The 59,717-nt window shown below is 41.5% G+C and overlaps 4 protein-coding genes across 5 annotated transcripts; all 4 read left to right on the top strand.

The window, feature by feature from the left end:
* The first annotated feature begins 3,943 nt into the window (after positions 1 to 3,943).
* LOC131460781 (keratin, type II cytoskeletal 8-like) lies at positions 3,944 to 10,349 on the top strand. The gene is made up of 9 exons (XM_058631563.1): positions 3,944 to 4,460; positions 6,640 to 6,848; positions 7,131 to 7,191; positions 7,316 to 7,411; positions 8,049 to 8,213; positions 8,820 to 8,945; positions 9,060 to 9,280; positions 9,372 to 9,412; positions 9,751 to 10,349. Exons 1-9 carry the CDS (start codon positions 4,029 to 4,031, stop codon positions 10,071 to 10,073), a joined length of 1,674 nt encoding a protein of 557 aa, XP_058487546.1. The 5' UTR covers positions 3,944 to 4,028; the 3' UTR covers positions 10,074 to 10,349.
* Positions 10,350 to 33,024: 22,675 nt separating this feature from the next.
* LOC131461246 (keratin, type II cytoskeletal 8-like) lies at positions 33,025 to 37,110 on the top strand. Its single transcript, XM_058632341.1, has 9 exons — positions 33,025 to 33,502; positions 34,590 to 34,798; positions 34,902 to 34,962; positions 35,061 to 35,156; positions 35,259 to 35,423; positions 35,535 to 35,660; positions 35,757 to 35,977; positions 36,072 to 36,130; positions 36,232 to 37,110. The coding sequence occupies exons 1-9, from the start codon at positions 33,113 to 33,115 to the stop codon at positions 36,381 to 36,383; spliced, it is 1,479 nt and encodes a 492-aa protein (XP_058488324.1). The 5' UTR covers positions 33,025 to 33,112; the 3' UTR covers positions 36,384 to 37,110.
* A 6,119-nt stretch (positions 37,111 to 43,229) lies between these two features.
* Positions 43,230 to 47,062, top strand: LOC131461387 (keratin, type II cytoskeletal 8-like). Its single transcript, XM_058632619.1, has 9 exons — positions 43,230 to 43,691; positions 44,522 to 44,730; positions 44,834 to 44,894; positions 44,993 to 45,088; positions 45,191 to 45,355; positions 45,469 to 45,594; positions 45,691 to 45,911; positions 46,006 to 46,064; positions 46,186 to 47,062. The coding sequence occupies exons 1-9, from the start codon at positions 43,311 to 43,313 to the stop codon at positions 46,332 to 46,334; spliced, it is 1,467 nt and encodes a 488-aa protein (XP_058488602.1). The 5' UTR covers positions 43,230 to 43,310; the 3' UTR covers positions 46,335 to 47,062.
* A 3,859-nt stretch (positions 47,063 to 50,921) lies between these two features.
* LOC131461383 (keratin, type II cytoskeletal 8-like) lies at positions 50,922 to 54,934 on the top strand. Of its 2 annotated transcripts, none has more exons than XM_058632616.1 (9): positions 50,922 to 51,399; positions 52,426 to 52,634; positions 52,738 to 52,798; positions 52,897 to 52,992; positions 53,095 to 53,259; positions 53,371 to 53,496; positions 53,592 to 53,812; positions 53,907 to 53,962; positions 54,067 to 54,934. In XM_058632616.1, exons 1-9 carry the CDS (start codon positions 51,010 to 51,012, stop codon positions 54,204 to 54,206), a joined length of 1,464 nt encoding a protein of 487 aa, XP_058488599.1. In that variant the 5' UTR covers positions 50,922 to 51,009; the 3' UTR covers positions 54,207 to 54,934. The 2 variants fall into 2 exon arrangements, with proteins under 2 accessions (XP_058488599.1, XP_058488598.1); XM_058632615.1 differs by having other exon boundaries at positions 50,923 to 51,399; positions 53,907 to 53,965.
* The last annotated feature ends 4,783 nt before the right edge of the window (positions 54,935 to 59,717 follow it).

Raw genomic sequence — 59,717 nt, 5'->3', positions numbered from 1 at the left:
AGGCACAGGAAATGATGACCATGTGATATCACTCTTGTGGAAAAAAAACACCCACTTGCAGCTCCCTGTCACTAGAGGGCATGAGTCTCAAACCTATGCTGTGAGAAGCTTGTAGTCTCTTCAAGCCTCTTCACATCAACATTCTCTTGCAGCCACCCCCTTCGCTTCCCCTCTACACGAACATCTGCATTGAGTGTGTTTGTCTCTGTGTTCTGTGCCCCTCATTCATATCTGGAGGAGTTTCTTTGTTTGAACAGGAATCACCGAACATCGCAGGAAGTGATTTTTACAACTGATTGTACTGATAGCTTTGCAAGCTTAGTGAGGCCCTCCCAAACTCTTAAAACTGACACTGAAACCACTGTTGTTGCAGTATTTATCGGTATGGGGAATAAAAGTACTTTGAACATTGCATGGCTGTTAGGGTTAGATTATAAAAATGTGAGAGTAACTCATTACAACTATGGTATGTCAAACCTTGACACCAATGATGGACTACAGCAGCAGAAGACCACACGATGTGTCAATACTGTCACTTTATTAGGTGTCCTATGTACCTAATAAAGTGGCTCCAGAGTGTATAAGCTCACAGTCAGGCAGTCATTTTGTTTCCTCTGCATCTACTTTCATTGTTTTTTCCTTCTACATCTTTCTCTTCTAATTCTTCTGCTCTCTTGCTCTCAGTTTTCACCTTTGTCATCACAATAATGTTTGTCCTGTTAAATCAGGTCACACATTTTATAAACATAAACGTGTAGGATGTAGGACATATCCTTTGCTATATTGTACTTTGATTTGGACATCATATACTCCCCCATGAATCCCACCCTCTCCACAGTGGACACCTCAGGCAGTCTGTCAGTGGTTGTGAAATGGGCTTGTTTCTTATCTTTGCTAATTGTACTCTCTTACCCACCCCCTTCTCTCCACCACTCCCCTCTAACTTGTAGCATGTATGTGTGTCTCGCAGCACATTCCACACGTGATGTGTCATGTAGCAGCTTCATACAAACCAGAAACATCACTGGCCTCTTAACAGGCCAAAGGTGGTGGGGTTAGCTTTGTAAAAAGCTATTGCTCGCATTTGGACTGAAACAGCTTTGATCCAGCCATTGTGGAATAAATGCAGCTCTGTTGAAAAGCTGTGATATTAATAAAACAACATCAACTGGCCAACTTGTGCTTATATGGTTGCCTCCAACTTTTGCACAGCAGTTCCATTGTGGAGAGTAACGTCACTGTTTGAGGCGAGCCAAGCAAAACATGCATTTTTGGAGTGGTGCATAATGTGCATGTGCTTTTTAGGTACTTTATTATGTACTTTCCACGACACATGCCCCACGCCCCCGCTATCACTGCAATAGAATAGAATAGAAGTGTGATAAAAACGTTAATAGACTGAGCAGGGGGGTGTTAAGCTGCGTCAAACTCGGCAACAGAATCACGCTACTCAGAAAAGTTCATGAGTCATACGTCTGCAGCTCCGCAGCTCAGTCACGGTTTCCACAGTTTGCGATGATAAAAGAAAGTGTTTTAAGTAAAACCATCACACAAAGATATGAACTTTAACAAATTAAAACATGCACCACATGATTCCTCAACAGCTTTTACCCCTCTAATGCAAATGCATACGTCAGCACTGTTTTAATGATTGTGGAGTTAAATTAATGTATGTTGGAACGAGTAAATGTGTATATTTATTACTTATTTCATTTATGTCTGCAATGACAAAAAAGTATCTAATCTAATCTAATCTAATCTAATCTAATCTAATCTAATCTAATCTAATCTAATTGTGGTTTTAAACGTCTTTGTGGGAAGAAAAAAACACTAAAGAGTAAAACATTGAAATTCCACAAAGTAATGTATAATGTAATGTATTTCATTTTATCGGTCAGTGCTAAAACTCACTCATCTCCAGAACTCACTTTATCACCAACACACTTCATGAATGTCTCAAAATAAACTAATCTGAGCAAAGAATAGCAAGAAGTGGCACTAGTCATGACGTCAAACGTTAGAATCTAAACCCCCCATTTCGAAACATTGTAATTTGTGACTTGACCGACGCCATGTTGAGATTTTCCAACTGGAGGTTCACAGACGTCAGGCAGAGTTTCAGGCACCTATTGGAGTGCACTCATACTCTATGGCCTGTGCTGTATTGTATATTTGCCTTAAAAGGGAAAAATAATTTACAAATGTACATCATGGGTCATGATGGCGTAGAAAGGAGCCAGGTGAGGTGGTTCGGGTTCCTGGCATGTCCAGACCTAAGGGCAGACAAAGGACCAGGTGGAGAGATTATATCTCCTTGCTGGCCTAGGAACACCTGTGGATTCCCCCCCCCCCAGTCAGAGCTGCACCATGTGGCCAGGGAATGGGAAGTCTGGGGCCCCCTGCTAGAGCTGCTACCCCTGAGTCCTGATCTCGGGTTAAGTGGTTGACGATGTATGGACATCATGTTCTACTGAAGGGGAGCTGAATCTAGCAATTAAGATCACTAACTCCTCAGTAAAATATTCACTGACATTATAAATCTGGTTCTTAATATACAGTATATATATATATATATATGGGCAGAGAATACATTTATGGGAAGAGAAAGAGCTCTTTGAAACTATGGTTGGTGTCCAGAGGAAAATAAAAAGACAATCTCTGTTTGCTCTGCACTCAGCTGATATGGAAGGAATGCTCATCAATAATGTTATGTATGTGCATGTGCAGCTGTGTGTGTGTGTGTGTGTGTAGTATTTCATTGTTTGGTCCACTGATCATAGATCCAGCAAACTGCACCCTGTAGTTGTGCAATGTACTCACTTTGTACTCGTACAAGTGTTATTCTACTTTGAAGTTTTAGATAGTCACGCCTGTAAAAATCAAATTCAAACTAAACAGCATTTACTGTGATGACTTACTGAAGCATTTGGTGCCTGAAAGTATCTGTGTGAAGGACACACTCAGGTAAAACTGTCTCACAATTATGAGACATACAGCCATTGACCACAGACACTTACAGACCATCACACTGAGCGACCACAATTTACTTTGCAATATGTCACATCTATGAGAACTTTAGTGAAGCTCATACAATTGTCTGCTTGTTCATTATACCCAAGGTTTGACTTTATATTCTGGTGCTGTGTGTGTGTGTCTGAATGTCCACCCATTGAGTACAGTGTATTTGCAAGAAAGCAACAATTTAAAAACGAGAGATTGTCATTGTCACGTAAAGCGATGATGGAAAATACTGTTTCAGAAGTTGTGATCATTTGCTGGGTATATCTTATCGAGCAAACACACACTTCTAGATTATTTCAACAAGCATTTTGAAGTGAAATAATTCAATTGTTTTTAAATTGGTTTCCACCTGCTTAGATGTATTCCCTGTATGTGTATTCAAGTTTGCCAACATCAAAATAAATCCACATACTAATTTGTTCAAAAATATAACATTTAATTGACCAAGCTCAATGTGACTCTTTGTTTTCTGTGTTACAGTTCTCTGTGGATTACTTCACTATTACTGGCGTCAAGATTTTTAAAGAGGTGATGATGCCAACTTCGCCAGTAGCACCACACACACACACACACACACACACACCTTCCTTTAAAAACAAACAAACAAACACAGACCTGCAAACATGAGTGAAATGAATTTTGACTGCTTGGACAAAGTTAACAATGGATAACTTTTGTGTTTAACGTCGAAACATTTACATTTTACATAACATATAGGTATTATATATTACAATCTAGATTTATAGAAACTGCCAAAGTGACCATTTTTTTTCTGCACCATGGTTGGCTGTAAATGTGTAACATGATGTCATTTTCTTCCGTGACATCTCTCCCCCTCGTCCTTCACTCCCCTGCTGAAGACTCCAGCCAATTGCACCTCAGCAGTGTCCCTCCCCTGCTCTGATAAATAGAGCCAAACACAAGAGAGGGTCCATCTGCCTGACTGTGCTCCCCCTCAGCAGAGTTTCTCCTCTCACTCCTCCTCAGTACAGACTTCCACTGTGACCATGTCTGTCAGAGCTTTGAAGACCACCACCTACTCCACTGTGTCATCCTCCCGAGGTCCATCTCAGGGCTTCAGCAGCCGCTCCTTCTCCGGCTATGGAGGTGCCAGACAGAGCTATCCTGTGCGCAGCTCCTATGGGGGAGTGGGCAGCTGTGGCGCTGCTGTGGGTGCTGGGGGGTTCAAAGTGGTTGGTGGGTACGCTGGAGGCTCTGCACAAAGAGGAGGTGCAGTGGAGTTTGGCTATGTGGGCTTCGGTGGAGGGATGGGAGGTGGCATGGCCAACGAAGTGGCCCCCATCACAGCAGTGACTGTCAACAAGAGTCTGCTGGCACCTCTGAACCTGGAGATTGACCCCACCATCCAGGTGATCCGCACCCAGGAGAAGGAGCAGATCAAGACCTTGAACAACCGCTTTGCTTCGTTCATTGATAAGGTCAGTCACCAGGAGATTGCCATTAAGGTTTTCAAGATAAATCTACAGTGATAAATTACACCTTTTATGTTATAATGGGGTAATATATACAGTAGAATATCTTTATTGTCATTGCACGTTCACACTTAATGCCATTAAAGTGGATGCAGTCTTACCTGTGCAACATCTGCTTATAGTGTATATACAGTATACAGTATATTATTCAGAATAAAATATATTACTATATAACTCTTAAAACATAGCAACATGAAGCACATCAGTGGCGTTCACAGACTTTTCAGTGGGCAAAAAAAGGGCCCCACCCCCCTTGTAATTTTAAAAGGAATAAAGGCAAATCTTGTACTTACTTACAAATGTATTTATTTCAATAACCATACACTGGCATTATTAAATACTTTGAATTGAGAACTAATGCCATAAGTGACATAACAAAATATAAGCACACATATAAACATACATACTATATAGATATACATTGTATAAATATACAGTATGAATACAACTACAAAAACAAATGAATAAAAGTGTCTTTCAACCTGGACATGTAGGGGCAAAAGAACAGGTACTCCATCACCACTATCTCTGCCATGTGTCTACAGTACATACTGTACTAATTTGGGTCTGCATGGATGAAAATGAAATCAAAACAATGAAATCCCACCAAGAGCAGAAAATAACTCAGGAACCTGAGACGAAATTAGACCATTTCAAGCCCAAATAGCCCAAGGTGAAGTTTCACAATGGGGATAATCCCTGACAAAACAGTATTGAATTAAAATCTGTCATCTACTACTGTACAAGCACATACTGTGACTCTGTGTAAGATACTGACTGTTATGAGTAATGGCTTAGCTTCCTTATATGTTTAGATCATAGTTCTCAGATGACAGGATCAGCCTGGATACAGAGTACACACACACACACACACACACACACACACACACACACACACAGAGAGTCAGGTTTCCATGACTTCAGAGGACATTACACTGACTTTCATTCATTCCCTAACTTACTCCAACCGTAACCATAACTGCTTACCCTAACATTAACCTCATCCTAACCATACAACATGTCTTCACCTTCAAGTCCCCACAATGTGTGTAAAAAGGTGCAGGTCCCCACAACATGAGTAATACCTGGAACACACACATACACACACACAGCTGAGATGAAGAGCTGAAGGATTCTGAAGGGACATATGTGAGCGATCATCTGCAGAAGTGTCTTTGTGAAAGTAATAAAATGGTGACTAGTGAGTGCTGGCATTCGTGTTGTAAATCCATTCTTACATACTGTTTTTTTTATGTGTATATATATATATATATTGTGTGATTTAATTGGATTCTATTTTTGGGATTATTCAAAGCCTGTACAAACTTTCATGGTGGAAAAAAGTGAGGGCGTGGCACGTGGAAGGTTTGTGTGAGACAAATGTCAAATACTCGGTGGAGTACATCACATCTCTGCAGTGAGGGGAAAAATAAAACATGCATGCAATCTGAACCTACTTCATCAACGACGACATATATCCTTGATGTGCCCCTTCCATCAAACAAGGATGAGTGACACGTGTGTCGCAGCCATCGAGAGAGAGAAGCTTACATGCCTCTTCATTTGAAATCAACCAAAAACATTCTTTAGTTATCGGTCACTGTCACTCATAAATGGTGTCCACTGTTTAAAGAGGGACCCAGCGGTTAACCTGTAAATCAATCACACTGCGCCTAGTTTTTACCCCTCCTCTGCATTCAAGACACTGTGATAACACACACATGTACACACACAGTGTCTATCGTCATGTTTGCTGAGCAGTAGCAGGACCCCACCCAGGGTCAGGGTGCTGAATAGAAACATTGCAAACGGCTGAACTGTGTTGCAACTGGAAAACAGAGTCACTTTGTGTTGTAACATGGCACTATTTGTTGGAACTGAGTGACCAGTAATCAATGTGACATTTGGAGGGTGTCGTAGGTCACAGACGTTCAGTTTGTCATTTTTCTTTTAGCCGATGCCCATGTCATCCTTTGTTCATGGCCCGCAGCATACAAAGTGAAGCCATTCATGCTTTTCATGCTTCACTTCCACCCTCTCTTTACATACAGTCTTACTCTGTCAGACACATTTGTCTCAGGGATCTCCTCCTCTGGTCACTCATCACAGACTTGTCTCTCTGCAGGTTCGCTTCCTAGAGCAGCAGAACAAAATGCTTGAGACCAAGTGGAAACTTCTGCAGGAACAGACCACGTGTCGCTCCAACGTCGATGCCATGTTCGAAGCATACATCGCCAACCTGCGCAGACAGCTCGACAACCTGGGTCACGAAAAAGTCAAACTGGAGTCCGACCTGCATCACATGACAGGAATGGTTGAGGACTTTAAAACCAAGTGAGTGGATGTGAGGTTGTTTATCTCGGCCAAACAGAAAGTCTAATACATTCAATGGATGTAGAACAAAACAAAATACTTCACCGCCTCTGCACTGATTGCATTTCCCTTTCATTCAACATTTTAGTATGTACAAGCAAAAATAAAAATAACATCCACTTCAGCATAAATCCTGGACATAAACAGAAACTGGCCATTAAACTTTGTTCAAGTGTTGATGTCATAACCCTGTGATTTAGGGATTGAATATAATCAACGTGTTCTTTTTTTTTTTTTTTTAAGGTATGAAGATGAGATCAACAAGCGCAATGAATGTGAGAACAACTTTGTCCTCTTAAAGAAGGTCTGTTCATGTTCTTTGTCTTTAAAGTATAATCAATGAGTTCATACAGTGGCAATTTGTAGCTCATGGTCAGGCTGATATGCAACAGTGATTCTCTCTCAGTGGCCTCTTTTTTTCCTTGCAGGACACAGATGCAGCCTACATGATCAAAGTGGAGCTGGAGGCCAAACTGGACGGGCTCTCTGATGAGATTGACTTCTTGAGGCAGATCTATGATACAGTAATGACTTCATTTATTTAACTTTATGTTTCGATCTCATGTCAATGAATCACAGTCAAAGAAAACTCCAAGGCACTTACATTCAAACTGTTAAAATGCCTTCAATGCAGCGGCATGCTTTAGAATACATAATATGTATGACGTGTTTCTATTTAAAGCGTTCTTCAGGGAGTCAGACCGATCATAATGGAACAAAAGGCCATCTTATAGTGGTTGGAATTTCTGACTTGGACATTGAGTAGTGGCCTCAAGAGGGTGTAGATGTATAAAAACCCAGTAGAGGGCAGCAAGTTTGTCCAGAAAGTACTATGTATAGATTATATAGCTAATCTATATAAATTATATCTTTTCTTAGTATATCTTACTTTCTCTCAATTTTTTGAGTTGGGCCAAACCTGCTGCCATCTGTTGGATGTTCATAAGTCCAAGTGGGAGATTCTAACATTACAGACGCTTGAGGCAGAAACACATATCATTTTTAAAGTTGAACATGACCTTGCCATTGCATTGAAGGCACTTTTAATTGTTGCCTTGGAGTTTTCTTTGGCTTTGTTTTAACATCATCCAAATAGCACCTCTAACCAGCCCAGGAAGCAGTTCTTGCTGACGGGTTTTGTGTTGTGCTTTCCTTTTTTAGGAAATCTGTGAGCTCCAGAGCCAGATCAAGGACACATCTGTTGTGGTGGAGATGGACAACAGCCGTAGCCTTGATATGGACGCCATTGTCGCTGAAGTGCGCGCCCAGTATGAAGATATCGCAAACCGCAGCAGAGCAGAAGCTGAGTCATGGTACCAGACTAAGGTGAGAAAAACAAAACAAAACACATGAACATGAGTTTTATTGTGTTAAGCTGCAGGTCACATGATAGTTTCAGTGTACACATACAGTATAAAGCACTTAAAAGAACAACAAACAAGACCAAGTGTTGTCAGTGATTCAAGGATTTGTTAAACATGTAGTAAAATGAGGAGGTTGCTCTGCTAAAGATAAGTTTATAAATTAATGTTTGGGTCCAAAGTTGTTGAAATATACTTACTCTTTGCAACAAATTGAGGGTCCTACAACTCACCCCTCTATTTCCCAAGCACATCAGGGAACTACAGTAGCCCTTGCATACCAGAAATAATCTAAATATGGTTTCATAACTCACTTTTTGTCTGTCTTCTTTGTTGGTTTATGCATGGGTTTATGTGGATGAAGCCCTGAATTGTCGAAACGTAAGCCAGCACAAGATGGCAGCCTCAGTAAACCAAGCCCTTTGCCTTGAGTACATTTAAGAGGCTATGAAAACAATTTTTATTATAAAGTCATTATTCACAAACACTCATCGTATATAGGGTAAAGCTTCTTAAATGTTACACAGTGTGACACCAGATTTTCATGAGACTTTGACTTTGTTGGTTTCAGTATGCAGAGATGCAGCAGTCTGCCGGCCGATTTGGTGACGACCTGAAGTTATCTAAGGCTGAGATTTCTGACATGAACCGCAGAATAATGAGGCTCCAGTCTGAAATTGACATGGTTAAAGCACAGGTGAGGATTACACAGTTCAGCATTGTGCATTTTCTAGAATGATTTTTTTTTTTTTAAATCCTGTGCAGTTACAAGTTTGAGTCCATTTTGAACTATTATAAATTTCACATTTAGCGAAACAATTTGGAAGCTCAAATTGCCGAGGCTGAGGAGCGTGGTGAGCTGGCAGTGAAGGACGCTAAACTCCGTGTGAGAGAGCTGGAAGAAGCTCTCCAGAGAGCCAAGCAGGACATGGCTCTGCAAGTCCGCCAGTACCAGGAACTGATGAATGTAAAACTGGCTCTGGACATTGAGATCGCCACCTACAGGAAACTGCTGGAGGGAGAAGAGGACCGGTAAGACACTACTGTAAAAAGAGAATCCTTTTACTCCAGTTTTAGTCTGTATATCTCAAGGTATTTGACTTTTAAAAAAAATATTTTACAGGTTGGCAACTGGAATCAAGACCACTATATCCAAGCAGACATGTAAGTTATTTTTTTGGGATCATGGTGCAAATGTTTAAAATGTTTCACTGCTGCTGATTATTGCCATAAAGTCATGAAATCCACTACATTAACTACATTACACTAAATCTAATCTGGGTTAACAGCGATGAAATACTAAATATGTGATATGTGTAGTTTTCTTTAATTGATTTATTGAGGTGATTTACGCTGCAGAATTGCATCGTATGGCATCGTATCGTATCATATCGCACCTGCAGTGGAAAAACAAACAAACACAAATATCAACTGATTGGTCAAATTTTTTGTTCTTCTTTTTCATTAATGTTTTTTTTTTTTTTTAACGTATGAATGTACAGCTATGAACTACAGTGCCTACGGCCTCGAGAGCTGCCGCCCCCAGTCCTACATCACCGGCTCCTTTGGTGGAGTCAAAGCCAGCAGTGGTTCTATCACTGCCTTTGAGGGACCAGCAGTGAAGAGCAGCACAGTCACCAAGACAGAAACCGTGGTGATCAAGACGGAGCAGAAGAAGACAGTGCAGGAGCAGGAGCAGCAGCAGGTGGCAGCAATCGAGGAGCCAGCAGCTGTGGAGAAGAAGGAGGAGGAGGAGCCAGCAGCTGTGGAGAAGAAGGAGCAGGAGCAGGAGCAGGTGGAGGTTGAAGCTGTGGCTGATATCTGATCTGGCATGTTAGGGAAAAAACACACCATTCACCAAATATTGGTTGTGTAAAAGAAGTAAACACAACTTTCTGTAAGGTATTCTCCATGATAAGGTGCTAACAGTGTTTTAATGTAGGTTTCTTTATTCTGGTTCCTGAACAAATTAGTTTGGAATAAACTGGTGCAGCAATTATTGCACCACACATGTTTAGCCAGTAGGTGGCAGTACAGTGTGTGTTTTTAATTCTGCTGTTCCATGTTGCTCCTTTGGTCAATAAAGCACTGTGAGAACCCATCCCCATGCTGAACTCCTGAGTTCCATCCTGTATGCTCAGCAATAAATGCTCTTCAAACAGTGTTTTCACACTGTGACGTGCTGTATTTTGTGGCCAAATGTAGAATTTTAAATTCCCATACATTGCACAATTTCCTAATTTGAAAGTCAACAACACCTTACAGTTGTAGAAAAACATTAGGAACACAGTAAAAGACAATGAGTAAACATGTGAAATCAGCTTGAAGGGATTTGCCATCTCATCATATCTAGAAGGCTATGTCAACACAAATACACATACACACACACAAAGAGAAAAAATACTTGTGGCTCTTACGGTCCATAAAATGTACCTTCACATCCGCACATCTGACGAGTTGCAACCTGCTTCAGCACAGGTACATGCCTCAGGTGATTGTCTTCCGCACCATGACATGATTAAAGTTCACGCATTCCGATAAAATGTCAGGAAATGTTAAACTAAGAGCATATTTAATTGGTGAGTGTGGAAAAATAAGAAGTATGCACGCAAAGGTCACACAAACACATGAGGAAAAAAAAAAAGCACATTTAGTTGGGAGGCCAAGAAAGGTCAGGGTTTTTTTTTGTATAAAGAACTGCATTAAGCCTGGGTGTACGGATAGAAAATATGTAAGTATTCAGTAATGAAGAGTATTGTTTTTTCCCCCTCTTTCAGTAAATGCTTACTTAAGCTGCCTGCGGAGGAACAGGTTTGAACACGAACCATGGGTGATGATGCCACACCCAAGGCTATTCAAGCCCTCGTGAAGTTTAAGACAGAAACCTGCACAAATACCACCCACTGTTCATCATATTCAACGGATCTCTGAATAAAATACACTCGATTGTTCTCCGGTCTGAGTAATTAATGATCATTTCACAAAGATGCAGTCACAGCCATGTTCGCAACAGCTGGAGCAGGTGATGGTGCTGCAGGTCATGCGGTAACTTCACTGGTGACTTAAAAATACCAGTCTTGCATGTAATGAAAGTCTACCTTGGCTTAGTGTAAAGAAGGGGGGAAAAAAAGGGTAAATATCCTGGCTTTACTCAACGGTAGGATAACCTGCTTAACTAAAGCTCAGTAACATACTGGTAAACTTTTGTTTTATTCATTCAACAGTAAAGTGTGCAACTTCCTTTTGACTGGAAGCAGCACCGGTTATACACTGTACTCACATAGTTACAACAACAGTATTGTTTGTGTGTTGTTGTGTTGTCACTGCAGCAGCTGAATATGAGTTCACCGTGTGTCTCTGGGTGTAAAACGATGACACCTGTGGGATAAGCACTGTGGAGCAAAAGGTTTAATGTCAAACTTCTTGACATTAAATTCTTAGTTCAAAATCCAAGAACCAGTGCAGAAGTCAGGGTTGTTTCATATCTTACAGAGTGTCCTGTCAAAAACAAGGCCATGTATGGTTTCTTGCAGGCAGCTTTTCACAAGACCTCCAGTGACTGTAGAGAGTGTGATAGCAGCGTGTGGATGAAAAGCAAAGCACAAACGTCCCTGTGTGTCTTTTTTCCCCCTCTTTTTCTGTGTCAAACATTAACATAAGGTTATTTTTTTCGTGCAAAAGTTGAATACACTACACATAAATGTGTTTGGATGAGTATATATACAGTCCAGTGTGTCACCTTAAGGAGGGTTTATTAGCACAAGTTAAATACACTAACACAATTATATATTGATCATTGTTACTGCACCAAGACTATAGTTGTTTTCTTACCTTTTTTTTCCTCTTTTTGTTGTTATTTATATTGTTTATTGCCGTCTGTGTATTTGGTTGTTGTTTGTTTTGTAATTGTTATATTATTTTTTTTTTACACCATGTATCCTTGCTGCACACACATGTTGCTGTAGTGGTTAGCACTCTTACCTTTGCACCAAGAAGACTGTGCGTGTGTGTGTGGGTTTTCTCCGGATTCTCCGGTTTCCCCCCACAGTCCAAACATATGCAGATTTAGGGATTAGGCAAATTGAACACTCTAAATTGACCGTAGGTGTGAGTGTGAGAGTTGATGGTTGTTTGTCTCTATGTGTCCCTGTGATGGACAGGAGACCTGTCCAGGGTGTACCCCGCCTTTAGCCCTATGTCAGCTGGGATTGGCACCATTGCCCCCCCATGTGAAGGATAAAGGATAAGGTAGAAGATGGATGGATCTTTGCTGCACATGTGTTGGGCCCGAGATTATTCTTCTCAAAGGGTTTACTGTATCCTGATAAATACATTTTGTTGACATCAATCATCAACCATGTAAAACCATTCATTCACAAAACTCTCTCCTCACCCACCTTTGCAGAATTGGAAAACTAATGTGCACAGTTCTTGCTGTAACAGGAATCTCTCATATTGCTGCAGGGAAAACATGACATAAATCCATCAAGACAATGTTCTTGTTTTTACACCATGTATTTGGCCTTCAAACACTAATACCCATTGATAAAGCAAGAAATCCTATGTCGTAATTATGACTTTTTTTAGCTACATGAATACTATCTTTAAAACGTGCCAATAATTTAATAATGGCAGTAAGCTAGGATGAGTCTAGTTCTTTTCAGGTCTTGGTAAAGGACCAACCGCAAAGCTGCAGCTTAACTGATCCTAATGACTTTCGATTATACATCTTATAAATCTCATTACTTGTATATGAAACATGATCAGACGAAAATGATTTAAGAGAGCGTTTGCAGGAGCTCTGCATGTTTCCCTCAGACCATGGGGTCTCAGTTTTTGACACTTAATGCAAAAAGGGGTTTTTGCATCAGAAAATCTAACAGATGATTAGAACATTTAAAAGACCCCCCTTTTTTAAGGACTTGAGATGGTAAAAAAAAAAAAAAAAAAAAAAAACCTCACTCACCAACACATTTTGGCTCATGCCTTCATGTGGGTGTGGAGACAGAGTAAATCATCTGTCAGTGCCTTGACTTGGTTTTTCTCTTCTGAAAACCACAAGTTTGCAGAAGCATTCAGCTCAGATGCATCACAGTGTAAAAGATTATTGCAGCCACGCTGTGCCAAAAAAACAACCCAACAACAATAGGTTGTACAGAAATTTCTTAAGGTGACAGTGACAAGTGTAAAACAAGATAATTGAAAAGCAGCATTTCTGCCCACTCCCACTCCACGTCTCAACCCAGGGTTCACAGCATGTCACACTGTCAGTTTTAGCTTTAAATTATGTAAAGCACACAATAAGCCTCTGTCCTACTACAGCGCTGCAGAGTAAATATGTTCACACTACAGCGATAAAGGAGAATGGAGTAATTCATCAGCCTGCAGGCAAATGTTGAAACACTTGGGTGTTTGCCTCTGGTAAAAGTCATTTTAACCGGTCATCTTCAGCATTCTTTTGCACACTACATATAACTTTCCATGCAACATGTCGGTGCAGGCTTGTGCTGCAGCTTCTGGTAAAGTCTGTGAAGCAGTGTTTGGTTACAGAAACACCTGAGCACCTGAGTAAGTCATGAGTCAGACCATATGAGCTCATTATTAGAGAATCCTGGTGGGAGTTAATGTAGTGCAAATGCTTTGTTATTATACTCAAAGCTGCAGTGGGTAACTTAATGTTTTGCTGTTGTTGATGTTTTCATTTTTGTCCCCTTTTGGTTTTCTTGAATGGACATGATGTCACATCATTTGCTTTTTCCTTCCTCAAAAAACAAACTCTGTCAAGCGATACTTTCCGACCTGCACTCCTGTGTGTCTACACCAGCAGTGCAAGAATGGGTGGGGCAATAGGCATTTACTGTATCCCATTCAGCTGCTGAATGACTGGGAATTCATTTCTGAAACTTTTCGTGGGTGAGACTTTGGCCGTATCCACACGGAAACACAACAACATGTAGGCTCAACGATATTTTTCTTTGTCATTTTTGAAAAAAGCATGTGCAAATGTTTTAATAGGAATATACTTTACAATGTAGACAATCACAGAAAGAGAGACTTAATGAACCAAGCCATGGGAAAGGAAGGAAATAAAAGTTATCATAAAGCGAGCAATCTCCAAACAGGAGGAAGATGGCGACAACGACGACAAAGAAAGCAACAGTGACTGTCAGAGCAAGACACAGGTGGTACTTTGACCATGTTTCCCAACGTAGCATATTGGTTGTCGACATGAAAATGCAAAGCTGGTATTTTGACATTTTCCCACTCTGGGACCTGCTCCCAAAAGAATACAGGGCTCCCAAGATGCAATTTCCATGAGGCTAAAAAACATTTTGTGTGGAGAGGCCCTTTGTGTTTTCAGTCATTTAATAGCGTCATGTTGCCGTTGCCTCTGTCTGTCTGATCGGCTGAATCAGCATTGTGCAAACATTTATTCATCTTTATCATCAAAGTAACTTTTCTTTTCCTCCCTGCATTTCAACACAAATGTCTGTACTTTTTTTTAAATCCCTTTATCCCTACAAGAGAGCTGAAGTCACAATTTCCAACAATGGTGGAATACATTCAGAAAAGCAAGACATTCCCCATTTTGAAGGTTATTAATCAAAAGAGAAAACCATTCTAATGTGTGTGCCTGTATGTAGAACTATTTTTACTTGCACGTACTTAAAGGTACAGTAAACTGTATAAACATTTACTTGCATGTTCCAGCTCAATATTCTCATCTCACCCTTCTCCTTCACCCTGTGTGTTGGAGAACCTATGTAGCCTTCAGTTAGCATCAAAACTCAAAAGAGGTTTAATTTTTTGGGCATTGTGGGCCACTGTTAAAACATGGTGGTCCAAAATGGCAGCCTCTGGGGAGCTGACATCATGAGGTAATGAAAAACGACAACTGATAACAAGTGATTGTACACTTTATTTTATTTTCAATGTGTGCCAAATTAAAATGATTTCACCCAACTATTACAGACTGAACCATTAAGTACACATTAGAGCATGTATTCACTTTACTTGAGAATGTATTACCTCTATGTCTACTTAGAATTTACTTAAGTAGAATAAGTGGTACTATATTTATACTATACTTTGAGTGAGATGTGAAAATGCCTGCCAGGCATGGCTTTCTCCTTATTCCTGCAGTAACCTCAAATGATGCGCAATCCACCTGCACTACATGCCAATAAATAAAACATGTTAACTAATTTAAAACTATTATTTATTGTTGTCTCTCCATGTTTTATAACTACCATGTCAACTGTCAGATTTAATAGCTCTTGAGCACTAAAACTACACCATTGGCAATACAGTTAATCACCACATAAATTTGTCTTTTCTGGGATTTGTCCATACACGAAGAATAAGAAAAGGCTGACAGGTGTTTTTAACCCATAAACAAACATATGGCATGCTCTCCCAACTTGGGGAACAGGTCTGAATTCCTCAGTTGGCTCGGAGTGGAAGCAACTGACAGATTGAGGACTGAAATTCAGTAAAAAAAAAAAAAAGGAGTATAGCAGCATGTGTGGTGCGGGTGTGCCCATTTTATTGGCTCGAAAACAACAAAGGATAATGCTTTCCGAGGAAATAAGACTCTGAGTTCGCACTGCATGACAGTCACACCTGAAATCAGTGCACTTACATCAGCAGACAGTATTGATTAGAAAAAAGAAAACATACAAAATAGTAGCAGTTGACACTTGAGGTTCTTACACTGGCTTCCCTTCTGCCTAATAGTTAGTCTATAAAACACTGAATGGTTTCGGCCCATGTCGGGAACATGTCACCAGTTCATCACAGGGCCACATAAAGACAAACAGCCATCCACTCTATTATGATCAATTAAAGTCATATTCACACCTAATAGTCCGCTAGACTCGGTACGATTGGAGACTCGGTTCAATTGGGGGTTGCAACATTCAGCCGGTCCGAGTTTGCGTTCAAACTATCGCACTTTAGTGAATCAAACCGAACCTGTTGAATATTCCGATCTTGCCTGAGGCGGGGCTGCATCAAGAATTACTGAAGGAGAAGACAGGACAACACTGAACAAGAAAACTCGTTCATCTGTTGGTTAATGCACCAACAGATGTTTCCTCCACATAAGAGCAAAACATGGCATCAAATCCAACATCAAATCCTGTCGTTTTATGTGAACATATTGTTCTACACGCGTGTATGTTCTGGTTGTGTTTACCCACAATGCCCTGCGTTGTAGTCCACTTCCTGCATTCACTGCATCACTTGAAGTGAAACCGAGACCTTTGTTTAAGGCGGACCAGATTCGATTGCGCATTCACACCTACCCAAAGGAACCTGACTTTCCGGGAAGACGAACTAGGGTTCAAATTAGAAGGGCTGGTGTGAATATGTTTAGTTTTTGGATTGTGGGAGGAAGCTGGAGAACCCAGAGAAAACCCACATTCAAACTCCATGCAGAAAGGTCCTTGTTCCAGCTGCTAGCCATTGCTTTAATATGTTAAAATGTTTTTATTCCCAGAGACTATAGGGGCCCCCTTAACTAAGCAGCCGCTTAGTTTGCTTATGCCTCAGGCTGGCTCTGAGGTGAACTGAAGTGCACCTCAACACTATCAATAAATTCAACAAGTTGCATATTCACCAGTTGAGAGGCGTCTGTTCAGGCATTAATGATCCCTTTGATAGGCTTCAGAGGAAACTTAACTTGAGTCATATGATCAGCTTAATCAGTCTGTTAAAATGTAGATATGGTTTTGAATAAAAACTTTACCGATAAGCTGGTGGTGACCAGATGTCACCGGTGTTAAGGAAAGAATTAGAGCAGATTATCAGCAGTCTGAAAATCACTCATCCAGAGCAGGAATCTGTTACTCCTCACTTTATATCTTGTCTAGACATGTCTTAAAAAAAAACTGAGCACATTTACATCACCAAAAGCAGAAATAAAATGCTAATTCATGTTCTAAAATCAGACTTGACAAGGTCTTTGCATTCTACACATGTTCAATCAGTGAGTTCTTAAAGGCTGTGATCTTTATTCCTGAGTTAGTAACTACAGAAGTCTTTCAAAACACAAGAAAATGGCTGTTAAGTTACACTGAGGCAGAGATGTGTGTTCAGCTTCAAGCATGTACTTCACTGCATAACTCTTACTTGGGGGCTTTTTCATGCTATGTCATGTACGAGATTGCACTGTTTTAAAACAGGTTTTAAATCAAACTAGGCTAGGGGCAAAGCAACATATTTGAAGAGAGCATGTTTAATGGTTGGAGGCCTGGCTGCAAAAAAAACAACAAAAACCTGAAGCATTAAATACAACCAATCCTTAACTAAAAAAACATGTAAAAGAAAAAAAGAAATCATGGTAACAAACAAAAAAGGTCCGAAAAAAATCTTTGTATCACTGAAAACACACAGAAAGCAGGATATCGCTATTGTTAGCAACAGCTAGTTAGCAGCGGTGGCTTAGCAGAAAAGCCACTTTGTCGACATTCACATTACCAGCCACATAGTTCATATCCAGTTCAGTTCGGATTAATACAGATCAGATTTGACAGTTTACATTGATACCTTTTAGCAGTGGCGGTTGCTGGTCTTTGAAACCGGCGGAAGCGACCTATGTCGCTGAGCAAATATCACACAACGGGCTGTTATATGTCTATAGACTTTTAATATGTGACACAAACACACAAACTACTGACAAACAAAGCAGTTGTTTCTAGTGTACTGAATCATTAGAATCAATAATTAAAAAGATTAGTTCAGTACTTCCAGCACAGACTCCGTCTGACAGGACGTGTTAAGTGGAAAAGCGCCAGTAGAGATCAATTGAAGCTGAGCTTCCACTGGTTTTATTGCGCCATGCATGTATGCATGTATGAGAAGACGATCTGTGGTAAACAGCTGATTCTAAACAAACTAGTCATATTCGTTTATATATTAGTTTTAGCACACTTTTAGTAATGAACTGTGAATACAACAGTACATATTTGACACTTATTTTATGCCATTTTAGAGGACTCAGAGCTTCCGTTTTAGCACATGTGATTACAGAATGTGAGGCCACTGAGACGTGTAAGTAGAGGAAGCTGTCACAGCAAATGTGTGGGTGAGATTTAGCTGTAGCTCCATTTTTGTTTGACTTGGCTGATGACAACAACTTTGCTCAACAATCAACACATGCCTATAAGCGAATGCTAGGATGGTTTCTGCTGTGATAGTTCTCACTCGTGGGGTATGGCCACATATCGTATATACTGTAGATCCGATCTAGGATGACATACTGAATTCACGAAATGGGATTTTAAGAGTCACATCAACAGAAATAAAAATCAGACATGTGTCATATCAGCGTCACTGGTAATCTGAACATAGCTTTTTAAGTTGTAAACTTATACATATGTTCACATTTGACTGAGATTCGTGTGTCAGCTCCACACGAATCTCAGCTCAGCTGGAGAGCTTGTGTCGCCCGGTGACATTCCTGTGCTGCACACACAAAGTGGTCGGTTTCATATTGGGACAGATAGAGGCAACAGCAACATTACACTAGTGAAACAATTTGGCTGCAGACTAGAGTATGACTGAAAACACAAAGAGGCACTCACAAAAGTTTCAGATGTGACTTTTATTAGTTAAAAACCCTGTGGTTAGGCAGTTTAACAGGATAAACATTCATCACCCCACCAGCGCTGCACCGCTGCTGTTTACATACAAATGCTCTCAAAACTGTAAAGCTCTGTAAAGCAGTACTATCAGATTTAAGTGAGTATGTATTTGTTTGCCAGCAAACAAATACATAACATAAAGCAAATACACAAAAATCACCAAAACTTACACAATTTGCAGCTTTAAGTACTTTAACAGACAGAAAGTCTTAATGGTAAACTGGATGAGAGCACACATCACATGTCAATGCAGCAGTGGAACCTCCTGTTCTCTAAACTGGTTTGCAAGCCCTTTCATTTTAGTACAAATTAGTGCAAACTAATTGATAAACAAGCAACCCAAGGCCAAATGATCAATAACTGGCTGTTGATGCTGTCCCCATATGCAGTGGGAACATGCAGGTGACAGGATTCTGCGCCTTTACAAACAGTAAACAGATAAATCTTAGAGGTGAAAAGTCAACAAAAGGTCAATTGCATGTTTTGCTTCCTAACAGATTCATTTAGCTATAGGTGACTGGTGTAAGGAGGAAGTAATTTGAACAAATTAAAGTGTCAAGTTTTATTTACAATATTTTACCCTTGCTAGCATTCTAAACATTCCACGCACGGTAAACCGGCAGGTTTAACAAATCCTCTGTCAGTCTCATTTGAAACTGAATGACAGGCTATTCTGTCCCTGCAGTGAAAGACACTTAAATTACTGCATAACCATCGGGTACCTGTCAGCCAGGCAAACCTGTCACCTGGACCAGTTTGGTTCCAACTATGTATCTAAACTATGATCTGACAGAGCTACGCTGCCCTGCCCAAAGGGTGGTGTCTGCTTAGTGCTGGGTGTGTAGCCTGAACTGCTAGATCGTATCCAACCACATAAAGATATCTCCATACTTAGAATCACCACCTGACAGTATGTCAATCAAATCTTTGCTGAACCTATCATTTTAATCCCAAGAGAACAGTGTTGTTTTACTTACATTGTCTTCTTTGTTCTTGCCAAATGTGTTCAAAGTAAAAACCTCATATGTTTTTCTTTATAATGAATAATATAAGGTAGACATTTGCTGAGTTTCTATATGTGGCAGCCAGGACTTGTTTGTAAAGTGAAAAATTCTTTCTGTAGAAATCTATGTCAACAGAAAAACTGTCACTCAACAAAAGCTGTGTGATGAAGTGACAAACTGTGACATTAATCAGGTGAGCTGACATTATGGGATGTACAGCGCAGGGCTGGGTAACACGGTCACTGATTATTAATGCCTGAACATCCCATGAAAGGTATTCACTGAACTTTAGAAATCTGGGTTTGTCTCACTTTATGATCATAATGTAAATCATTCCAATGCAGTGTCAATCACTTTCACTGCAAAGATTGCATGGGTGTGTCACGTCAATTTATCCCGTACCTGCACGGTGTTGTCAAAGTCAGCCCACAGGAAAATGTGATACTCACTACTTTGCCGAATTAGAATGATTTAAAAAGTTGAAGAAGTTTTTTTTTTGTAAAACTCAGCAACATTCTCTGCTCTGAGATACTGGGGGCGTGTGCACGACACTACAATCACACAAAAAAACAGGTTTTTTTATATCTTAATGAGGACCCTGTGCCTAACCTTAACCCTAAACCAAATTCTAGCCCTAATCCTAAAACCAGGTCTTAACCCTGAAAAAGCTCCCTAAGGTTTTGGGGTCCATGCAGACAAAATGTGCACCATCAGTGGTACACAAGCTTCCTCTGGTGGTACTTGGAGGAAAATCAGAAATACTGTTGTACTGTATATACCAGGGTATGTGATCAGAGTGGAGCTGAGGAATTTTGACCAGAGTGCGTAGAATGAATGGGAATAAATCTGCTTCCTGTGAAAAGACTGTAGCTGACTTTGCTCATTTTAACGTTGGCGATAATGGTGTTACTTTGAGAGCTCAACATTTTCTTAGGTGGTACTTGGTATAAAAAGTTTGAGAACCACTAATCTACATGAAAATGCAAAGGTGGAGTTTTTCCACTCTGGGTCCTGTTTCGAAAAAGCTTCAGTGTATTCACAAACGGTGTCCACAAACAGAGCTGGTATAAGCAGGAGAAGGCAGGGCTGCGTCTAGAAATTCTGTCCATAAAGGTTATGAACAGAATCGGTGACGAAGGGCAGCCCTGGCGGAGTACTCATCTTTAACATTTTTAAAAAAGGTGGTCGGGCTTTTCTATGATGTGTGTTTGCATCATGGTAGGACATATTTATTTGGGACAAAGACATTTCAGCTAGTGAGCAAACCAAAGTGAGTTACTCACAAGGGACTACTAACTATGGCTCCAGTGTGTCATCAAGCCATATTTTTAGACACGCCCAAAAAATCATTTCAGTCTTACTCCATGTATTTGTTATTTATTATGTTGATATTCTTAGGTTGGAATTGAGGCACAATACTTATTTTATTTTATTTTTAAATGGTAACAATTGTTTTTGTCTGTTCATATGTAATTAAACCAGGTGCATGTTGATGAGGATATTCAATAGAATTAGACTTAGAATTAAAATCCACTGAAAACCTTATTATGGAGGTAATTACACTAAAAGTAGGAAGCTTAACTTACAAGAGCAAGATTGTAAAGATTAAAGTGCTCTATTTAGAACTGTAAAGCATCTCTCTCTCTATCTCTCTGGTGTTTTTTTTCTGTTATGCAACACATACTGTATCTATAGACTGAACTTAACAACTTTTCAGATTAAAAGCTCTTGTCAGCATGAAAATCCTTTAAAAACAACACGACCAGAGATATACTGTCCAATGACATTGAAAACATAAAGGCGGAGTTAGTAAGATAATTAAAACCAAAATGCAATGCAAACATGCACCGTGCAAGTGCAACAAGTCAGTGTTTCTACCTCTGCATATCTGTCTCCAATTTAGTTCTGTCACACCTTCTTTCACTCTTTGTCTGAATGCAGTTTTAAAGTACAGCTGCTTGAAAGCTGATAAGTAGCAAAGGTCTTGAATCCTGTGTTGATTTATGAGTTCAGGTCAATGATTTTCTACTATCAAACGCTGTGCCAGAGGTGTGGAGTAAGGATATGTACTCTTTTTTTTTTACATGTTGAAACGTGCATGTATGCAGGTATGTGCTCAGGAGTCTACAGTTAGGTGCTGCAATGTATTCTCTCTGTTGATTGTGTTCCTTATGTTCAACATGTTCACATCAACAGTGTTTTTTTCACAACCTTCAACAGATTCACTTCTGAAAAACATCACCAAACACACGCGCACGCACACACACGCGCCCACATAAAGCAGGAATTTATGGAGGCGATGAGTAAGTAATGACAGAGGTTGCTAGGCACAGCAACAACAATAACAAGGTGGTTACACATCAGCAATAGTGAATTGTGGGAAAAAAGTGTGTCTGATAAGAGGAAGCTGATTAAGTAGTTATACTCTCTTTGATGTTTTAGAATGAAGTTGATTTATTTGTTTTACCCCCAATCTTTCTGCTTGTATAAGAAATAAAATTTTAAACCTATGTGTTATTAAGTCACCAGGTCAAGTCTATCTGAGAACAGCTTCTACAAAATCTCAGTTTATTCTAATAGCTATGGCAACAGATTCTACAGATTTCTATTCAAACGAGTGATAGATGAGTCGGCTGAGACATGTGCATTACTTTTACAATATGTTGTACTGTGTAATCACTGTGAGGCCGGTGTAGGTTGGGTAGTGTCTCAGGAATGTGCTCACTGCAGGCAGAACAGACAGACCTGCATAGACAAGTGTCTTATGGTGGTGTGAGTGTCCAGCAGTAGAACCCATAAACTGGGTCAAAAATAGAACAACTAATTCTCAGGTAGTTTTAACTAACTCAAAAAAAGGAAAATGGCCGAGGTTAAAGGAAGTTTCTGTGCCACCTTTAGTCGAAAAGAACACTCTAATCCTGGTGTTTGATAGGATTACTTAGAACTTTGGTTCTCATTCAATTAAATTGCATGTGTGGGCTGTGGGTGCGGTAAAAACAGAGGATGCCCTTATACGGTGATTCTCAATGAGTACTTTAATACCCGTCTGAAAATATATGACAACTCATAACTCCAGCAGTGACACATCACCTTTCATTATTTCGTCACTCCGCCCATCTTAACATCACATTAAAAGCCAAGGTGCACCAGATAATGTAGTTTATACAATGAGATCTACGGGAAAAAACACAATACAACACTTTAATTGATATACTTTTAGTTTCTCAAGGAACCTCAATGAAACAAAGAAATCCTGCAAAAATAAATGTAATTTTAAATTCTTCTCTCAGCCGTGCTACTCTTCTGTCCACCACAGGCGTGTTTGTAGCATCAGACATGTGACCTGGTGTATGTGTTGACCTGATGTGGTGGAAAACCCTGGATTTAAGCATTCACTGGTTATTGTTACATTTATAAATTGTTTGAATTTGACAATAAGGCCTTAGTATGGTCCATTGCAAACAAATGATGGACATTATATCAGTCATGACACCATGGAGACAATCGAAACCGACTTTTAGACTAAACTAGCAAGTCCAAAAATGGCAGACCCATCTGTGCTAAAAGATCTGGGTCATTTTTGTGTGCTCAATTCATAAAGTGTTGTTTGATAATGAATTCCATAGTTCATCTGTTCAGGCTGCTGCAAACAACACGGCGGTGCAAGATGGCAGCAAAAAACACTTTTGTTTTAAAGCAAGAACAACAGATGATAGTATTGTTACAATCTAGTTAGAATTTTATTTTCTATAGAAATATAATTTAGATAATTCTCATCATGTTGTATTTTCATCATCTGAGTAAAACAAAACCTTCTTTAAAACTGGGAATAAGGTTCAACAGAAACCCTGTTACTATCACCAGTGGATAGCAGGTAGCCTAATATTTGGCAAACTAACCATGTGTCATGGGGGTTGATGTAAGAAAGTTACGAGAAAGTGGATGATGACCGATCAACGATACACTCAAGAAACCAGGAAAACTGTATATGACCTCACTCACTCACACACACACACACACACAAGTAAATGACTTGGTTGCTATGTTTTTATTTGGCCAGACAGCCTCCATGAACTTCCCTGTCTGACAAAGAGTGAGTCATCCAGTCAGGCTGTTGTTTCTCCCTGTGTTCCCAGGTCTACCCACACTAACAGTGAGGCAACGTGAAAGAGTGTGTGTGTATGCACTGGTAGTAACGTGCTAAAGTCCAAAACTGTAAAGTAATATCTCCTCGTGCTTTCTGAGGGAAACAGTGTGTGTGTGTGTGTTAGCTTGCCAACAATTAATTGACTTTGTAAGCACATACTCGCAGTTCCGCATTGCAGCGGCAGCTTTATTGTGAAACATTGTCTGCAGCCTCTTTCCCACTGCAATTTGCAGGTGTAGACCATGAGAAGTTTTAAAACCCAGGTGTGAACCTGTGGTGCAGAAAAGAAAGGAGGATCTGAGTGAAAATGATACAATAAACTATTTAGTATTTTTTTTTTTTACTTCGGTCTATACTTAAATAGTGATTAAAAATGAAGATTAAAAAAGTAGCATCGTCGTGACGTGATTTTGGACTGTGGGATGGGAGTTTTACAGACTTTTATTAAAAACCCATTGTTGTTGTGATTTTCCTTTTTTATATAAACATCCATTGAACTACATTGTCTTTGTTTTGGACTCTATTTCCATGCATGATTTGCAGCCTCTGTGTTTTAAGGGTGTGTACCTCTTGTTCCTCAGATTAAAATCCAATCCACTCCCTCAAGGTGAACACACCCATGGCCCTATGAGGATGCTAAAACAAGCACGGTGGGGTGTGTCTGTGTGTCAAAAGGCTTCAGATTCTTTTTTCTTTTGTCCTTGTCCACTACTACTAGTGAACATTTTGTTGATACAAAATGATTTTATTTTTTTTAACGTTGCAGTAGTGGAACTCTGAACACAGTGTTATTACTGACTTCTGTGGTGTGAGAGTGAAAATAAAATACATATGAACAGGGCACGTCGCTTAATGGATGGTGTGTGCAATACAATTGACAGAGGTATGCTTGACAGACACTGGATTAAGATACTGAGCAAAGTTGGAGGGACTTAGACTTAGACGTGCAGAAACTTGATCGTCCTCCAGCACAGAGCTGCACACACTGTTGCTGCTGGGTTTCTGTGACCATTTGTGTGTGTGTGTGTGTGTGTGTGTGTGTATATGGAAGTATAACGACTACGGCTCCACAGCCATGTAGTTAAGAAATGTGCCATTGCTCAGTGGCAGAGCTGGTCCTCTTCCAACCGGAAGGTCAGGTTTTGATCCACCAGCAGGTGAATGGGTACGACGAATTATACAATGATTCAAACAAGTGCTGCATGTAGACGTGCTATATGAACGTGTGTGTGAAAGGGTGAATAGCAAAACTGTAATGTTTTGTTGTCATCAAAACTAGAAGAAGAAAAAAAAGAGTATTAGTAGAATTAGTAGCACTAATACAGACAGATAGCCATTTTGGCAGTTCACAATAGTAAAATCACATGCGTAATAATCAAATGAATGATGGCTGAGTTCCAGTTCCTCAACTTCAGGAGTTTCACTGCCACACTGTCCTTATAGTGACAGTGATACTGTGCAACCAGGGGTTACTACATACCTTAATGTAAAATATGTTTATGATTATCAATATAGTAAATGTGTAAAGTGCAGTGGGTGGGTTAGTTACCATTTTCATCAACTTTGTTGATGGTTTGACCTGTTTTCAAGCACACTATCACTGTCATAGTGTTTCACAATCTGTGGTATATTTTGAGAAAAATTTGCAACAAGCGTGCTCTCAGGAGATTCAAAACTGTGCTAAGTTACGAAACTGTCCAGAAGCACTGGTCAGATCGGCTCAGTCTGAGAAACAGCTGTCTCATAATCACTGACCAGTCCTGTGTGACCAGACTGCTGCACTAACAATACACAGGGAGCTTCGACTATATTAACTAAATTAGTTCATTTAAATAAACTAAGTAAATTAACCCCAGAGACATGGGAGGCTGGAGTTGTTCGACAGGTTTGAGTATCCAGAGGCAAAGCTGTTAAAAAGAACCATAAGTTAACACTAAAGCACTGAAAGCCAGAGATAAGAAACCGCTTAATGTCTGACAAATGGAATCAGAGGCCTTAGGGTGTGATACTGACAACTAATGTTTAGCCCGGGCCTCTGATTCTTTATCTAAATCCAACCAAATTTGCCGAAACAAATCGCTTTTTGCGATCAAACCCAAGCCCTCATGTAAGCTGACACACTGAGTTTGCTTGTCATGCAGTTTTTGTTTTACATACGAGAGGCGCATATACCATACACCCTTGACAAAGAAACGTTCCACACTGCATACTTCATTCTGAAACAGAATTTATGACATGCCATAAAAGTGAGTAATAGCAGGCATAACTACTGGCAGTGGTGAAAGATTTGTTTGTGCGCATATGTGTAGTCATGCCTTGTTATGTAATAGAAAAAATATATAGGCTACGCAGGTGACGACAAAGCCCTCAGTCTCTTCATCTGCACTTCACAAGCAGAACAAGAACAGGAAAACCCTCAACTGCAGCAGCATATGCATGCATATAACGTATGACTTTAGCGTGAATCGAACAAAAAGTTGCAGTTGCATCAATAGACCGTATATAAAAGAATTGGACATAGTGCCATGTTGAGACCTTGAGATTTGATTGGTACCAAATTGAAACTTTGAAACTAGGATTTCATAGGCGCCTGCAGGACAGTTCACAGTATCACACTGATGTCCACTCACATGTGATGTGCTTTATTGTCCTCTAAATTGGAATCAGGGTGACCAGATCCCAACAAAGTAAATGAGGGACAAGGAGAATCTTTATGTGGGACGCCCGTGCTGAGAGTATCGGGTGTACCACTGGTGCTTTATAGGGCTTATAAAATATAGAACCAATCCAGGGTTATTTTTTTCTATTTATTCTTTTGTTATTCAAGTATAACATATAGGAAATGAGTGACTAATGAAGTATCTGTAACTATGGCTATTGCTTTTTTTGCAATTTCTTCCATAGTCTCTCCTCGAATCACATTTAAAAATGATAATGGACTTCAGCTGCTTCACCCAGTCGTGAGTAGTTTCCCTGTTCTCTGTTGTAGCAGCATCTTCTTTTCTTTGCTGTATTTTCCATTGATTCTTTCCTCAAAATATTTTCAAAAATCGGGATTATTTGTGACTGAGGCACCGCCCTGCATTTGACAGGTTGATGGATATCAGGCTATCAGGGGTCTGCAACCTGTGTGGCTCTTCGGCCCCTCTGCTCCTCATAGAGTAGAGATCAAGATGATAAATACAAGTGTTTTAAAATGTTGTGCCTCACATCCAATGTCAAAAGTCAAATGCAATATGTGTACTTTACACATTACTGCATGTCCTGTCTTGCTTGAAGTTTACTTCAAGTCCTGTCCACCTTTGGATCCACAGGCAGGTTTTCTCAAGAATGAACCAAAAAAAAAATCAAAATATTTCTTTATTTATTTGAAGTGACTTACTTTTAATTTCATTAATTTGACCAGGTCTACATAAATTTGTGTTTCATTTTTTTCTCCACTTTATAAGAGGTTGGATATAAACAGCAATAAAATGTCAACAGTTTTCTTTTTGTAGTTCTTAAATTTCATAAATGCATAAATTTTTTTGTGGGTCAAATTTTTAGGAACAGAGATTACACTGCTTGGACCCAAATGCACGAGAAAGGTGGCACAATGAGTGATTCAAGAGTATTTATTTTCCTCTGGAGAAAAACAGGCAAATCAAAATCACTTCGTAGTAGAAGGAGAAACTAAACTAAACTAGACTTGGCAGTTGAGCTTACAAACAAAAGGTGACACGGGCTTGGACTCTGATGTCTTCTCTTGAAAGCATAAACAATGCAGGGACATAAAAGACGAGGGAACTGGGGACACTATATAGGGGAGAGGGAATCAAGGGCAGGTGCGAGTGATTACTTAAGGATCACCAGGTGAAGTGCATGAGGGAATTGGTGAGATGTGTCAAAACAACTGAAGAAACCACACGACAGGAAGACATGACATTTACCAAAATAAAAGGGGAAACCCACACCAAAAGTGTCATGAACTTAACGTGACTTTAAACCTAAACTAACACAATAACTAAACTAAGCAAAACAAAAACACTAACAGACTTGACGCTTCGTGACACAAATAGGTTTTGTAGCTCTAGATACATTTTATTTGGGTGGAGAGGGGACAAAAAAATGGTTCTTTCCATCGTAAAGGTTGCAGGTCCCTGGTCTAGCAGCTCCACTGTGACAGCCGCCCTCCTTTTTTTTACTGTCATAAGATCAGATGTACTTTAAGGAAAGCATCAGTCTAGAGCTGATTCATTCTCAATAGGCATGATACGGGACGAGGGACAAGCAGGACACCTGAAAAAAATTGCACATAAAGTCACCTTTAAACACCTGAATTCAATACTGAACAGGTATCGTCAGAGATTATGTCTGACTCTCGTCCTCGCTGCTCATTCAGGCAGCGCAAACTATCGATGACCTCAAAGACTCCCAGTCAGAAGAAAGGGCTTAGTATAGTGTGGAACACACAGCCATCTACTGTCTTTGAATGTTGTGTAGTGTAAACTTGACTTTAGGAAACAATGGAGCGCTGCTCACGACACTCGCAAATGCCACACTCTGCAACCTGTAATCCTCCCACAATATCACTCTGTCGACTGACTGTTGACATTGATATTCTCAGTCACCTGAGCGTCGCACTGATCAAATATGTGCTTGCAACCAGTTGATCGTCGTCCTCCTCGTAATAGTTGTCACTTTAATGCGTGTTCATATGAAATCACCTGTCAACTGAATCACCTTGTTCCAACCATCCATACACAAACAATGAACATACATTATAAACAACTTATTGTACCATGTGTGTTTCTTCCCTCATCTTTGTGATATAATTTGTCAGTATGACAAACATTGGGTCTGAGTCATTCACACATTGAACACGGCTTTCCTTCACAAATACTGAGTCTTTCTTTGTTTTTATTTTTGTTTTATGCATAGCTGCTCATTCAGACATTCAGCATGAAGCAGCACAGGCTGCCAAACAACAGTGCAGACATCGCAAAGCTCCCACACCCAGTTTACACATGCTGCAGCTGTTCAAAGCGCACACACACGCACACACACATATACATATAAAACTTTGTTTTGTTGTGAAATGTGAAATAAAATCACCTTATGTGACAGCAGTTTCAGAAATTGTGTGAATTGTGTCGGAAATGTTTTGTTTTTTTTCTCAAAAACTTCATGCACCGGTGAATTTAAGTAATTTATTGGGCTTACAGGTGCAAGAACTTAATTGATCGGCAATAAGTATTACTCAATCAATCGTCTTATATGACTTGATGAGTGTGCAAAATGGGTGTGTGAGAGTTGAAGCCTGCGTATCACTGTGGGCCTTGAAAGCGACAGGAGAGCAAAGACTGGGGAATGTGAGAGGCAGAGGTTGAGGTGGTAACACTTTCACTGGCTTTCCTTTTAAAGGCATTCTTTGGAGAAGTATTCATTCAAGGCTCAGAAGCGGCTGCTGTGCAACCGCTTCCCCTTTGCTTGGCTTCAGTGAAGTAAAGTGAAAAAAAAAAGAATACTGAATGAAAAAGTAAGAGAATGAGCTTCTTTCATTGAAAAAAACCCCAACAGATATTATTAATATTATTTTGTGTGTGTGCGCAAGTATCCTGCACATATCCTGCAATTGTGTTTCCGCAAAGCTGTATCTTTTTATTAGTGTTACAACTATTTGAGAACTATTTGAATTTTTTACAGGCTAGACAACAGCTTTGATTCCCACTCCACTAAGAAACAATGCAAATGCAGCTTTATTACTACACTGATGCATTTACGGAGCAAAAAAAAAAAGAAGTCTCACCCTGCCCCACCTGTGGCCACATTCTTATTTACTAAACCAATTGAAACCCTTCTCACACACGTCGCCTCACACATGTGATAACATGTACATTAGGGTCTGCATGCTGAGTTTCTCCACATAAATCCGAAACTGACTGACTGTTAATTTATGACAGCCATGACTGATGACATTTTCAAACAAGCACAGACAACGTACACAGTGAAGGGTTGATTTCTGTGTCCACCCTTTTCATCACGTTACATCATCAGTGGCTTTTCTGGATTCTTGGCTTCCCCACTGAAACCTCCTCAGTCTTTATCCACGTTTATCAAACGCCCCAAGCATCGCGATGGTTGTAGGAGCCTGGATGTGCGCATTTGATTTAATGCCATCATGCAGCAAACAAGCATGTGCATTACATGTTTCTGTTTTAATAAAACAGCGAGAGATACAGGTGTCTGCTGTGTGCATGTCCGTACAGGTGTGTGTGTGTGTTCTTGTTGGGACTTCAGTGCTCGCTCTTCGATACTTAAAAGAAACCAGCACATACATTTTCTCCAAATAGCTGCTGGACAGCAGAGATTTGAGCTTTAGAGTAAAGTTCCACACCATAGTAGAAATTGAAGGCATGTGCATGTGAAGAATGGGAGGAATGACAAAGAATGCAGGCCTCACCTACACTGAAGGTGCAGTAGTGCAGTGTTTGATTGTGGAACAACTGGGTGTGGTAAAATGTGTACAAAGAGAAAAAAGAAAAGAAGAAGAAGAAGGAGAAAACAACAACCATTAAATATGTGGTCTGTAATATGCATCACTGATTCATGTGCAACAGTGTTTTGACCAAAACAAGAACTCATATAAAATGAATGAATCCCTTCTACTGTAAGTCTGCCACACATCATTTTGCGTGCCATGATGCTGACACGGACAAATAATCCTTTTCACTGGCTGTTGTAACAAGACTTTAATGATACATAACTCTGCCAGAGGCATTTGTTTGAGTAACTTTCATATCATACATTGTTGTAGTAGTTCTACCTGTCTTGAGTTTTAACTAGAATACTACTGACGTAGTAAAACAAGGCCGAGCAGAAATCCAAGCTCTATTTTGTTCATTTGCAAAATAATTCCTGAAACTGTTTTGCAAATGCATAAAAGTTCCAAATGAGTTTATTATGCATGCGGGACACCGGTTTAGAAGTAATTCCTTTGACTGTCTTTTCTTTTCTTTTCTGTAGTTGTGATGTTGGTGTCAAACTTGCATTAGCATGGTGGAACTTAATTAGATCTCATTTGTGGTATTTTATCAAGTATTGTGACCTCTGTCCAAAAGCAATAGAGTGCTGTTCTGAGCGCTCTTTAAGCACTGAACATAAATTTTGTTGGTTGTTATGTGGGTTGAGTGTGACAGTTTGCTGGTCCTGGCCTGGGACCACACCACAATAACAATCCAAAGTGTGTGAGCTGCAGCCACCAGACATTTACCAAGCTGCAGATGATGAGATACCGAGACAGATACAAACTCAGTCAGGAGAAACTTGAGGAGAGCCTGAGAGAAGAGATACTAACAAACAAATCTTGGTTAGAACTTATCTGACTGGACTTTTGCAGGCTGCTAATGACAATAATGCTGTCACACTATATTTGCAAACTCCTTTTGTTTAATACCAGGTTGTTTTAAGAGCTATTAAATCACAAATCAATTCATAAAAATGGACAATGTCTTCCAAAGCAACAATGTATTGATTAGCCACTAGGGGACGACTCTGCTAATTGCAAAACAACAAAAACAAACTCTGTTTGAGTGGAAATCTATGGGAAAATTAGTCTATTCTCCATCAGTAAACATTTTCCTGAGGAGTTAATGGTCTCAGTCGCTAGTTTTCTATTTCAATTGCAAATGATGACTTGAGTGGACACCACAGCTGGTATCGTCCAAACATCAAACTCCTGTTTGCAAAACCTCAACATGGTGCTGGCCAAATCCTCTTCAACTACACATTAACTATGCAAAAAAAGGGTTTAATTTAGTAATTCTCAAGTTACACAGTCTCCTACGCAAACGTTATATTCACATTACATTCAGTACAAATGTACGGAGTATTGTGTGACAATCTTGCACTACAGCAAAAGTCTCAGGGAGGAGGGGGAGTGAGTTAGATGCTAGAGACTGTCACACCCCTCTTGTGACCATTCTTCAACTTGTGTGTGAATAACTTGTTGCAAGAGAAGGGACAAAAAAAAATACAGTGTTTTAGAGTTGACTTTAATAGACGTCAAAGCTGGATTTTAAAAACATTATTGGGTTATGCACATCCAAAAATAAGCATTACACCATAAGGTTAAAGTAGAAATAACGTCATGCATGTGGGATTTCTTTCTGAAACTATGAATTACAAAAGACTAAAGTGTTATTAGCAGCAAACTACTCATGCAAAATGCTCACATAGCTGGATTATAATCGCTGACTGTTTAAGTAAGGTGAAGCAAATTTAACTACTTTACATTAAGATGTTGAATCAGTTGTATAATCCAAAGCAATACTTGATTTAATGTCACCGCCTGCACTGCCGTCTACTTTTCCAATTAGCACATACATGTAGGAAGAACCAGACTTACGCCTGCTTGAAAAAGGTTTGCAAGTGCCTTTGCTGATCATAAATAGAAATACTATTTTTACTAATAGCAACAATAACTTAATTACGTATCATATTCAAGTTTCTACTGATCTATTTATATGATAGCTAAAAATTAGCTATTATTCAAAAATGTATCATATAATGAGTATATTTCAGAGCAGGAGTGTATGTACTGTGTGTTTGTGTGTATCTTTATGCATTTATGATATTTGAAAAACAAACAAACACACACTCCAAAAGCAATTATAAATCTTTTTTTTGCCACAATGTATAAAAAATCCAATGAAATCAAGTTAAAAAACTTATTATGTCTCTTTATATAATTACAAGTTCTTGCTGCTTATTTTTTTTACCTCCCTCTTTCCTGAGCCTAGTGCAGGGTGTGTCTCTGCTTATCTGCTGACAATCCCTACCTACCTGTTTTACAGGAAAGGCCACTCCTGTCATTCAGAGCTAGAGGCGTGTAGGCTGAGGTGGAGGGGAGGCTGGACAGCAAAAGTGAGAGTACAGGTTGTGGTGGCTGAAAAGGATCCTCCCCCTGGCTCAGCGCAGCCATATAAGCCGGCTGGAGTCTTCAGTGAGACACTCAGAGGGATTTAGCTCTCCTTTTGAAGTCTGCTCATCTTCAGTTCTCTTCTTCTCTCAAGACTCATCAGCCACCATGTCAAGGAAGACAGCATCAGTCTCAAGTTACAGCACCAGGTCCTCCAGCAGGTCTTTAGCACCAGCCAGCAGCTACACCGTCAACAAGAGAGTCAGCTATGGTGTTGGTTCTGGAATGGGTGGAATGGGTGGAATGGGTGGAATGAGTGGAGGTTCCAATTTTGGCTATAGCAGTGCTAGTATGGGTGGTGGTGGCGGTTCTGGTTATTTCGGTTCAAGCTCATCGTCAGGTGGCTTCATTGGTGCACCGATCACAGCTGTCCAAGTGAACCAGAGCCTACTGGCCCCACTGAACCTGGAGATTGACCCCAGCATCCAGGCTGTCCGCACCCAGGAGAAGGAGCAGATCAAGACCCTCAACAACCGCTTTGCTTCCTTCATCGACAAGGTTGGTTCCTGCCTGATTATCCTTGTGGTGACAACCTGAATCCTCCTTTAGGTACTTACATCAGCTGTCCTTTAAGAGAGACAGCATTGTTCTCTAGATGCAAACATGTTTGTTTTGTTTTTTTTACTGTCAAAGCTGCTAAAGCGAGACAGCTGTCAATCTTGCATCTATCAATGAGTTACAGAGGAATTAGAATTCATGCAAAAATATTGTAGCCTTCCAGTGACACTAGTAATGCTAAAGTAGTGCTGTCCATTTAGTCTACTATGGAAACATGGGTGGGGATTATATTGCAGTTACTTGCTTATCCTTCACCTGACAGAGAATAGGGATCTGTCTGCACTGTGCCCACAGAGTCCAAAGTCTGTCGTCATCTCAACTATCACCTGGTTGTTGTAGGAAACAATAATGCAGCTTTCACTAGTTTTTAATGCTACAGTCACAGTCGTCTTTGCTTACAAGCTGTATGAAATTTGCCTTTATGTAGAGTGAGACTCTCTAAATACTTAAGCACTGTTACTCTAATGATAAAGTTCTGCTTTGTCTTGTGTGGTTTATCTGCCACACCTAGTTTTTTTTATGGCTGGAGTGAATGTGTGGCCTTCACAACTCAGCAGAGCTAACAGGATCAGTCATAGCTAAACAAGGCAAACAATAGGTGAAACACATACTGAGTATTCATTCACTATAATACACTTTGTTTTAAGAAAAAAGGAATTGAAGATATGCACCATATGTGCTGCGTATGGCAGCAGCTTGTACAGCATTTACACAAAGGTATGCCTTTATAGTAAGTTGGAATGTGTTGTGACAAGGGTGTGGCACTTCAGATATGTAGTTATCTTTTCAGTCGTGTAGATAAAGGTGAGGCACCTTAAAGCCACACATGACACAGGACACACCCTTAAGAAGAAAGCAGTAATGCATTGTGGATGCCAACAGTCAAAAATCACCCTAAACAGCATGAAGTCAATAGCAATGTAAACTTCAGCCAATACATATATTTATTCACTATGTAAGAAATGCAGTTAAATAATTTTATGGAGGAACATTTGTTAATCTTCTTTGATTTTTTTTTTCTGCACAGGTCCGTTTCCTGGAACAGCAGAACAAGATGCTGGAGACCAAGTGGAGTCTCCTGCAGGACCAGACCACCACCCGCTCCAACATCGATGGCATGTTCGAGGCCTACATTGCAAACCTGCGCAGGCAGCTCGATGGGCTTGGCAACGAAAAAGGCAAGCTGGAGGGTGAACTTAGGAACATGCAGGGTCTAGTTGAGGACTTCAAGAGGAAGTGAGTGTCGGCATGATATGTCCAACATGAGTACAATAATGACAGAATGAGCGGATGTTCTGCATGGGGAGATGAACTAATATGTTGCCTTGTGTTCCACCAGGTACGAGGATGAAATCAACAAACGTGCAGCTGCAGAGAACGAGTTTGTTCTCCTGAAGAAGGTACAAATCCATCACGATGGTTCTTTAGATTTTTCACTCCCGGATGTGTTATGTGGCCAGTTTTAACCGTTTCTATATGCACTTCTGTTCTTTTCCAGGATGTTGATGCTGCCTACATGAACAAGGTCGAGCTGGAGGCCAAGGCTGATGCTCTTCAGGATGAGATCAACTTCCTCAGGGCTGTCTATGAGGCTGTATGTAATATAAAATCTACTTCAGCATACTTATTTGATCATTTTTGATCAGCAAATTGAGACAAATAAGTCACTGTTTTACATTACCCTTTGTTTCTGTAGGAGCTTCGTGAGCTGCAAGGCCAGATCAAGGACACCTCTGTCATTGTGGAGATGGACAACAGCCGTAGCCTTGACATGGACTCCATTGTCGCTGAAGTTCGTGCTCAGTATGAGGACATTGCCAACAAGAGCAAGCAGGAAGCAGAGGGCTGGTACAAACAGAAGGTGAGTGAAAAGCAAAGTGAAGGTATATTGCCTTTTAGTCTTAGCATGTGCAACACCTCTACTAACCTTCAATATAACTGTCATGATAACCTTTTGTGATTTTCATTATAGTACGAGGAGATGCAGTCCTCAGCCGGATCATATGGTGAGGACCTGCGCGCAACCAAAGCTGAGATTGCTGAACTTAACCGCATGATCGCCCGTCTCCAGAATGAAATTGAGGCAGTCAAAGGACAGGTATATTTGAAGAAACATCTCGTGGCAGATGCCTCATTACACATTTTTAAGGGGTTACAGTGTTACTGAATCATTTGCAACATCATTTTTCCACAGAGGGTGAACCTTGAGGCTCAGATCGCAGAGGCTGAGGAGCGTGGTGAGCTGGCAGTGAAGGACGCCAAGCTCCGCATCAGGGACCTGGAGGATGCTCTGCAGAGAGCCAAGCAGGACATGGCCCGGCAAGTGCGCGAATACCAGGAGCTGATGAACGTCAAACTGGCTCTGGATATTGAAATTGCCACATACAGGAAACTGCTGGAGGGAGAGGAGAGCAGGTGGGACATACTTGAATATTAAATGATGATTTGTTCCTGCAGTATAAGTTTTAATTGTGAACTGAGGACTAACTGAGCTTCATTACAACATTAGAATTGCCAGCGGTGGTGCCAGTGCAACCATTCATGTGCAGCAGTCCTCTTCAGGCGGTGGTAAGTTCATCATCATCATCACAAGTAACACAAACCAGCAGACCATAATGAGACATGGAGAGACAAATGAAAACACCTTCTGTCTTTTTTCCTCTTTCCAGGATACTCCAGCGCCAGCTCTGGCGGATATGGCTATGGTGGTGGCAGCATGTCTAGTTATGGCGGTATGGGCGGTATGGGCGGTATGGGCGGTGGCACTATCACCAAGTCCATTGTCACATCAAGCAGCAGCAGCAGCAGACGCAACTATTAAAAGGAGAGCTGTCCCTCTTCCCCTTCAGAACCTTTTGAAATTCAGGGTGCTATGCAATATTGTTAATACTGTTCATCAAGAAAAAGAACCAAAAATGTTTTTGTAAAATGTCTGCCAGCATGTATGGTTCAAGTATCACTGGCTGTATTTTTCACTACACACTTCAGCATGAATTGACAAAAGTTTCTGAAGGATAACAAGGCCCTAAACATACAACGGGCAGGTCAGTTAGCACGACAAAGATAGTTTTCTTTCTGCACTGACATCCAACAAATAAGAAAAAAGCGATGGAGCATTAACACAAAGCAAGGAAATTATAGAATATAAACTGTATTAGACTGTTTATGTGCTCTGAAATTAGATCTCAGAGCTGAGATGGACAGACCAGTTTTTGTATACCTGTTCATGAATCCTACATATCTGTTTTAGTAAAAAAGATCAAGTCACTAACCAACTCCTATAACTACAGAGTACAAGAATTATACATTTGAATAATGTTACATGTTTACATTTAAACCTTGAGTTGATTGGTCACTGGCTAGTTCTGTTTTACAATTCTGTCAAATGTTTCCCTGCTTTGTTTTGCCACTCCTTGCCTTCAAGCTAAAACTATGTTGAAACCAGATTTATGTTGTAAAAGCCTTGACAGCAATGTGACCAATGCATAAATGTTGCAGCAGCTGGCATCAAATGAACCTGAATGAAATAAATCTGAGAACTAAAATGATCAGCTCTCTTTCTCTTTATTATTGTGGAAAAAAAGGTCATGCAAAGAGTGTTTAACAATAGCATAAAAATGGCAGCAAAATGACATCTTTCTGACAGACGTATCACGTGGTGGCAGTGGTGTGCCACTTTGACACTTCCTTCTTAGTTGAGCAGCTCCCTCTATAGTGTTCAGAGGTGCAAAGAGTTTTTTATATTCAAAGAAAGGAAAAAAAACTCATTAAAACTTTACTTAAGAGTAAAAAGTTACTTAGTTGTTTGTTTTAACAATCAGAGCAAACACAAACAACAGTTAATGAGGCATTTTCCTAAATTGAATAAAAGTAACACACACACCCACACAATTGATTAATGTACAGTAATGTGATTAAATGTAATTTGTTCCATTTCACCTCTGGTACTGTACATACGTATACCGACCAGACACTTTATCAGGTATCAATAGGTACTGCAGTATTTCATGGTATGGATTTTACAAATGTTGGAGACTTTTCTTTTAGATTCTGGTCCACTATGACATGACTGCATTGCATAATTCAAAAGATTTGCAGGTGTTTTTCCTTCTTGTAATACATCCAATGGTTGATCTCACAGATTTATTCAGATTGGGGATGACACTGTATATGCAGCGTTAAAGTCCACTTATTCATTGTCTTTGCCTGTGAAGCCAATCAGAGATGACCTCTGCTTTGTGCTGTTTGCAAGTTATGAAGAGATGAACAACACTCAGACAGGCTGTGGCATTCACATTATGATTGATAGCTAGTAAGGCGCCAACAAGTGGAAAGAATTACACTGTCATCACCAGTCTGGATTGTTGACACAAAGAAGTAGGAAGAGTAAGTTGATAGATACAATTCACAAACCATATTCTGAACCAGCCATCTGAAGCAGAAATCTAAAATTCAGGCCAAGCCGCATTTTTCCAGTCTCACACCATCTAGTCCTGTTTCACCTGCAGCCTCAGGTTTATGTTCCTGCTGTTGTAGCCTGTTTGCCTTGTGGCTGGACATGTTCTGCATTCTGAGTTTGCTCACAATTCATCAGCTTAAGAAGTATTCAACAATCATGTCATTATCAGAGTCACAGTCTCCCTCCAGACATTTAAAATGAAGCTTCTGGCCTGTAGCTGAAAGACAGCTTGTATTGTTGACAGACTTTGTATAAAACATGAACAAAAGCTTCAGGTTTGGAGTGTGAGTTAAACAAGGAATTAACAGTTTCCTGACTTGCAACCAGTAAACATTTCTGAGCAGTTAATGGTTTCGGTTGCCAGTTTGGCTTGAGCTTTCTTCTTCTTTAATGGTGTGGCATGAGCGAGGAGGTGTTGTGACAATACCAACCCTTACCCTAACCCTAACCCGTTTCACCCGCAGGAAATTCTACTTCTAACGCTTAATCTTCATTAATTTTAAACAAAAATAATCAATTAATAAAATTTCCCACAGTGGCAGTGCTGCCAGGGCAGGCAGAGAAGACATCCTTGGTGGAGGGTCAGCAGCTTTGGCCTGAATTATAGCCTTCATCATTTCCTGATGCACATTCCGAACCTTATCCAGGGCACTCACAGGAGCCACAGTGTAAACTGCTCCTTCACCAGCAGGGGCCTTCACAACCTGATCACCGAACTCCAGAGACCTTGTATTTTCTGGAGCCCCCTAACACTGTGGTCCCTCAAGTACACCAGCTGCCCCACTGAAAGTGGGCCTCCCAGACCTGCTGATCATGCCGCTCTTTCCGTCGGCCAGCAGCAGCCAACACCCTCTCACAAGCACCCTCAAAAGCAACTCAGAGTCTGGCCTGGTGCTCGGCCACCCAGTCCTGCACTTGGCCTGGTACTGGATCCTGGACACGTCGCAGGAGAAAGTCAATTGGAAGACGAGGTTCCTGCCCGAACATAAGAAAGAATGGCGACTCAACTGTGCCCTGATGAGGGGTTGTGTTATAACAATAGAGCACCTGTGGCAAACAGGCAGCCATATCCCGTTTCCTTGAGACCGGAATGGTCTGAAGAAGGTTATGCAGAGTTCAATTAAACCACTCGTACCGACCATTACCCGCCGAGACCCGCTGTTTTATGTCCGAAGGCATTCCTGACCAATAGCAACTTTGCCGGACCAACTCTGTGGTCCGCTCTATGCCCTGGTGGCCATGTTCTTGATGAAGCTGACGCAAAGTTTCCTGCTTAAGGGCGGCAGGCAAGATGAGCTGGAGAGACTCTTCACCCCCATCTGAATGGAAAACCCTGTGAAAGAGAACACCGTCTTTCTCTACTAGACGATCCCACTGCCGGAAAAGTGCCAAGGCTGACTTAGGGAGCTGTCGCCTTTCCACAGAGGTGGGTGTAGCCTTCCGCCGCCAGAACACAAGTACATCATTCAGGAGGGGGTCAGCCTCCTGCAAGGAACGAAGGTCAGCAGCAGACTGAAGGGGGAGAACTGAGACCACAGACTGGGTGGCTGATGCCAAAAGAGCTGGAGGTGGATCCTGCTGGAGGCTGCTGGGGACCAAAGTACCCGGCAAGGAATTCAAAAGTTGGTGGGAACCGGGTGTATACTGCCTGCTAACTCTGCCACCAGCCACCAGCTGATGCAGAGGACCCGCCAGCTTGGCAAAGCCACTTACAAAACACCGGTAGTAGCTGGCGTAGCCCAGAAAAGAATGCAACTAACAAAATTTCCCACACACCAGTTACCCACAATAATAATAATATTCACATAAAATTAGCACCAAGCAAGAATAAAAATCAAGGGAAAGGGCTGGAGCTTGCCAGACGGCAGGGACAAATCAAAGTAGAAGGGTCCGTTACTTAAAACACCCGTGACACTGCATTCACACATTAAAAGAAAAAGGGAATCGTGAAGGGAACCACCACCAAGGACTGGACTGGTGCCTCTGGGCCCCAGCACCTAAGCAAAAACAAGAAACAAATTAAAACATGCCAAAGGGGCTACACAGGATTGGTAGGGAGGAAACCAAATGAATTAACTATACACAAATACAAATAAACACTAAATAATAGAAAATAAAAGTAATGAACTACGTAAAACACATATAAACACAATAACAACAATAGATGCCCCTTAATCAATCAGCCTTATAACTCGGGACGGGACATATTAATTGATAGCGAACACGGCTATAGCTCTGCAAGCTACAGTGACGCCCCAGAGAGACTGAGGAATAACTATTCGTGCCGCAGGCCAATCACCCAGCGAAAGGAGCGGGCAAGCACATTCAGGAAGGGCTTCCTTTGGAGCGATGCTTCCCCAACGGCCCCAGCAGCCGGTCGTGCTGAACGGCAAGAATTGTGCACCCACAACCACCTCGCCAACACCCACACCGGTCACGCCGAACAGGCCACAGTCACAGGAGGGAAGCGGTAGAAAGAGGGGGTGGGGGGCAGGTGTGTATGCACCTCTATATATAAGGATGTATTGCACCATCCCTCAAACAGTATGCTCTGTTCATTGGCATAGTACCATATAGTGGCAGGGAGGCAGACGACCTGTCACAATGGCATAAAAAGTTGATTTTTTCAAAAGATTTAAAAAGTACAACACATTTGGGTGGACACAATTTGATAGGCAACTTCCTTGATTGCATATAATGTCTGTGAACTTCCACTTTCAAAAACGGATATAGTGCCAAATCACAAATCCAAATCCATGTCCAAGATGGCGCTCCCCAGTATGCGACGTCGCGGAGCTCTCCGAGTCCAGTTGTTTATTTTCTTCTTTATACTTGCCACTTTTTTATGCCGAGTTAAGGCACACACTGCAAAGAGTGTCTACAATCGGGCGATCTTACTACAGCTGAGAGAGTGCAGCAATTTCGGACTTTTCGACCCGAACGTGCTGGAGTCCTACCCGGACCCGACGCTAAGCCGGCCCCCAACAGGGAGCTCTCCTGAGAACAACAGGCCGAAGCGGAGGAGCGGCAGACGGGGAGGAACGGACCGGAAGCTACGGCGCTTGGTTAGCAACGGCAGGCTAACCCTCCCGATCATACTGTTTGCTAACGCCCAGTCGCTGGCAAATACACCCAGGACAGCTCCATCATCATTAAATACGCTGATGACACCACCATCCTGGGGCTCATCAAGGGGGGAGACGAGTCAGGATACAGGGCCCTGGTCAACAACATCATTGTCTATGGAGAGGAGAACGACCTCCTCCTCAACACAGACAAGACCAAGGAATTAATTCTGGACTTCAGGAAGAAACCCCCCACCTCTACAGCCTCGATTCATTAGTGGGACCGAGGTGCAGAGGACAGACAGCTACAGATTCCTGGGACTGCAGGTAACATCTGACCTGAGCTGGGCTTGTAACACCACAGCCACAGTGAAAAAAGCCCAGCAAAGAATGTACTTCATCAGGCTGCTCAGGAAAGCTGGACTGAACCACCGCCCTCTCACCCTGGCCTACAGAGGACTGATAGAGAGCATCCTCACCGCAGGCATCACTGTCTGGTACGGAAACACCACACAGGCAGAGAGGAAGGCCCTGCAGAGAGTCATAAAGACTGTGGAGAGGATCATTGGGACAAAACTTCCTACCATGGACTCCATATATACGCAGCGTTGTAGGAAAAGAGCAGAGGGAATCATCAGAGACTCACTCCACCCCGCTCACTCTCTGCTCAAACACAAACGCTGCAAGTACAACCTGAGGCACAGCAGAGCGGACAGCATCATAACACACATAACTTGCTTTTTTAACAGCTTTTTCCCGGCCACAGTCAGACTGATAGCAAATCAAAACCACTGAACTCTCTGTAAACTACACTACCTCACCTTAACCAAGTGTAATATTATGTGCAATATTCCTCTCCCTGATAAATGTGCAATACACCCCAGTGCAATACTACATAATCTGTTGTATATCTGTATATATTTTTTTTTTTTCCCACATCTTCTACATTTTTTATTATTTTTTATACTCTGTATAGATTTTAATTTGAGGTCTACTTTTATACTTTTATATTTATATTTATACTTAAGTTTGTGTTTCTGTCTCCTACAACTGACTCGTAGAACCTGCACAAGATTTCCAATGTGCCTGGACTGTCTGTTTAAGCACAAATGGCAAATCCTTGAACCTTGAACCATACACTTCAAAACAGGAGTTGGATTTGTAACTGGAATACTATATCCACTTTTTATACAGTATATGGTCTATGCTATTGCTGTGCTGTTAGGCCAGGATCATACCTTTTTCTTCCACGTTTCTGCAACAGTGATATGATTTAACTGTGTCTATGCAAATAAGGCGTATGGAGACGATCGTTCAGTCCTTCCTTTTTATTGCAGAAGGTGCAGGATTCACTAAAACATATTACAACTTCTTCTGGCATGTGGGTTTTGCCGGCTAACACACGTAAGCTAACAGAGAAGCCAAAAACACAAAGCAACACACTTCCGGGGCCATTCTTACTCCGAGGTAAAAAAAGGAGACACCTGTAGAGGAAGCATATACTGCAGGCGTGAACCAAACAACAAAAAACCCATTACAGAATACAACCACTTCCTCTCTTTTAACCATTACTTAAAGCATTACTCAAATAATAATAATTCAAATCAATAAGTACGAAAGAAAGTTACAACAAACAGTCTGCTTTGATCCCTGTGACGTAAATGTTATTATCTGCCCATGGCCACTGTGGTGCATGCAGAAATTTAGTAGACCAACGTGAGCACCTCCATATCTTGTAAGTGCATGGAATGCAGGCTCTGTCTGTGCACACTAGCTGTAGCACGACACCCCCCAGTCCAGTTGGTGGTGTGCTCTTGTGTAAGTCAAGAGACAACCAAGAAGATGGTAACCATAAACTCTTGCTCCAGATTATTTGACAAGATCTATCAGTACCCACACCTCTACAACTCAGCACTCAAAGTACAGTACATACAGATGAGATCAAACTCCTGGTGAGAACTCTGAAATTCTGAATTCTACCTGTTTTACAGGAAAGGCCACTCCTGTCATTCAGAGCTAGAGGCGTGTAGGCTGAGGTGGAGGGGAGGCTGGACAGCAAAAGTGAGAGTACAGGTTTTAGTGGCTGAGAAGGATCCTCCCCCTGGCTCAGGGTAGTCATATAAGCCGGCTGGAGTCTTCAGTGAGACACTCAGAGGGATTTAGCTCTCCTTTTGAAGTCTGCTCATCTTCAGTTCTCTTCTTCTCTCAAGACTCATCAGCCACCATGTCAAGGAAGACAATGTCAGTCTCAGGCTACAGCACCAGGTCCTCCAACAGGTCTTTAGCACCAGCCAGCAGCTACACCATCACCAAGAGAGCCAGCTATGGTGTTGGTTCTGGAATGGGTGGAATGGGTGGAATGAGTGGAGGTTCCAGTTTTGGCTATGGCAGTGCTAGTATGGGTGGTGGTGGCGGTTCTGGTTATTTCGGTTCAAGCTCATCGTCAGGTGGCTTCATTGGTGCACCGATCACAGCTGTCCAAGTGAACCAGAGCCTACTGGCCCCACTGAACCTGGAGATTGACCCCAGCATCCAGGCTGTCCGCACCCAGGAGAAGGAGCAGATCAAGACCCTCAACAACCGCTTTGCTTCCTTCATCGACAAGGTTGGTGGTGACAACCTGAATCCTCCTTGAGAACTTACATCAGCTGTCCTTTAAGAGAGACAGCATTGTTCTCTAGATGCAAACATGTTTGTTTTTGTTTTGGTTTTTTTACTGTCAAAGCTGCTAAAGCGAGACAGCTGTCAATCTTGCATCTATCAATGAGTTACAGAGGAATTAGAATTCATGCAAAAATATTGTAGCCTTCCAGTGGCACTAGTAATGCTAAAGTAGTGCTGTCCATTTAGTCTACTATGGAAACATGGGTGGGGATTATATTGCAGTTACTTGCTTATCCTTCACCTGACAGAGAATAGGGATCTGTCTGCACTACAAAACAAACAATAATGCAGATTTCACTAGTTTTTAATGCTACAGTCACAATTGTCTTTGCTTACAAGCTGTATGAAATTTGCGTTTATGTAGAGTGAGACTCTCTAAATACTGTAACTCTAATAATAATGTTCTGCTTTGTCTTGAGTGGTTTATCTGCCACACCTAGTTTTTTTATGGCTGGAGTAATTGTGTGAACTTCACAACTCAGCAGAGCTAACAAGATCAGTCATAGCTAAACAAGGCAAACAATAGGTGAAACACATACTGAGTATTCATTCATTATAATACACTTTGTTTTAAGAAAAAGGGAATTGAAGATATGCACCATATGTGCTGCGTATGGCAGCAGCTTGTACAGCATTTACACAAAGGTATGCCTTCATAATGAGTTGGAATTGTTGTGACAAGGGTGTGGCACTTCAGATATGTAGTTATCTTTTCAGTGGTGTAGATAATTTTGTGGAGGAACATTTGTTAATCTTCTTTTTTCTGCACAGGTCCGTTTCCTGGAACAGCAGAACAAGATGCTGGAGACCAAGTGGAGTCTCCTGCAGGACCAGACCACCACCCGCTCCAACATCGAGGGCATGTTCGAGGCCTACATTGCAAACCTGCGCAGGCAGCTCGATGGGCTTGGCAACGAGAAAGTCAAGCTGGAGGGTGAACTTAGGAACATCCATGGTCTGGTTGAGGACTTCAAGAGGAAGTGAGTGTCGGCATGATACGTCCAACATGAGTACAATAATGACAGAATGAGCGGATGTTCTGCATGGGGAGATGAACTAATATGTTGCCTTGTGTTCCACCAGGTACGAGGATGAAATCAACAAACGTGCAGCTGCAGAGAACGAGTTTGTTCTGCTGAAGAAGGTACAAATCCATCACGATGGTTCTTTAGATTTTTCACTCCTGGGTGTGTTATGTGGCCAGTTTTAACCGTTTCTATATGCACTTCTGTTCTTTTCCAGGATGTTGATGCTGCCTACATGAACAAGGTCGAGCTGGAGGCCAAGGCTGATGCTCTTCAGGATGAGATCAACTTCCTCAGGGCTGTCTATGAGACTGTATGTAATATAAAATCTACTTCAGCATACTTATTTGATCATTTTATAACAGCAAATTGAGACAAATAAGTCACTGTTTTACATTACCCTTTGTTTCTGTAGGAGCTTCGTGAGCTGCAAGGCCAGATCAAGGACACCTCTGTCATTGTGGAGATGGACAACAGCCGTAGCCTTGACATGGACTCCATTGTCGCTGAAGTTCGTGCTCAGTATGAGGACATTGCCAACAAGAGCAAGGCAGAAGCAGAGTGCTGGTACAAACAGAAGGTGAGTGAAAAAAACAAAGGGAAGGTATATTGCCTCTTAGTCTTAGCATGTGCAACACCTCTACTAACCTTCAATATAACTGTCATGATAACCTTTTGTGATTTTCATTATAGTACGAGGAGATGCAGTCCTCAGCCGGATCATATGGTGAGGACCTGCGCGCAACCAAAGCTGAGATTGCTGAACTTAACCGCATGATCGCCCGTCTCCAGAATGAAATTGAGGCAGTCAAAGGACAGGTATATTTGAAGAAACATCTCGTGGCAGATGCCTCATTACACATTTTTAAGGGGTTACAGTGTTACTGAATCATTTGCAACATCATTTTTCCACAGAGGGTGAACCTTGAGGCTCAGATCGCAGAGGCTGAGGAGCGTGGTGAGCTGGCAGTGAAGGACGCCAAGCTCCGCATCAGGGACCTGGAGGATGCTCTGCAGAGAGCCAAGCAGGACATGGCCCGGCAAGTGCGCGAATACCAGGAGCTGATGAACGTCAAACTGGCTCTGGATATTGAAATTGCCACATACAGGAAACTGCTGGAGGGAGAGGAGAGCAGGTGGGACATACTTGAATATTAAATGATGATTTGTTCCTGCAGTATAAGTTTTAATTCTGAACTGAGGACTAACTGAGCTTCATTACAACATTAGAATTGCCAGCGGTGGTGCCACTGCAACCATTCATGTGCAGCAGTCCTCTTCAGGCGGTGGTAAGTTCATCATCATCATCATCATCATCGTCATCATCATCAAAGTAACACAAACCAGCAGACCGTAATGAGACATGGAGAGGCAAATGAAATCACCTTCTGTCTTTTTTCCTCTTTCCAGGATACTCCAGCGCCAGCTCTGGCGGATATGGCTATGGTGGTGGCAGCATGTCTAGTTATGGCGGTATGGGCGGTATGGGCAGTATGGGCGGTGGCACTATCACCAAGTCCAGTGTCACATCAAGCAGCAGCAGCAGACGCAACTTTTAAAAGGAGAGCTGTCCCTCTTCCCCTTCAGAACCTTTTGAAATTCAGGGTGCTATGCAATATTGTTAATACTGTTCATCAAGAAAAAGAACCAAAAATGTTTTTGTAAAATGTCTGACACCATGTATGGTTCAAGTATCACTGGCTGTATTTTTCACTACACACTTCAGCATGAATTGACAAAAGTTTCTGAAGGATAACAAGGCCCTAAACATACAATGGGCAGGTCAGTTAGCACGACAAAGATAGTTTTCTTTCTGCACTGACATCCAACAAATAAGAAAAAAAGCGATGGAGCATTAACACAAAGCAAGGAAATTATAGAATATAAACTGTATTAGACTGTTAATGTGCTCTGAAATTAGATCTCAGAGCTGAGATGGACAGACCAGTTTTTGTATACCTGTTCATGAATCCTACATATCTGTTTTAGTAAAAAAGATCAAGTCACTGACCAAATCTTATAAATACAGAGTACAATAATTATACATTTGAATAATGTTACATGTTTACATTTAAACCTTGAGTTGATTGGTCACTGGCTAGTTCTGTTTTACAATTCTGTCAAATGTTTCCCTGCTTTGTTTTGCCACTCCTTGCCTTCAAGCTAAAACTATGTTGAAACCAGATTTATTTTGTAAAAGCCTTGACAGCAATGTGACCAATGCATAAATGTTGCAGCAGCTGGCATCAAATGAACCTGAATGAAATAAATCTGAGAACTAAAATGATCAGCTCTCTTTCTTTATTATTGTGGAAAAAAAGGTCATGCAAAGAGTGTTTAACAATAGCATCAAAATGGCAGCAAAATGACATCTTTCTGGTGTGCCACTTTTACACTTCCTTCTTAGTTGAGCAGCTCCCTCTATAGTGTAGTATAGTGTGCAAAGAGTACGGCAATATTATATTCAAATAAAAGAAAAAAAACAGCTAATTAAAACTTTACTTAAGAGTAAAAGTTACTTAATTGTTTGTTTTAACAATCAGAGCAAACACAAACAACAGTTAATGAGTCATTTTCCTTAATTGAATAAAAGTAACATTTTAGATTTTGAAACACACACACACACACACGATTGATTAATGTACAGTAATGTGATTAAATGTAATTTGTTCCATTCCACCTCTGGCACTGTACATACGTATACCAACTAGACACTACTGCAGTATTTTATGGTATGGATTTTACAAATGTTGGAGACTTTTCTTTTAGATTCTGGTCCACGATGAAGTGACTGCATTGCATAATTCGAAAGATTTGCAGGTGTTTTTCCTTCTTGTAATACATCCAATGCAGTGGTTCTCTATTATTTTCTGTCATGCCCCCCCCAGAGGACAAATGTTTTCACGCCCCCCGAATTGAAATACTATTGAGAACCTGATCATTTTTATTTATTTATCTGTATAAACCACTGTATGTGTTGTACTGCCCTGCCTCTCGGGTCAGCAGCTTTGGCCTGAATTATAGCCTTCATCATTTCCTGATGCACATTCCGAACCTTATCCAGGGCACTCACAGGAGCCACAGTGTAAACTGCTCCTTCACCAGTAGGGGCCTTCACAACCTGATCACCGAACTCCAGAGACCTTGTATTTTCTGGAGCCCCCTAACACTGTGGTCCCTCAAGTACACCAGCTGCCCCACTGAAAGTGGGCCTCCCAGACCTGCTGATCATGCCGCTCTTTCCGTCGGCCAGCAGCAGCCAACACCCTCTCACAAGCACCCTCAAAAGCAACTCAGAGTCTGGCCTGGTGCTTGGCCACCCAGTCCTGCACTTGGCCTGGTACTGGATCCTGGACACGTCGCAGGAGAAAGTCGATTGGAAGACGAGGTTCCTGCCCAAACATAAGAAAGAATGGCGACTCAACTGTGCCCTGATGAGGGGTTGTGTTATAACAATAGAGCACCTGTGGGAAACAGGCAGCCCAATCCCATTTCTTGGAGACCGGAATGGTCCGAAGAAGGTTATGCAGAGTTCACTTAAACCGCTCGCACTGACCATTACCCGCCGAGACCCACTGTTTTATGTCCGAAGGCATTCCTGGCCAACAGCAACTTTGCCGGACCAACTCTGTGGTCCGCTCTATGCCCTGGTGGCCATGTTCTTGATTAAGCTGACGCAAAGTTTCCTGCTTAAGGGCGGCAGGCAAGATGAGCTGGAGAGACTCTTCACCCCCATCTGAACGGAAAACCCTGTGAAAGAGAACACCGTCTTTCTCTACTAGACGATCCCACTGCCGGAAAAGTGCCAAGGCTGACTTAGGGAGCTGTCGCCTTTCCACAGAGGTGGGTGTAGCCTTCCGCCACCAGAACACAAGTACATCATTCAGGAGGGGGTCAGCCTCCTGCAAGGAACGAAGGTCAGCAGCAGACTGAAGGGGGAGAACTGAGACCACAGACTGGGTGGCTGATGCCAAAAGAGCTGGAGGTGGATCCTGCTGGAGGCAGCTGGGGACCAAAGTACCCGGCAAGGAATTCAAAAGTTGGTGGGAACCGGGTGTATACTGCCTGCTAACTCTGCACCAGCCACCAGCTGATGCAGAGGACCTGCCAGCTTGGCAAAGCGCCGGTAGTAGCTGGCGTAGCCCAGAAAAGAATGCAACTAACAAAATTTCCCACACACCAGTTCCCCACAATAATAATAATATTCACATAAAATTAGCACCAAGCAAGAATAAAAATCAAGGGAAAGGGCTGGAGCTTGCCAGACGGCAGGGACAAATCAAAGTAGAAGGGTCCGTTACTTAAAACACCCATGACACTGCACTCACACATCAAAAGAAAAAGGGAATCGTGAAGGGAACCACCACCAAGGACTGGACTGGTGCCTCTGGGCCACAGCACCTAACCAAAAACAAGAAACAAATTAAAACATGCCAAAGGGGCTACACAGGACTGGTAGGGAGGAAACCAAATGAATTAACTAAACACAAATACAAATAAACACTAAATAATAGAAAATAAAAGTAATGAACTACGTAAAACACATATAAACACAACAACAACAATAGATGCCCCTTAATCAATCAGCCTTATAACTCGGGACGGGACATATTAATTGATAGCGAACACGGCTATAGCTCTGCAAGCTACAGTGACGCCCCAGAGAGACTGAGGAATAACTATTCGTGCCGCAGGCCAATCACCCAGCGAAAGGAGCGGGCAAGCACATTCAGGAAGGGCTTCTGGCGGAGCGATGCTTCCCCAACGGCCCCAGCAGCCGGTCACGCTGAACGGCAAGAATTGTGCACCCACAACCGCCTCGCCAACACCCACACTGGTCACGCCGAACAGGTCAAAGTCACAGGAGGGAAGCGGTAGAAAGAGGGGGTGGGGGGAAGGTGTGTATGCACCTCTATATATAAGGATGCATTGCACCAACCCTCAAACAGTATGCTCTGTTCATTGGCATAGTACCATATAGTGGCAGGGAGGCAGACGACCTGTCACAATGGCATAAAAAGTTGATTTTTTCAAAAGATTTAAAAAGTACAACACATTTGGGTGGACACAATTTGATAGGCAACTTGCAGATAATGTCTGTGAACTTCCACTTCCAAAAACTGATATATTGCCAAATCACAAATCGATACACTTCAAAACAGGAGTTGGATTTGTAACTGGAATACTATATCCACTTTTTATTCAGTATATGGTCTATGCTGTTGCTGTGCTGTTAGGCCATGATCATACTTTTTGCTTCCACGTTTCTGCAACAGTGATATGATTTAACTGTGTCTATGCAAATAAGGCGTATGGAGACGATCTTTCAGTCCTTCCTTTTTATTGCAGAAGGTGCAGGACTCACTCAAACATATTACAACTTCTTCTGGCATGTGGGTTTCACCGGCTAACACACGTAAGCTAACAGAGAAGCCAAAAACACAAGGCAACACACTTCCGGGGCTGTTCTTACTCGGAGGTAAAAAAGGAGACACCTGTAGAGGAAGTATATACTGCAGGCGTGAACCAAACAACAAAAAACCCATTACAGAATACAACCACTTCCTCTCTTTTAACCATTACTTAAAGCATTACTCAAATAATAATAATTCAAATCAATAAGTATGAAAGAAAGTTACAACAAACAGTCTGCTTTGATACCTGTGAAGTAAATGTTATTATCTGCCCATGGCCACTGTGGTGCATGCAGAAATTTAGCAGACCAACGTGAGCACCTACATATCTTGTAAGTGCATGGAATGCAGGCTCTGTCTGTGCACACTAGCTGTAGCACGACACGCCCCAGTCCAGTTGGTGGTGTGCTCTTGTGTAAGTCAAGAGACAACCAAGAAGATGGTAACCATGAACTCTTGCTTGAGATTATTTGACGAGATCTATCAGTACCCACACCTCTACAACTCAGCACTCAAAGTACAGTACATACAGATGAGATCAAACTCCTGGTGAGAACTCTGAAATTCTGAATTCTACCTGTTTTACAGGAAAGGCCACTCCTGTCATTCAGAGCTAGAGGCATGTAGGCTGAGGTGGAGGCGAGGCTGGACAGCAAAGGTGAGAGTACAGGTTTAGTGGCTGAGAAGGATCCTCCCCCTGGCTCAGCGCAGTCATATAAGCTGGCTTGAGTCTTCAGTGAGACACTCAGAGGGATTTAGCTCTCCTTTTGAAGTCTGCTCATCTTCAGTTCTCTTCTTCTCTCAAGACTCATCAGCCACCATGTCAAGGAAGACAGTGTCAGTCTCAGGCTACAGCACCAGGTCCTCCAGCAGGTCTTTAGCACCAGCCAGCAGCTACACCGTCAACAAGAGAGTCAGCTATGGTGTTGGTTCTGGAATGGGTGGACTGGGTGGAATGGGTGGAATGAGTGGAGGTTCCAATTTTGGCTATAGCAGTGCTAGTATGGGTGGTGGTGGCGGTTCTGGTTATTTCGGTTCAAGCTCATCGTCAGGTGGCTTCATTGGTGCACCGATCACAGCTGTCCAAGTGAACCAGAGCCTACTGGCCCCACTGAACCTGGAGATTGACCCCAGCATCCAGGCTGTCCGCACCCAGGAGAAGGAGCAGATCAAGACCCTCAACAACCGCTTTGCTTCCTTCATCGACAAGGTTGGTTCCTGCCTGATTATCTTTGTGGTGACAACCTGAATCCTCCTTTAGGTACTTACATCAGCTGTCCTTTAAGAGAGACAGCATTGTTCTCTAGATGCAAACATGTTTTTTTTGTTTTTTTTTACTGTCAAAGCTGCTAAAGCGAGACAGCTGTCAATCTTGCATCTATCAATGAGTTACAGAGGAATTAGAATTCATGCAAAAATATTGTAGCCTTCCAGTGACACTAGTAATGCTAAAGTAGTGCTGTCCATTTTGTCTACTATGGAAACATGGGTGGGGATTATATTGCAGTTTCTTGCTTATCCTTCACCTGACAGAGAATAGGGATCTGTCTGCACTGTGCCCACAGAGTCCAAAGTCTGTCGTCATCTCAACTATCACCTGGTTGTTGTAGGAAACAATAATGCAGCTTTCACTAGTTTTTAATGCCACAGTCACAATCGTCTTTGCTTACAAGCTGTATGAAATTTGCCTTTATGTAGAGTGAGACTCTCTAAATACTTAAGCACTGTTACTCTAATGATAATGTTCTGCTTTGTCTTGTGTGGTTTATCTGCCACACCTAGTTTTTTTTATGGCTGGAGTGAATGTGTGGCCTTCACAACTCAGCAGAGCTAACAGGATCAGTCATAGCTAAACAAGGCAAACAATAGGTGAAACACATACTGAGTATTCATTCACTATAATACACTTTGTTTTAAGAAAAAAGGAATTGAAGATATGCACCATATGTGCTGCGTATGGCAGCAGCTTGTACAGCATTTACACAAAGCTTTGCCTTCATAATGAGTTGGAATGTGTTGTGACAAGGGTGTGGCACTTCAGATATGTAGTTATCTTTTCAGTCGTGTAGATAAAGGTGAGGCACCTTAAAGCCACACATGACACAGGACACACCCTTAAGAAGAAGGCAGTAATGCATTGTGGATGCCAACAGTCAAAAATCACCCTAAACAGCATGAAGTCAATTTTTGTGGAGGAACATTTGTTAATCTTCTTTGATTTTTTTTTACTGCACAGGTCCGTTTCCTGGAACAGCAGAACAAGATGCTGGAGACCAAGTGGAGTCTCCTGCAGGGCCAGACCACCACCCGCTCCAACATCGATGGCATGTTCGAGGCCTACATTGCAAACCTGCGCAGGCAGCTCGATGGGCTTGGCAACGAGAAAGTCAAGCTGGAGGGTGAACTTAGGAACATCCATGGTCTGGTTGAGGACTTCAAGAGGAAGTGAGTGTCGGCATGATACGTCCAACATGAGTACAATAATGACAGAATGAGCGGATGTTCTGCATGGGGAGATGAACTAATATGTTGCCTTGTGTTCCACCAGGTACGAGGATGAAATCAACAAACGTGCAGCTGCAGAGAACGAGTTTGTTATCCTGAAGAAGGTACAAATCCATCACGATGGTTCTTTAGATTTTTCACTCCTGGATGTGTTATGTGGCCAGTTTTAACCAGTTCTATATGCACTTCTGTTCTTTTCCAGGATGTCGATGCTGCCTACATGAACAAGGTCGAGCTGGAGGCCAAGGCTGATGCTCTTCAGGATGAGATCAACTTCCTCAGGGCTGTCTATGAGGCTGTATGTAATATAAAATCTACTTCAGCATACTTATTTGATCATTTTATAACAGCAAATTGAGACGAATAAGTCACTGTTTTACATTACCCTTTGTTTCTGTAGGAGCTTCGTGAGCTGCAAGGCCAGATCAAGGACACCTCTGTCATTGTGGAGATGGACAACAGCCGTAGCCTTGACATGGACTCCATTGTCGCTGAAGTTCGGGCTCAGTATGAGGACATTGCCAACAAGAGCAAGGCAGAAGCAGAGTGCTGGTACAAACAGAAGGTGAGTGAAAAGCAAAGTGAAGGTATATTGCCTTTTAGTCTTAGCATGTGCAACACCTCTACTAACCTTCAATATAACTGTCATGATAACCTTTTGTGATTTTCATTATAGTACGAGGAGATGCAGTCCTCAGCCGGATCATATGGTGAGGACCTGCGCACAACCAAAGCTGAGATTGCTGAACTTAACCGCATGATCGCCCGTCTCCAGAATGAAATTGAGGCAGTCAAAGGACAGGTATATTTGAAGAAACATCTCGTGGCAGATGCCTCATTACACATTTTAAGGGGTTACAGTGTTACTGAATCATTTGCAACATCATTTTTCCACAGAGGGTGAACCTTGAGGCTCAGATCGCAGAGGCTGAGGAGCGTGGTGAGCTGGCAGTGAAGGACGCCAAGCTCCGCATCAGGGACCTGGAGGATGCTCTGCAGAGAGCCAAGCAGGACATGGCCCGGCAAGTGCGCGAATACCAGGAGCTGATGAACGTCAAACTGGCTCTGGATATTGAAATTGCCACATACAGGAAACTGCTGGAGGGAGAGGAGAGCAGGTGGGACATACTTGAATATTAAATGATGATTTGTTCCTGCAGTATAAGTTTTAATTCTGAACTGAGGACTAACTGAGCTTCATTACAACATTAGAATTGCCAGCGGTGGTGCCACTGCAACCATTCATGTGCAGCAGTCCTCTTCAGGCGGTGGTAAGTTCATCATCATCATCACAAGTAACACAAACCAGCAGACCATAATGAGACATGGAGAGACAAATGAAAACACCTTCTCTCTTTTTTCCTCTTTTCAGGATACTCCAGCGCCAGCTCTGGCGGATATGGCTATGGTGGCAGCAGCATGTCTAGTTATGGCGGTATGGGCGGTATGGGCGGTGGCACTATCACCAAGTCCATTGTCACATCAAGCAGCAGCAACAGACGCATCTATTAAAAGGAGAGCTGACCCTCTTCCCCTTCAGAACCTTTTGAAATTCAGGGTGCTATGCAATATTGTTAATACTGTTCATCAAGAAAAAGAACCAAAAATGTTTTTGTAAAATGTCTACCACAATGTATGGTTCAAGTATCACTCACTGTATTTTTCACTACACACTTCAGCATGAATTGACAAAAGTTTCTGAAGGATAACAAGGCCCTAAACATACAATGGGCAGGTCAGTTAGCACGACAAAGATAGTTTTCTTTCTGCGCTGACATCCAACAAATAAGAAAAAAAACAATGGAGCATTAACACAAAGCAAGGAAATTATAGAATATAAACTGTATTAGACTGTTAATGTGCTCTGAAATTAGATCTCAGAGCTGAGATGGACAGACCAGTTTTTGTATACCTGTTCATGAATCCTACATATCTGTTTTAGTAAAAAAGATTAAGTCACTGACCAAATCTTATAGCTACAGAGTACAAGAATTATACATTTGAATAATGTTACATGTTTACATTTAAACCTTGAGTTGATTGGTCACTGGCTAGTTCTGTTTTACAATTCTGTCAAATGTTTCCCTGCTTTGTTTTGCCACTCCTTGCCTTCAAGCTAAAACTACGTTGAAACCAGATTTATTTTGTAAAAGCCTTGACAGCAATGTGACCAATGCATAAATGTTGCAGCAGCTGGCATCAAATGAACCTGAATGAAATAAATCTGAGAACTAAAATGATCAGCTCTCTTTCTCTTTATTATTGTGGAAAAAAAGGTCATGCAAAGAGTGTTTAACAATAGCATCAAAATGGCATCAAAATGACATCTTTCTGACAGTCATTTCACATGATGACAGTGGTGTGCCACTTTTACACTTCCTCCTTAGTTGAGCAGCTCCCTCTATAGGGTACAGAGGTTTAAAGAGTACGGCAATATTATATTCAAGTAAAACAGGGTATATGCAGGAATCCTGATGTTAATTTCAATACCTTTTTAAGACTTTTCATTGCTGAAATTCAGGGATCTCCAACACGGAGAACATTTAGTCCTTCCACCAGGTCTAACCACCACACCAACCGTGTGGCCTGATACTACCCATCATGCCAAATTTTAATGATTAAAAAAAGTCCATAAGTATTTGAAAATGTGGTTTAAATTCAGCATCTTTCTCTGGTTGGGGCCAAACACACTCTCAGACGCACACACATACTTGTCTGCTCACTTAAACGAGGACCAACGTTGTCACTGTGTGTCAGTTTTTGTACAGAACATAACAGTAAATGCACTGTTATTAAACTTCCTGTTCAACAAACATGTAGAGCAGTGACGTTCACCTGCTTCGGTCTCGCCTAAAGCATGAATTTATGGGAGGAGTTCTCCTTAATGCACTACCACACACACATTCTGGCCTGATGTCTTTATTGGGGACTGTTTGACAAACATGCAGAGAAGTGTCATTTTCACCAATTTTGGTCACAGTTTTGGCCAACAATGGTGAACGGAACAGTTTTATTGACACAGAGCTGATTTAGCTACAGTCCTGCTCTCTGTCGCCCTCCTTCTCTTTCAGTGGTACTGCAGCCTCACAGCAGGAGGCTGCTCTTCTTTCTGTTCTTCTCTAAAGTTAGTATTTAATATCTATTATTTACAGCAACAGGCTTCAGCCATTGCTGAAATTCAGGGATCTCTAACCAGGAGTCAGCAAACTTACATTCTCCCATGTCTGATGATTTTAGAGTTTATTTTCGAGCGATTTTGAATACTATTTCGCGCTGGGAGTAGTGCGTTCGCTGTCGCAAGATGTGTAACGTCACGTGTAACGTCACGTGTAACGTGTGGACAAAATGAAACCATGATTAAGACTTTTTAATAATTTTTAAGGGCCTTAATTTTCCCAAAATTCATTTATCAACTTTTAATACTTTTTAAGACCCCCGCGGACACCCTGTAAAAGAGAAAAAACAGCTCATTAAAACTTAACTTAAGAGTAAAATTTACTAGTTGCTTGTTTTAACAATCAGAGCAAATACAAACAACAGTTAATGAGGCGTTTTCTTTAATTAAATAAAAGTAACACACACACACACACACACACACACACACAATTGATTAATGTACAGTAATGTGATTAAATGTAATTTGTTCCATTCCACCTCTGGTACTGTACATATGTATACCAACCAGACACTTTATCAGGTATCAATAGGTACTGCAGTATTTCATGGTATGAATTTTACAAATGTTGGACACTTTTCTTTTGACATGACTGCATAATTCAAAAGATTTGCAGGTGTTTTTCCTTCTTGTAATACATCCAATGGTTGATCTCACAGATTTATTCAGATTGGGGATGACACTGTATATGCAGCGTTAAAGTCCACTTATTCATTGTCTTTGCCTGTTAAGCCATACAGAGATGACCTCTGCTTTGTGCTGTTATGCAAGTTATTAAGAGATGAATGTGGTCAGCAACAACACTCAGACAGGCTGTGGCATTAAGATTGATTGCTAGTAAGGCGCCAACAAGTGAAAAGAATTACACTGTCATCACCGGTCTGGAGTGTTGACACAAGGAAGAAGTAGGAAGAGTAAGTTGATAGATACAATTCACAAACCACATTCTGAACCAGCCATCTGAAGCAAAAAATCTAAAGTTCAGGCCAAGCCGCATTTTTCCAGTCTCACACCACCTAGTCCTGTTTCAACTGCAGCCTCAGTATATGTTCCTGCTGTTGTAGTCTGTTTGCCTTGTGGCTGGACATGTTCTGCATTCTGAGTTTGCTCACAATTCATCAGCTTCAGAAGTATTCAACAATCATGTCATTATCAGAGTCACAGTCTCCCTTTCAGACATTTAAAATGAAGCTGAACCTGTAGCTGAAAGACAGCTTGTCTTGTAAATAGACTGTGTATAAAACATGGACAAAGGCTTTTGGTTTGCAGTGTGAGTTTAAACAGGCGTTCATTTCTCAGTTGCAAGTTTTGCTGGAGCTTTGTGCTTCTTTATGCATGTTGATTTTTTTGCCAAATCACAAATCCATACACTTCAAAACAGGAATTGGATTTGCAACCATAATACTATATCCACTTTTTATATATGGTCTATGTTATTGCTGTGCTGTTAGGCCAGAATATACTTTTTGCTTCCGCGTTCCTACAACAGTCTGCTTTGATCCCTGTGACGTAAATGTTGTTATCTGCCCATGGCCACTGTGGTGCATGCAGAAATGTTGTGGACCAATGTGAGCACCTCCATATGTTGTAAGTGCATGGAATGCAGGCTCTGTCTGTGCCCACTAACTGTAGCATGACACACCCCAGTCCAGTTGGTGGTGTGCTCTTGTGTAAGTCGAGAGACAACCAAGAAGATGGTAACCATGAACTCTTGCTTGAGATTATGTGACGAGATCTATCGGTACCTACACCTCTACAACTCAGCACTCAAAGTACAGTACACATACAGATGAGATCAAACTCCTGGTGAGAACTCTGAAATTCTGAATTGAAACTGCAGCCAAGTATGTGAATGCAGAAATACATTGTGGTACAGTACATGGGAAATATTTTCCAGGCCTTATGTTATTGGCTATTTGCAAATTTACACACATGGGCACATGTAGATACTGTGCGTTCCTTCTGTCATTACTCAAACAATAGACAAGTACAGTGTGTGTCTATGTGTGTTACTTCTGACCTCTTTAGGATATTTTTGTCCTCATGAAGACCAAAAGATCCTAATGAGGCAGAACCCCATTTCTGAGGAACTGGTAAGTTTAGGGCTAAGACTTGAATTGTGGTTATGGTTAAGGTTAGGGTCAGGTACTAAATGGTTCTGGTTAGGGTTAGGAATAATAGTTTGTTTAAGCTGTCAAGTCAATGCAGTGTCCTACAAAGACTAGTTGCACAAACCTGTGGGTGTGTGTGTGAGGAGAGGACACACAGAGTTCACACTACTCCACCCTAAACCACTATAATAGGAATTAGTGACACATATTTTCATTCAGACTACGTGCTCTCATGTTCTTGATCAGATAGAAGGGAGTGTCTTTAAATCCCCAGAAAGTATTACAAACCTGTGAAACACGTGCCTATGTGCTTAGACAGTGATCATGTCTTCACATAGTGAATGGTGTATTTTTAATTGTGCCTTGCACTCTCTCTCTCTTGTCTTTATATTGGCAGGTTGACTGAGAATCACTTGTGTTCCTCTTTGCCTGCAGGCTCAAAGGACTGGCAGTTTCCATGCAATACATTTTTGATTTTCCTCCAAGTTCAATTAAAGCACTCGTAATAATGATGCAAAGCACATGCCAGGTGCTAAGGCAGGGACCATTCATGTTCCCACCAAACCAGTTGCATCACAACAAAAGACTGCAGTCAGAAGTCATGCATGAGGAAATCACTCTTGCTGCTGTTACAAACCTCACAGCTACCCTGCAGACAAACAGGTGTTTGCAACTCCAACTTTTTATCACTTGTAGATGGCATGCAATGTGTGCACCTGTATTTTAACTGATAAGACAAGACGGTAAAGCCTGGTTTACGCTCAACGCAGTGCATCTGGTGTGAGGCTGAATGCAAGACATCATCACTTTCGGTATATTGGGTATGGGGGCTCCAAACGTTATCTTCGCACTACTGTATGTGCGCTAGAGCATGGATACCCATGGGTTGGGCCAGGTTCTAAGGGTGAGTCTGTGAAACTCATAAGGTGTGCGACTTGTGTGTATATCTGTGCATGCGTGCGTGTTCATGGGGCTAGTTCTTGCTTCCACTGGATGTAACAATAACATTTGTTATTGGCTGTAACCATAAATAAAGGCTTAAGTCCACCTGCATGACTCTTAATGTGTCACTGACGCTTACTCTGACTGTGTTGGGTCAGGCTTGGACAAAAGAAATCCTGTAAACGTGTTGGTTCGGCCCATATTCTCTTGGGCTCAGTCGATTTCAAACCGAAAAATGCTTCCGAAGCTGCACTCTATTGGGCACCTCTGAATTTTTACACACATCACATGCAATGGATCTGGTTTAATTAAAACTAGCCAAACAGTTGTATCGACCACAGAGACAATTCCATGGTTCTGAAGTCTTGGAGAGGAGTTTTTAGGAAATTCACAAACCAACACAAGGATGAAGTGAGAATTAGAATTAGTTCTTTTTGCACCTGCATTTGACCCATCTTCATTACACACCAGTGGTGAACTTACACAAACCGGGCACAGGAGCAGTGGGAATCACTTATCTGGGTGCCTGGGGAGCAAGGCACCAAATCCCCATTGCTCCCCAGACACCCAACCTCTTGACTCGTAACAAGCCCAATTCCAAAGCTGTATAATTGTGAGACGTCCTTCATCCATCACATAACTCTTTCACTGCTTATAGCAGCTTATTAGATAATATGTGAGGTGTGTAAAAACAAATGTGTGTATAAGACAAGGTTACAGTTTGAAAAAAAGTGATTCACTGTGTCCATTCCAATGTATCTTGTTGATTTCCTGTTTAGCTAGACTACTTTCTTT

The sequence above is a fragment of the Solea solea genome, chromosome 6 (assembly GCF_958295425.1).
Source record: "Solea solea chromosome 6, fSolSol10.1, whole genome shotgun sequence".
Lineage (NCBI taxonomy): Eukaryota > Metazoa > Chordata > Actinopteri > Pleuronectiformes > Soleidae > Solea > Solea solea.
The sequence above is the reverse complement of the archived record's forward strand: the minus strand, read 5'-3'. Positions and strand labels throughout refer to the sequence as shown.

Bases quoted from the DNA above. Each gene is read 5' to 3' on its own strand.
- LOC131461246 (XM_058632341.1), top strand. From the start codon at position 33,113: ATGTCAAGGAAGACAGCATCAGTCTCAAGTTACAGCACCAGGTCCTCC. The intron at 35,157-35,258 runs GTATGTAATATA...TTGTTTCTGTAG, and splicing joins TCAGGGCTGTCTATGAGGCT to GAGCTTCGTGAGCTGCAAGG. The intron at 35,424-35,534 runs GTGAGTGAAAAG...TTTTCATTATAG, and splicing joins AGGGCTGGTACAAACAGAAG to TACGAGGAGATGCAGTCCTC.
- LOC131461387 (XM_058632619.1), top strand. From the start codon at position 43,311: ATGTCAAGGAAGACAATGTCAGTCTCAGGCTACAGCACCAGGTCCTCC. The intron at 44,731-44,833 runs GTGAGTGTCGGC...GTGTTCCACCAG, and splicing joins GTTGAGGACTTCAAGAGGAA to GTACGAGGATGAAATCAACA. The intron at 45,595-45,690 runs GTATATTTGAAG...ATTTTTCCACAG, and splicing joins TTGAGGCAGTCAAAGGACAG to AGGGTGAACCTTGAGGCTCA.
- LOC131461383 (XM_058632615.1), top strand. From the start codon at position 51,010: ATGTCAAGGAAGACAGTGTCAGTCTCAGGCTACAGCACCAGGTCCTCC. The intron at 52,635-52,737 runs GTGAGTGTCGGC...GTGTTCCACCAG, and splicing joins GTTGAGGACTTCAAGAGGAA to GTACGAGGATGAAATCAACA. The intron at 53,260-53,370 runs GTGAGTGAAAAG...TTTTCATTATAG, and splicing joins AGTGCTGGTACAAACAGAAG to TACGAGGAGATGCAGTCCTC.
- LOC131460781 (XM_058631563.1), top strand. From the start codon at position 4,029: ATGTCTGTCAGAGCTTTGAAGACCACCACCTACTCCACTGTGTCATCC. The intron at 8,214-8,819 runs GTGAGAAAAACA...TGTTGGTTTCAG, and splicing joins AGTCATGGTACCAGACTAAG to TATGCAGAGATGCAGCAGTC. The intron at 9,281-9,371 runs GTAAGACACTAC...AATATTTTACAG, and splicing joins CTGGAGGGAGAAGAGGACCG to GTTGGCAACTGGAATCAAGA.